At 45.8% G+C, this 71039-nt stretch overlaps 6 protein-coding genes and 1 long non-coding RNA gene across 7 annotated transcripts; 5 read left to right on the top strand and 2 right to left on the bottom strand.

Moving 5' to 3' along the window:
• Window positions 1-3581: 3581 nt before the first annotated feature.
• On the top strand, window positions 3582-11956 carry LOC138929654 (AF4/FMR2 family member 1-like). The gene is made up of 2 exons (XM_070289082.1): window positions 3582-3621; window positions 9447-11956. Exon 2 carries the CDS (start codon window positions 9451-9453, stop codon window positions 11215-11217), a length of 1767 nt encoding a protein of 588 aa, XP_070145183.1. The 5' UTR covers window positions 3582-3621; window positions 9447-9450; the 3' UTR covers window positions 11218-11956.
• Window positions 11957-22018: 10062 nt separating this feature from the next.
• Window positions 22019-25552, bottom strand: LOC108076464 (presequence protease, mitochondrial). The gene is made up of 3 exons (XM_017169353.3): window positions 25442-25552; window positions 24642-25197; window positions 22019-24586 (listed from the first exon to the last, which is right to left on the bottom strand). Exons 2-3 carry the CDS (start codon window positions 25187-25189, stop codon window positions 22066-22068), a joined length of 3069 nt encoding a protein of 1022 aa, XP_017024842.2. The 5' UTR covers window positions 25190-25197; window positions 25442-25552; the 3' UTR covers window positions 22019-22065.
• An 11504-nt stretch (window positions 25553-37056) lies between these two features.
• LOC138929669 (uncharacterized) lies at window positions 37057-38601 on the top strand. The gene is made up of 3 exons (XR_011445902.1): window positions 37057-37701; window positions 37753-38136; window positions 38225-38601. It is a non-coding gene; the product is annotated as an uncharacterized lncRNA (long non-coding RNA).
• Window positions 38602-44326: 5725 nt separating this feature from the next.
• LOC121502413 (uncharacterized) lies at window positions 44327-45935 on the bottom strand. Its single transcript, XM_041775895.2, has 2 exons — window positions 44456-45935; window positions 44327-44400 (listed from the first exon to the last, which is right to left on the bottom strand). Exons 1-2 carry the CDS (start codon window positions 45752-45754, stop codon window positions 44392-44394), a joined length of 1308 nt encoding a protein of 435 aa, XP_041631829.1. The 5' UTR covers window positions 45755-45935; the 3' UTR covers window positions 44327-44391.
• A 6306-nt stretch (window positions 45936-52241) lies between these two features.
• LOC121502340 (CCHC-type zinc finger nucleic acid binding protein-like) lies at window positions 52242-52730 on the top strand. Its single transcript, XM_041775568.1, has one exon. It carries the CDS (start codon window positions 52242-52244, stop codon window positions 52728-52730), a length of 489 nt encoding a protein of 162 aa, XP_041631502.1.
• A 3658-nt stretch (window positions 52731-56388) lies between these two features.
• LOC121502341 (uncharacterized) lies at window positions 56389-61429 on the top strand. Its single transcript, XM_041775569.2, has 2 exons — window positions 56389-58683; window positions 58751-61429. The coding sequence occupies exons 1-2, from the start codon at window positions 56389-56391 to the stop codon at window positions 61427-61429; spliced, it is 4974 nt and encodes a 1657-aa protein (XP_041631503.2).
• A 708-nt stretch (window positions 61430-62137) lies between these two features.
• On the top strand, window positions 62138-67832 carry LOC121502342 (uncharacterized). The gene is made up of 2 exons (XM_041775570.1): window positions 62138-65086; window positions 65154-67832. Exons 1-2 carry the CDS (start codon window positions 62138-62140, stop codon window positions 67830-67832), a joined length of 5628 nt encoding a protein of 1875 aa, XP_041631504.1.
• The last annotated feature ends 3207 nt before the right edge of the window (window positions 67833-71039 follow it).

Below are 71039 nucleotides of genomic sequence, written 5' to 3'. Positions count from 1 at the left end.
CTGTCTTCCTTAGACAACAAGAACTCCAAGCCCTTAAAGCAACACATAAATGTGACAACAAAACGGCCAATACAATTCTCAATGTAAGCTTCTTCAACAACTCCACATATGCCGGAAAAAAAGTTGCAGGGCAAACATCATCACTGGTTCCATCAACATCCCAACCACTGATCATACAAAAATCCTAGGACTGACTATAAACAAACGATACAGCTGGAATCATTACCATACCAACCTGATAACTTCCCTTTCCTGTCCCCTTAAAATCATAAAATACCTGTCCTCAAGAAAATACAACTGCAACACAACCAACCTCATCCAAATTGTAAACTCCATTCTCATCTCAAAAATTGACTACTGCCTACCTATATACGGGAAAGCTCCCACCTCCATTTTAAACTACCTTAAATCGTACCAAAACCCCGCTATAAGAGTAGCCCTCGGGGCATTTAGAACAACTCCTATAAGTAACCGGCTAATTGAAGCTAAAATTAGTACACTAAAAAACAGCTGAAAGCTTTTCACCACCAAGCTCGGAACAAATCTTATTCTCTCTCATGACTCCCCAATAGGCAAACTATCCAAATCCATAGCCAAAACAACAAGAAATTACAGATACCCCAGCACATTAGACAGAATCATCGACTCCTGCAAATCCTTTTCACTTCCATTCTCTCCCGTCAAAAGCTACACGTCAAAAAAATACAATCGGGAAATAATTCTTAGAGCCACTAACACGTCCCTTTCCCTATACAACAAAAACACTACTCTGCCTATAATTTACCACCAGCTGTTCCACTCTATTAAAAACTCCCTACACGACCACAAATTCTTTTACACAGACGGCTCAAAAGCCAATGACACTGTGGGCTACAGTGTAACCAATAATACTGACATAATCAAAGCTGGACTCTTTCCCAGTACTTCTCCATCCTCTCTAGTGAATTGATTGCAATCCATGAAGCAGTAAAAATTTGCTCAGGATCACCTGGCAAATGTGCTAAATGCTCGGACTCCCTATCCTCCATTAAATCCATATCAAACGTAAACAATTACTTTTACTACCCCAATACAATAAGATCCCTTATTACAAAACTCTTTCCCAAAATCAGACTAATTTGGATCCCGAGCCATATAGGTATTGTGAAGACCCACTCTTATGGCCTTCACATGTTGTTCCTTACATATATGTATATAGTTAGGATTAAGTAGGTTAAGTTCATAATCAATAGTTTTAAGCATATATATACGGCAGTAGGTTAAGAGACAAAACTTGAAGTCAATAATTATAATTTTTAAGTTAGCCCTAAGTGGCAACCCAAAACTATCGAATAAGTCAGGAGAATAGTTGAACTTCCCGCCGAAGCCAGGACACCAACCACGATCACGTCATGGAAAATACTAAGAAGAAATCCCCGATAAAATCCCACAGGGGAGATTTCTTGGAAACGAGACCGACAGCCACACTAACTTCCGGGACTTGAAATTTTGTGCGCGGCGAGAAAAGTTGGAAGTTTTGGAAGCCAGCGGAGAAAAACGACAAAGACAACACCAAGTCCGAGATTTAACCGACGCGTGGCCGGCAAGTGGAAGCAAGCGATCGACAAGAGAGAAACACTGGCTTCGGCAAGCAGGGTGAGCATAAAGAGTGCGACAGGGACAGATAGGGATTAGAAAGGAAAAATCCAGACAAATAAAAGTAAAGTAACTCGAAATCAAAGTGTTAGAATTATTGGTACAAGTGTCAAGCCCCGATCGTGCCGTCTGCGAGTATTCCGGGCATGTGCGCAGTAGTTTTCTCGACAGGATTAGTCGCGCCGGTGCCGTCTGCGAGTATTCCGGGCATCTGCGCAGTAGTTAGGGCTGGCCGTAATTCCTCCGATTTTGCTGTCTGCGAGTATTCCGGGCATTTTCGTAGTAGGAATCGCGCAGTAGTTAGGGCTGATCGTAATTCCTCCGATATTGCCGTCTGCGAGTATTCCGGGCATTTTCGTAGTAGGAATTGCGCGCCAGAAATAGCCGCGACAGTGCCGTCTGCGAGTATTCCGGGCATTTGCGCAGTAGTTAGGGTTAGTCGTAATTCCTCCGATATTGCCGTCTGCGAGTATTCCGGGCATTTTCGTAGTAGGAATTGCGCGCCAGAAATAGCCGCGACAGTGCCGTCTGCGAGTATTCCGGGCATTTTCGTAGTAGGCATTTGCGCAGTAGTTAGGGCTAGCCGTAATTCCTCCGATATTGCCGTCTGCGAGTATTCCGGGCATTTTCGTAGTAGGAATTACGTACCAGAAATAGCCGCGACAGTGCCGTCTGCGAGTATTCCGGGCATTTGCGCAGTAGTCAGGGCTGGTCGTAATACCTCCGATTCTGCCGTCTGCGAGTATTCCGGGCATTTTCGTAGTAGGATTTACGCGCCAGAAGTAGTCGCGACAGTGCCGTCTGCGAGTATTCCGGGCATTTGCGCAGTAGTTAGGGCTGGTCGTAATACCTCCGATTTTGCTGTCTGTGAGTATTACGGGCATTTTCGTAGTAGGATTTGCGCGCCAGAAGTAGTCGCGACAGTGCCGTCTGCGAGTATTCCGGGCATTTGCGCAGTAGTTAGGGCTGGTCGTGATACCTCCGATTTTGCTGCCTGTGAGTATTCCGAGCATTTTCGTAGTAGGATTTGCGCGCCAGAAATAGCCGCGACAGTGCCGTCTGCGAGTATTCCGGGCATTTGCGTAGTAGTTAGGACTGCCAGTGTTACCTCCGATTTTGCTGTCTGTGAGTACTCCGGGCATTTTCGTAGTAGGTTTCGCTGGCCAGAATTAACTGCGACAGTGCCGTCGGCGAGTATTTCAAGCCTGTGACAATATTTAGGGCCACCAGTGTTACCTCAGTTTATGCCGACCGTGAGTACTCTGGGCGTTTTCGTAGAAAGATTTCTGGGCAGGATTGGCCACGACAGCGCCGGCCGTGAGTATTTCGGGCACCCGCATAAAGTTTGTACCACCAGGGCTGGCTACGATGGTGCCAGAGCGTAGTCATACATAGGCATTATAGATACTCATATTCGTATATATCTTCCCCATAAGCGTCCGTCGTGGCATAGCCAACGGTACGCGACTCGGTGACCCGAGTACGAGTTTTCCCCAAATAGAATATTATGAAACCCCTCCTCAACTGTCTCAAAGATAAATAAATTTATCTGATGAGGACTCTGGGCGGACTGAGACGCCGACCCCAGCAAAACGCATCCTTACAGATTGGCGCCCGAAGCAGGGACTAGTTGAGGAAACTTAAGGGGAAAATTCCAACCATCGTGGCCTAAAGAACCACTAGATCATTTTATTCTCCACCACTGGGAAAATTTCTGTCAAGGGGAAAATACACAGAGAAAATTCTGGGAGAAATTTTGTTACATTTTGTTGTTGAGCAGAAATTTCGAATGCATTGAGAGAAAAGTTAAATTGGAAAATTCGGAATCAGCAAAATAAATAAAATATATCCGAAAACACGAAAAAGAATTTTAATGGGGAGATACTAACAAAAGAAGTAGTAATAGTAGTAACAGCAGTACAAAAAGGGCTCTACCTAACCTCTGAGATCGCACGCTCATAATACCCATAGTAAGCAGAGAACCACGTGCGTGAGTTCGAACGAAAACCGACGAGAAGCAACGTGATCGCGCCGCCATCGGGTATATAACAACGAGAACTCATCGCAATCGGGACAGTCGTTCGTGAGAGCTCAAGCAGTCAACATCGGTCAAGACCAGCAAACAACAAGAACATTTTTTTTATTTATCGTGAGCATCGTGCAAAACAAGTACAGTCGTTCGTCGCCGAAGAATAAAACCGCGTGCATTGTGCAATTAAAAATCGTGAACCACGTGCATCATACGGATAAAAAAATTAATTAATTAAACATTCGCGGCTGGCATTTCAAACGAAAAACAACACAGTAGTCCGTGGTCATCGAAACAATATTTGAATTTTTTTTGGTGCCATCGTCGAGAATCCAAACGTCACGCGTATATACCCTCACGTAATGGGTGTCAAGTGGATCTCGTATCGTCGGAAACAGGAACTCGAGACCCTGACCGCCGCGTTCGGGCTAAGTAGCGTTGGAACCGTCGAGGAATTACGCCAACGACTCAGCGAATTTTCGAAGCGGGAGGATCTGTCGCCAGAAACGCAAGGACAATTGGCGAAAATGGAAGCGGCATACGGGAATGCCGTTACTCCCGACCAAAAATCGCTGCTTACCGTCATGGTTGAACCTACGGGCGAAAAGGTATCGGGCGACTGCAGGAGTCACACCCTTCAGCTGCCACGGACCAATTCGGCTCCTAATTTGGTGTCGCTGCTACAAGTGGACGAACGTCGTAGCGCGCGACCTGAAGGCACCTCTTGCGCCACATTGGTGGACAAGATGGCCCGATGGGGGCTTACTTTTGATGGATCTGGCGACCCACTCCGATTTATGGAACACATGGAAGAAAGAGCAGCCACGTAACAGGTCGATCTAAGGGCCCTACCACAGGCAATGCCAGTGCTCCTAACCGGAAGGGCAGAGAGCTGGTTCCGAACGAGCAGACTGCAGGGCACGACATGGAAAACTTTTAAGAAGGAGTTTCTGGAATTTTTCTTACCGCCACGGTACTTCCAAAGGCTGGAAGACCAGATCCGGACGCATACACAGAGACCAGGTGAGCTGTTCAAATTCTACTTGATCGATCTCCGCATACTCATGCAACGAGCGGGATACACCATGGCGCAAGAACTGGAGCGCGTGTACGAAAATATGTTGCCGGAGTACCAACTGTACACACGGCGTCAGGATTTTCACACGCTAGCCGAGCTGACACAACTAGTGGTAAACTTCGAGATCGTAAGAAGTCGAGGACAAGGAAACCAAATGGGTAATCAGGAACGCGAAGGATTCAGGGCACCCCACCGAGGATCTACAGGTGGTCCGATAGGAGTACACACACCCCCAAACCCGGAGGGGCCGAACGGACCAGGAGCCGAGATACAGCATGGGACCATAATGCCGGAATCAGAAGCCCCGATCAACGCACTCAACGCCTGCAGGAATTGTGGGGAAAGTGGCCATTTCCAAAGGGAATGCCGACAGCCGCAAGTTCTATTCTGCTGGGACTGTGGCAGACGTGGCCTTCGCACCGTGGAATGCTGCCGCAGATCGGGAAACGGCTACGGGCCTCGAGCAGGCGGGGATCGCCCGAGGAACCCGGGAGTTTCCCCAAGCCAATAAGCCAAGTACTAATACTAAAGCAGGGCCGGATCCAGGCGCAGGTCCGCATCAAAGGAAACACGTTTAAGGCCACCCTGGATACGGGAGCCACCCGAAGTTTCATTAGCGAACAACGGGCGGCGCAGATCGGACGAGGAAGAGACTGGCGAGAGATTCGCACCCGGATCCGATTGGCGGATGGATCCCACCGAGACCTCACTAGGGGCCTTGTAGTGACCATTCACCTGGGCCAACAGCAGGTAAAACTGTTCTTGCTAGTGATGCCCACGGTGCTAGATGACATACTACTGGGAATCGACTTCCTTTGTGGCATCAAGGCCATCATTAGCTGCGGAGGAGAACACTTACAATTGGATTCGAGGGCAGAATTGACCAGCGAGGAACAAAACCCGGAAAATTCAGCGAGGAACGACGCACCGAACGAGGAGTGCGTGGCTGCTCCTTCTGGAATCCTGCGAAGCAACGAGGAAAATCTAGAAATTTCAGCAAGGAACGACGCACCGAACGAGGAGTGCGTGGCTGCTCCTTCTGGAAGCCTGCGAAGCAACGAGGAAAATCTAGAAATTTCAGCAAGGAACGACGCACCGAACGAGGAGTGCGTGGCTGCTCCTTCTGGAAGCCTGCGAAGCAACGAGGAAAAGCTAGAAATTTCAGCAAGGAACGACGCACCGAACGAGGAGTGCGTGGCTGCTCCTTCTGGAATCCTGCGAAGCAACGAGGAAAAGCTAGAAATTTCAGCAAGGAACGACGCACCGAACGAGGAGTGCGTGGCTGCTCCTTCTGGAATCCTGCGAAGCAACGAGGAAAACCCGGAAAATTCAGCAAGGAACGACGCACCGAACGAGGAGTGCGTGGCTGCTCCTTCTGGAATCCTGCGAACCAACGAGGAAAACCCGGAGATGTCGGCGAGGAACGACGCACCGAGCGAGGAGTGCGTGGCTGATCCTCCCGGAATACCCAGGAGCAACGAGGACACTAAGGAGACCCCCACAGTCAAACACAGACGACCGAATCGTGCCAGACGGAATCGGAACCGACACGGAGACCCGATGGTAAGGGAGACCCAACCTAGCTGGACTTCGGCCTTGCCTACCAGCAGCCAGACCGCTCGACAACACAATCCTTTCCGACAAGGACCAGAGACACCTCTACCAACTAGGAAAGTCCGGTTCCGAGAACCAATTGTGGAAGGCGAAGACGGCGTTAGGCCTGACGGATCAACATCAACGGACATCCGAAGAGAGGAAAGCCTAGCCAGCATCGACACCAACACGAGCTTAACAGCGGCACCGGACACCATGGATCCGAGGGTGAGTGCTTTTCTGCAGACCGAATTAGATAAATTTGACCATCTGGCGGGCACTTCTAATATCGCGGAACATCACATTGTTATGAGGGATGACAAGCCCATTAAGCAGCGATATTACCCTAAAAATCCAGCAATGCAAGCGGTTATAAACAAACAAGTAGATGAACTCTTGCGGGATGGACGGATCGAGCCATCAAAAAGCCCTCATAGTGCACCAATAGTACTAGTCGGGAAAAAGACAGGCGATATCCGAATGTGCGTGGATTATCGACAACTGAACGCGCGATCAGTCCCCGACGCGTACCCCCTACCCAGAATTCATCACATACTGGAACGTTTACGGAACGCGCGATTCATTTCCACTCTCGACCTTAAGAGTGGATACTGGCAAATTCCGGTCGCGCCTGCCAGTCGGGAATACACCGCTTTTACCGTCCCGGGACGAGGCCTCTTCCACTGGAAGGTGATGCCATTCGGGTTACATTCAGCTCCCGCGACATTTCAAAGAGCTCTCGATAGCGTCATAGGCCCGGAGTTAGAACCCTCAGCCTTCGCGTACTTAGATGACATCATTGTTATCGGCACGACTCTCGACGAACACATCGAAAACCTGCGCGAAGTATTTAGGCGACTCCGACAAGCTAACCTGAAACTCAACCGAGACAAATGTAGTTTCTTTCAGCGGAGTCTAAAATACCTGGGTCACGTGATAAGCGAGTCAGGGATCCACACTGATCCTGATAAGATCGCAGCGATTCGCGAGCTACAACCGCCTACGAATGTCCGTGAATTGCGACGCTGCCTCGGTGTCGCGTCGTGGTACCGCCGTTTCGTCCCGAACTTTGCAGCCATCGTAGAACCGATATCCACGCTCCTCCGGAAAGGCAGGAAATGGAGTTGGGACACGGAACAGGAGCAAGCTTTCGAGACTCTAAAAACCCGACTCACCGAAGCCCCAGTACTTGCGTGTCCCGATTTTACGCAGAAGTTTTCCCTGCAAACCGACGCTAGCGATCACGGGTTAGGAGCAGTCCTACTGCAAAGCATCGACGGTGTCGAACGAGTCATAGCTTATGCCAGTCGACGATTAACCCGAGCCGAGGAAAATTACTCAGTAACAGAAAAGGAGTGCCTCGCGATCGTATGGGCCATTCGCAAAATGCGTTGCTACCTGGAAGGATATCGGTTCGAAGTCGTGACGGATCATCTGGCGCTTAAATGGTTAAACTCAATCGACAACCCAACCGGACGAATCGCCAGATGGGCCCTCGAACTACAACAATATCAGTTCGACGTTCAGTATCGACGAGGGAAATTCAACATAGTAGCCGACGCTCTTTCCCGTCAGCCCTTGGACACAGTACAACAAGCCAACGTAGAGCCATCGCAATGCAAATGGGTGCGCAAGATGATACTTCAAGTAACTCAGGAACCGGGAAAATTTCCAGACTACCGGATCGAAGAAGGCCAGCTGTACCGAATGACGGGGAATACACCCCAGGAGGAAGACCAGGTTCCGTGGAAGCTATGCGTTGGCCAGGAGTACCGACAACGAGTCCTACAGGAGTGCCACGATCATCCGACAGCTGGACATCTCGGGACACGGAAAACCAGCAAACGCGTAGCGCAAAAGTATTACTGGCCAGGACTCTTCAGGGAAGTCACCAAGTATGTACGACGGTGCCCCACCTGCCAAAAATACAAGGTAAGCCAACTTAAACCCGCCGGCCAGATGTCAACACGCCAAGTCAAAGAACCATTCAGCGTAGTATGTGCGGACTTCATGGGTCCGTTTCCACGTTCTCGTCATGGAAATACCATGTTACTGGTATTTCTGGACGCATTCACCAAATGGGTAGAATTAGTCCCACTCCGGAAAGCGACGACACCCCATCTCGAACGATCGTTCCGGAATCGGATTCTGAGTCGCTTTGGCGTTCCACATACATTCGTATGTGACAACGGGACCCAGTTCACCAGCCGGTCGTTTAAAACATTCTGCAAAAATCTTGGGATGGAACTTCAGCACACAGCCCCCTACACGCCACAACAGAACCCAACGGAAAGGGCAAACAGGACCATAAAGACAATGCTGGCCCTGTACTTGGATGGAGCTGAGCAAAACACCTGGGACGAGCTACTTCCCGAACTCTCGCTGGCCATAAACTCAAGCGTTTCAGACACCACCGGATTCAGCCCTGCCTTCATCATGCAAGGGAGGGAACCGAGACTACCCAATACATTGTTCGATCAAGCCACGCCGAGTCACACGTCGAATCAGCCACCACCAGGAAAGAAGGCGGAACAGATGCAGGAATTGTTCCGGATCGTCAAAGACAACAGCGAGCGAGCATCCAACGAACAAAGACGACACTACAATCTCCGACGCCGGGAATGGCGACCGGCCGTGGGATCACTGGTACTCCTCCGCCGCCACGTACTATCCAAGGCTTCAGAGGGATTCACTGCAAAGCTGGCGGCCAAATACGATGGACCATACAAGGTTCACAAGTTCCTGTCTCCTAATCTCTTACAATTACAGGTGCCTGGGAGTCGACGACGACGCACAGCCAGACTAGGGGACGTAAAGGAATACCATTACGAGGATACCGACGACGACGAGCCACCCACTGCCGCCGAGGGGACCCAGTCTTGAGAAAAGGGGCCACTTGCTGGTAGTCGCGACTACCCAACGTCCCTCCCCATCGAGGGGAATTCAATGACTGGCCACTCAAAACTTTTTTTTGTTTGTTATTTACTATCACTAAAACCTTGTTAGACTAAGAAAACACGAGTTACATAGGAAGGAGCTAGGCTTAGTTTAGTCATTCGCACTCATAGGGATATCCAATATTTAAGATATACTAAGTTTCTTTACCCGCAGTGCCATGAGTTCAAGAGACCCGAGACGCCCAGTGACGGGCACCGTGGATACGGACAGCGATGCGGAGATGCAGGAGACGCTGGATACTTCGATACGCGACCTCCTGAGCGATCCACTCTGGGAACCGGATCAGCTGATCCTGGAGGCTGAGGCCACCGGCCTCTCCCTGGACGATGTCCTCGATCTCTGCATCGCACCAGGGGACCCACTGGGAGAAGTAGAACCAGACGGAAGATTTGGGGGCTATCGTAACCCGAGCCCGCCACGGCAGCGACCCCGTGCTGACACCGCAGCACCAACTACTACCGGCGATGCAAGCAGCGAGACATCAAGCGGCACCACCGCAGGTAGTTCGGGCGGATCCTCACGCGACGCTTTACTGCCCGGATCCAGCGGATCCTCTGGCGACGCACTATTACCCAGCTCGGGTAATTCCTCCGCCGAGGTCACACTGCCCCGCAGGTCCGACCGGGACACCATGTTGCCTTCCATCAGGGAAGTGGCCAGGACGACCGCGGAGATGCCCAACCCACCGCCACGGTACGAGGACATCTCCAGTGCCGACGAAATGGAAACCACGGCCCGGTCGTTCGCCACAGCGCGAACCCGACTGTCCAGCGCCACCACGGAGGAGATCATTGAGGTCTCTGACTCCGACGACAGAAGCACGCCCCTGTGGAGGGAGGTACCACCACGTCCAGAGACGCCACCGCCGTCGTACCAAGAGCTGTTCGGGCCAGGCCCCTACGACAGCCCCCGCACCATGGCCAGGAAGAGTATGCCAACAGCAACTGCACCACCGCCGAACCATGACACCCGACGGCTCAGCGGCGAGGCGCTACTAGACGGCCCCAGCACATCGGGCCAAGCAGCAAGGGCGCGGGCGGCTGCACCATCGCCGAACCACGACACCCGACGGCTCAGCGGCGAGACGCTACTAGACGGCCCCAGCACATCGGACCAAGCAGCAAGGGCGCGGGCGGCTGCACCATCGCCAAACCACGACACCCGACGGCTCAGCGGCGAGGCGCTACTAGACGGCCCCAGCACATCGGGCCAAGCAGCGAGGGCGCGGGCGGCTGCACCACCGCCGAACCACGACACCCGACGGCTCAGCGGCGAGGCGCTACTAGACGGCCCCAGCACATCGGGCCAAGCAGCGAGGGCGCGGGCGGCTGCACCGCCGCCGAACCACGACACCCGACGACTCAGCGGCGAGGTACGCCTAGACGGCCCCAGCACATCGGGCCAAGCAGCGAGGGCACGGGCAGTCATGCATCAGGAGAACCGCGACCGGGCACACGGCAGCAACACGGACTTCGCGCAACCGCAGCCAGCAACAAAAAGAAGACGCCGCCCCAATGGGAACGGGACCAGAATCAACCGGCAGCGAGTGGAGGCAGGCCCTCGAACCAGGGAGGAGATCCCGTGCGGAGCTGTACGGGAGATCGCATACACTGGACGCCCTAACCAGCGACGTCGAACCGCGCGGTCAAGAGGAAGTTCCTCGACGGACAGCTCCCCTGAACCGACACCGCGATCCGGACCCGTGGAGCGGCTAGGACCCTCCATGGTAGTGGCCCCGGCCCAGTGGCGAGTGGAGACGGCCGGAAGAGAAATCCCAGTCACCCTACGCACTTGGATAGAGGGAGAGCTGGGATTGCAAAGAACTAAGGATATAAGACGCCAGGAGAAGATCGACGGCAGGTCGTATAGGGTCCATATCTCCCGAAGTGGGCGCGTCACCATCTTCTCACCCACCCCAAAGTAAAGGGGGGGTGTGAAGACCCACTCTTATGGCCTTCACATGTTGTTCCTTACATATATGTATATAGTTAGGATTAAGTAGGTTAAGTTCATAATCAATAGTTTTAAGCATATATATACGGCAGTAGGTTAAGAGACAAAACTTGAAGTCAATAATTATAATTTTTAAGTTAGCCCTAAGTGGCAACCCAAAACTATCGAATAAGTCAGGAGAATAGTTGAACTTCCCGCCGAAGCCAGGACACCAACCACGATCACGTCATGGAAAATACTAAGAAGAAATCCCCGATAAAATCCCACAGGGGAGATTTCTTGGAAACGAGACCGACAGCCACACTAACTTCCGGGACTTGAAATTTTGTGCGCGGCGAGAAAAGTTGGAAGTTTTGGAAGCCAGCGGAGAAAAACGACGAAGACAACACCAAGTCCGAGATTTAACCGACGCGTGGCCGGCAAGTGGAAGCAAGCGATCGACAAGAGAGAAACACTGGCTTCGGCAAGCAGGGTGAGCATAAAGAGTGCGACAGGGACAGATAGGGATTAGAAAGGAAAAATCCAGACAAATAAAAGTAAAGTAACTCGAAATCAAAGTGTTAGAATTATTGGTACAAGTGTCAAGCCCCGATCGTGCCGTCTGCGAGTATTCCGGGCATGTGCGCAGTAGTTTTCTCGACAGGATTAGTCGCGCCGGTGCCGTCTGCGAGTATTCCGGGCATCTGCGCAGTAGTTAGGGCTGGCTGTAATTCCTCCGATTTTGCTGTCTGCGAGTATTCCGGGCATTTTCGTAGTAGGAATCGCGCAGTAGTTAGGGCTGATCGTAATTCCTCCGATATTGCCGTCTGCGAGTATTCCGGGCATTTTCGTAGTAGGAATTGCGCGCCAGAAATAGCCGCGACAGTGCCGTCTGCGAGTATTCCGGGCATTTGCGCAGTAGTTAGGGTTAGTCGTAATTCCTCCGATATTGCCGTCTGCGAGTATTCCGGGCATTTTCGTAGTAGGAATTGCGCGCCAGAAATAGCCGCGACAGTGCCGTCTGCGAGTATTCCGGGCATTTTCGTAGTAGGCATTTGCGCAGTAGTTAGGGCTAGCCGTAATTCCTCCGATATTGCCGTCTGCGAGTATTCCGGGCATTTTCGTAGTAGGAATTACGTACCAGAAATAGCCGCGACAGTGCCGTCTGCGAGTATTCCGGGCATTTGCGCAGTAGTCAGGGCTGGTCGTAATACCTCCGATTCTGCCGTCTGCGAGTATTCCGGGCATTTTCGTAGTAGGATTTACGCGCCAGAAGTAGTCGCGACAGTGCCGTCTGCGAGTATTCCGGGCATTTGCGCAGTAGTTAGGGCTGGTCGTAATACCTCCGATTTTGCTGTCTGTGAGTATTCCGGGCATTTTCGTAGTAGGATTTGCGCGCCAGAAGTAGTCGCGACAGTGCCGTCTGCGAGTATTCCGGGCATTTGCGCAGTAGTTAGGGCTGGTCGTGATACCTCCGATTTTGCTGCCTGTGAGTATTCCGAGCATTTTCGTAGTAGGATTTGCGCGCCAGAAATAGCCGCGACAGTGCCGTCTGCGAGTATTCCGGGCATTTGCGTAGTAGTTAGGACTGCCAGTGTTACCTCCGATTTTGCTGTCTGTGAGTACTCCGGGCATTTTCGTAGTAGGTTTCGCTGGCCAGAATTAACTGCGACAGTGCCGTCGGCGAGTATTTCAAGCCTGTGACAATATTTAGGGCCACCAGTGTTACCTCAGTTTATGCCGACCGTGAGTACTCTGGGCGTTTTCGTAGAAAGATTTCTGGGCAGGATTGGCCACGACAGCGCCGGCCGTGAGTATTTCGGGCACCCGCATAAAGTTTGTACCACCAGGGCTGGCTACGATGGTGCCAGAGCGTAGTCATACATAGGCATTATAGATACTCATATTCGTATATATCTTCCCCATAAGCGTCCGTCGTGGCATAGCCAACGGTACGCGACTCGGTGACCCGAGTACGAGTTTTCCCCAAATAGAATATTATGAAACCCCTCCTCAACTGTCTCAAAGATAAATAAATTTATCTGATGAGGACTCTGGGCGGACTGAGACGCCGACCCCAGCAAAACGCATCCTTACAGTATAAAAGGCAATGCGAGAGCGGACAAAGCAGCAAACGAAACACACAAATACCCTCTAATATTCACAGACGACTTCAACAGCAAAGACATTACACAACTCCTTAACAAACACTATACTGACAAACTGAATAGTCTTCAAAGACAAACTAGCCACTGGTACAAACAGATATTACTAAACACTCCAACAAACTTCTCTTTCAAAACCACAAACCTCAACAGACAACAACAAATTATAATATAATATAACTAGGACACACACAAGTCACAAACGCCCATTATATGAATAGTTCCCTAACAAGTATCTGCTCCTTTTGCAGATACAGTATCTGATGGATATCCTTGCCATTTATTTCCTGCGAGGCGGAAAAAATGTTTTAAACTTAGATATGACCAGTTGTTTTTATCAGGTACCTATTCATGCGGATTCGATAGAAAGAACTGCATTTGTACCAACGGATGGTCAATATGCATTTTTAGGAATGCCTTTTGATCTGATCATCTTCTATATTCATCATGCATATGTTAAGGGGTATTGAATCTTCATAAAATTCATTTTTTCAGACTTTTTTAAATAATAGTACATTGTCAGGAATGTTGTCCGAAAATTTCAAGTCGAGGGAGGCGGCTTTAAGCTGAAATGCACTCGAAATAAGAACACGGAGACTTGACGGGGTTTTACGCGACGTGCGTCGATGTTTATTAGTAGAAGGAGTAATTGGTACTAAACTATACAAAAGAAACTAAAGCTAGGGAGAGCGGATTGGAAGCTCTAGGACTGGAAGTCCGGAGGAAGAGGGAGAGAAAAGGAGAGCGTTCGGGATCACACTGCCTCCCGAAATTGAGCGCCTTTCTGGCGTGAACATTCTCCCCCCCCCCCCCCCCCCCCCCCCCCCCCTTGCGAGGATACGCAGCAAAAGTACCAGGAAGTATTAGCTCTGGAAAGCGTAGGATAACGCTGAGCGTTCGTCGGCATGTAGAAGGGTGTGGTGATCCTGTCCACACGACTGGCATCGGTCGCTACTTCGACAGGATCCTCCGGAATGGTGGTGGGCCAGGCAGTTGACGCAGTACTTCCTGTCGATGACTGTCTGGAGCCGTTTCTTCGCATCAAGCCGGAGAAAACGGTGGCACTTCCGAAGAGGATGGTTCCCTTGGCAGACTCGGCATTGGTAGGATAAAATACCTCGGGAACGTCTGCTCTTGCTGTCGTCGTACGGAACCCAGTAATTGGAATCGGCAGAAGTGGTCACTCGTGTGGAGAACGAGGAAATCTTTTGGATGGGTGCAGGAATTTGTGGTGCGTCATCACGAGGATTCGGAACACTGGATGAAGTGTTGCTTGGATGCAACAATGTGTGATGCCGACCGTGACAAGTAAGACAGCTGTGGGCGCTTGTGCAATCACGGAGTGGATGACCGCTTGCAAAGCAATTTAAGCACAACTGCTTTTTCTCAATGTATGAAGTACGATCTTCTATCGTCATTTGGAGGAAGCGTGGACATTTACGCACTGGATATGGTTCTCTGCAGAACACAAATCGCATCTTTTGGATAAGTGAACAATCCGCGTACTAAAGGATTGTAGTACTCGTGGCGACTGGTTGGAGATTGTCGGTTTCGACGAACGGAGGCATATCGTAGGAGGCTGGAGAGAATCGATGGTTTCCAGAGTTCTATGGCGCTCAGTAAGGAAAGAATCGAGTTCTAGCCACGACGGAATATCGGTTTTATTTGTTAAGGATTGCTCCCATAAGAAAAGCGTCAGCTTTGGAAGCTTCGTGGAGCACAAATAAACCAGGAGGCAGTCCCAATTATCCGTAGGAAGGCGGGACAGAGCTAGGGATGTGAGGCAATTTTGAATTGTATTCTGCAGCTCCTTCAAGGCTGCCGAGGACTCACGTTCAATGGACTGAATGTTGAACAATTTCTTCAGTTGGCTGTTTACCAACGCGCGTTTATTTTCGAAGCGCTCAGATAGGTTTTTCCATGCTGAGCGGAAACCGTCGTTGGTGAGTGGCGAATTGGAAACTATGGAATGAGCTTCACCACTAGTCTTGGCATTTAAATAGAACAACTTTTCTACAGGGGTCAGCGTAGGATTGTCGATATAGACCGCTGTGAAAAGGTCTCGGAAAGTCGGCCAGCGAAGATAATCGCCTGAGAAAACTTCCGTTTCGCACGGAGGAAGCCGACAGCCAGACGGAAAGGAATTTTGGGGCGCAGGGGGTTGGACTGGAGCTGCTTTAGCAGAGATCGTATCGATCTGTTCCATGAACTTGGCGGCACACCGTTCATAAATGGAATAGGTGTCGTCGTATTTTGCCTTAAGAGTAGGCAAGGTGTCTGCAGCGCCCTCTAAACCAACTGAAATTAGCTCTGAACAAGCTTCGTACTCTGTCTCGACCTTGTCCCATAGCGCTCGGACTTGGTCGAGATGGATTTGGCAAGTGTACTTGGATGGAGTGGGTGCTGCTGGATTGCAGACTCTGGAGTCGAAGTGCCTCAGACGGTCACAAACCAAAGTAAAATTGTTCAAAATAGTAGAAGTCATTTTATATATTTTTTTTTACAAAAATTTAATGTAAATATATTATAAAATGTATGGGTCGAAGTTTGATTGGGAATTTAGGAACCAATCGGACTCGGAATAAATATTTTTGCTATAATAATTATATTTGTGGAAAATTGTATTTTCTCCCTTGGAATTTAAAAGGGAAATATGCAATTTAATTTAATAATTCCGGTCAGCAGCGAATAATATACGGTCACACTAGTGCGGATACGGAAGCGCACTTGGATTTCTAGCTTAATTCGTTAGTTGGAATTTTAATATAAAATAATTTACAAATTTACAAATCACATAAGTCCCGATCAATAAAATAATTTGTAAATTATTTTATTGATCGGGACTTATGTGATTGACCGGTGCTGTATTTTAGAACCAATACGTGTGTATGTCTATTTGTGCACTTGTCGTATGCAAGTGCAAAATAGCGGAGATAAGGAGAGGCGGAAAAAATTGCCAAATATTGGAGCGTCGACTTGCAGACGATTATATATGTATGTACATATGTAACTGCAGCTCAGGATAGAGCAAGGGAGTAAATAAACAAATATATGTACGAATTAAATCAATTTATAATTTTAGTACCTGCGGACAGTTATTGTTGTATGTATGTAGTTATATTGTTGTAAATTTGTAAATATAAGTTTCGGAGTAAAGTGGACTGTATTTGTAGTATGTATGAAATGTAAATAAATGCTAGCGGGAACACAGTAAACGAGAAGGAATTAAGAATAATTCGTAATTGGAAAGTTTTACTGTGGCTTAGGCATTTATTTAAACAAATACTTTATGAATTTTGGAACCCGTAGATCTTGTATAGAAATTATTTGGATATAATTTCTCGATTTGGGGAAATGTCAATGTTGACAGCGATTGTAGTTTTGTGGAGTGGACTGTATTGAATATGTATGTAAATGTAAATAAATGCTAGCGGGAACACAGTTAACGAAGAGGAATCGAGAACTATTGGAATTAAATTCTCACTGTGGCTATTGCATTTATTTATTTATTTAAACACACACTTTTGGATTTCGGCACAGAAACACAAATGTAGAAAATTTGGAAACCGAATTATTTTGAATTTGGAATTGGAAATTATGCTGCCGTGTGTCGGATCAATCGGACTTGGATTTAGACAATAATCATACAGAGAAGTTAAGACGAATTGAGTTTCGCAAAACCTAACTGTATGACCGGCAGCAATAATGTAATGGGCTTATCTGGTGCGGTGTTAAAGCCACCGGAGCTGCTGGTGGATGAAATCCGGCTCGAAGGACCAAATGTTGGAGGGGGGCGGCTTTAAGCTGAAATGCACTCGAAATAAGAACACGGAGACTTGACGGGGTTTTACGCGACGTGCGTCGATGTTTATAAGTAGAAGGAGTAATTGGTACTAAACTATACAAAAGAAACTAAAGCTAGGGAGAGCGGATTGGAAGCTCTAGGACTGGAAGTCCGGAGGAAGAGGGAGAGAAAGGAGAGCGTTCGGGATCACACTGCCTCCCGAAATTGAGCGCCTTTCTGGCGTGAACAGTAGGAATGGGAGAACTTTGAAGCCCAACGCATCGTATAAGTCACAACTGTCCATTCGAACTTTTGCGTCGTTTTTCTCGAAACCACTTTTTTTAAGTCGGAAGTCACGATTTCTCGAAAACTATTGCGCCGATCGACTTCTGCGCTTGCACACTTCTTCTAGACATGGTTTTGTTGTCGTTGAACAAAGGATTTTTTTATCTTCATTTACAACTCATTTTATAAGCCAAAATATGGGCAAAAATGACGTTAAATATGACACTTTTTATAAAAAGCGCAACCAAAAATTCAACTCTTAATTTAAAAAAAAATCCTTCGTTCAAAGATAAGCCAGATACATACACTAACAGGAAAACATTGTTTTTTTTTATTTCCTATAAACATTGCCTACCGCAAGGACATAATTTCTTGTGGGGTTGAGTTCAAGCCTTTATATTCACTTCCGTTGCACCAATTTCAAGTGCTCGATTGACCATCGCAGGAATGTCAAAAATTTGAATTGGTCGGCCTGGATGCATTTGAATAAAATTTAATGATGGTTTGTTCTTTGCAGTTTTGAATGGGCCGAATACTGAGACATCGAGCGGTTGTAAGCGATGTGAGCAATGAGGTGGAAATGAGACGGCGTGAATGTCATTTGCTCAACAGAATTCCAAAGCAGCCAAAGATCGATGGCTTTCGTGATTATCCATTAACAAAAATACTGGCTGATCAGGCGAAGAACGCGTAAAAGCTTGAAAATGCTTAAAAAAAATCCAAAAATAAATCGGCTGTGATCCATCCTAATGGATTTGCACCACCAACACTACCGGCTGGCCCGCCATTCAAAATATGTTCTTGAAATCGTGCTCTGGGGAAAACGAAATACGGTGGCAAACGCATCCCTTTAGCTGACACAGGCAAAAGAACTGTAACTAATTTTCTGTTAAAAAAAATAACGCAAATTTATTTAAAAACAAACAAACAACAACAAACAAACAAACAAAATTAAAAAAAAAAATAAATTAATGAAGTAGGCGGTCGGATTTACCCCACTATTTAGAGGTCGGATTTGCCCCACCATGTAATTTTTCATAAAATCGCAATTAAAAAAGAAATTATGAAAAAAAATGAACCAAACTTATATGCACTTTATAGGACTTTATTCAAAGAATCTAAATCCACTTACCTTTTCATGCGATAACTCTGACAAAAAGAAATATCCTGCAGTTAATTATGCACAAAAATGAAAGTCAAAATTGGGAAAACAAACTTGTTGTCGTTTGACCATCTCAATGTTGACTAATAAAATGCTGTCATACCACCATTTTCCTTGTTTTCGATGCTCTACACGACAACACTAATATTAGTCTGCGTAGTGCTTCCGATTTTCGAAAACAGAGGGGGGTCGGGTTTACCCTAAATAAATAAATATTAAGAAATAAGAATAAGAGACAACACGTGAAGACACAAAATATACATATTAAGACATAGGAATAATAGACAAAACCTGAAGACTCAAAATATACATAGTAAATAAGAGACAACACCTGAAGTCAATAAAAACAAAGAACAAACAAACCAAAATAAAATGAAGTCCAACGAGCGCCAGTTTAATTTAAATGCGCGCGCGCGCCATGAGCAGAGACAAAGGGTCACACTGGCCCGCTAAGGGTCTGGCCACACTATTATGGCAAATTTCTTCGGGTGCGACAGCCACACTCGATCGCTCCAGAGCGCTATATAAGGCGAGCTCCAGCCCTTGGGATGGCATTCAGTTTTTGGCCAGCGATATTGGAAGACCTAAGAGCGTCCCCATCAGTCTATATCAGTGCTCGGCACCATCACAATCAACCAAAAAGCGCATTTGTGTGAGTGAGGTACGGAGCAAAAATGACGTGAGTGTGTTCCGTGTGTGTGAAGTTTACGCTATCCGTGTGCTGACAGCGCAGCCGGCAGAGCCTTTGCCTATCCCATGGGCTTGGGACGTGCCGACTACTGGTCTATATCTATATCGGTAGACCTAAGGGCCTCCGTGCACGTTTCAATCTTAGAAGACCTAAGGGCCTCTAACAACTTCTCAATCTTAGAAGACCTAAGGGCCTCTAACAACTTCTCAATCTTAGAAGACCTTAGGGCCTCTACAAACTTCTCATCTTAGAAGACCTTAGGGCCTCTACAAACTTCTCATCTTAGAAGACCTTAGGGCCTCTACAAACTTCGCATCTTAGAAGACCTTAGGGCCTCTACAAACTTCTCATCTTAGAAGACCTTAGGGCCTCTACAAACTTCTCATCTTAGAAGACCTTAGGGCCTCTACAAACTTCTCATCTTAGAAGACCTTAGGGCCTCTACAAACTTCGCATCTTAGAAGACCTTAGGGCCTCTACAAACTTCTCATCTTAGAAGACCTTAGGGCCTCTACAAACTTCTCATCTTAGAAGACCTTAGGGCCTCTACAAACTTCTCATCTTAGAAGACCTTAGGGCCTCTACAAACTTCGCATCTTAGTGACCTTAGGGCCTCTAAAAACTTCTCATCTTAGAAGACCTTAGGGCCTCTACAAACTTCGCATCTTAGTGACCTTAGGGCCTCTACAAACTTCTCATCTTAGAAGACCTTAGAGCCTCTACAAACTTCTCATCTTAGAAGACCTTAGGGCCTCTACAAACTTCTCATCTTAGAAGACCTTAGGGCCTCTAACTAACTGCCCATCTTAGAAGACCTTAGGGCCTCTACCCACTGATCTCTTGGTGGAAGACCTCAGGGCCTCCGCATATTGCACTAACCGGAAAGACCTTAGGGCCTTCGCCGATTACTCTCGCTCATCTAGGAAGCTAGGCCACTCGAAACCCCAGCACGGGAACGGGCCACGGACCCCAGGGCGACGGAACGCATCTCGAAAAGGACGAGCGGACGGCGGACCACTGGGCGACAAAACGCATCCGAGGAAGGACGACCCGAGCCGGCGTACGGCGAACTGGAGCAGATAGTCGCAATTGCCAACACCAAAACCCCGTTTTACCTCTTTGTATCCTTATCTACAATAAATTGTTTGTCCAAGTATAACCTAACTACGGCCTTCTCCTCTGGAACCCGGATCGAGAACTTCCTTGCAGCAACCACCTCAGACAACAAATAAATATCTGAGACGAACCCTGGCCATCCTTGAGCCCCGAGGTATGACTAACCGTCACAAAATCTACGAAAATAGGAATTTTTTAAAGCTTAAAAACCCGGGTAACCCCTTAAAGCGTTTGGGGTTTAGCATAATTGTTTGCGATAGTTTACATAGCTGACGTATTAGTCATGGCAAACTAGGTTTTCCGAAGACTGAAAATTGTATTACATGTGTAGACTGTACCAGGGTTATCATTTAACGTTGCCAAATGTGGGTTTCTCGAATCTACTACACAGTATCTGAGCTATGAGCTTACGAGAGGTGGAGAAATCAGACCCAATTCCTCGAAAATCCTTACGTTAAAAATCCGTTCTTTCAATCGGAGTAAGTAGTGACCGTTGTAAGACCATTTATTGAATTGGCGTCTTATTTTCATAAATTTGTGCCTCGATTCTCTCAGATCATAACACAGATTCTTCAACTTCAAGTATCTTTAAATGGAATCACGATTTTCCGAAATTAGAACGAACGTTTTTAATATAGTTGCAAGTAAGCCTGTGTTCGTCGTTTGTTGATTCGCAACATGCCATAGAATTATATACAGATTTAGGGTCTTGTGGATATGATGCAATCTTGGGACACTTGATCAATGGCGATCCCCTATATAAAATGAAATGTAACCATCCAAAGAACAGTCCAATTAGATATACATATATATTATGGCTGGCAACTTCAATAATAATATTCTTCGTGAAGGTCGTCTTTTGGACAGTTAGGAAGCAATTGGATTCTTTGTTATTTAAATATTTTTATTTTTTATTCTAAATGCCCAAAATACATATTGTCAAAGTTTTAAATCGATCATAGAAAAATTTACGAAGTTATGAATAGTTAAACGGCGATCGTTTAGTGTTCAATATATGAGCATCAACAAGTTTAAAGAGTCTGAAATCTGAAGTCTTCTTTTGAATAATGGTGTACACGATCATGACACAATTATAATTACATCATGTACACGATAACTCCAGATATACTGGAAGTTCAAAAATTTGGCATATCTTGTTCAATTAATTCCACAGGTACTGACGTCGGCCTTTTTTAACTTTTAATCTTATCTTTCAACTAATGAATTAATTTTTTTGATACGGTTTATTCTGGATGCACACTGCTGCATGCTGCTGCGAATCTCCCGAGCGTTCTCAAATTAAAAATTAGGTTAGCGGTGTACACACTGTCCTCAGATTAAGTGTCCTTACTTTTTATCAAAATCGGAAGTCGAATTCTCGATTGTTGACTAAAATATAGTGCCAAAATTTCAAAACGATGCGTTCAGTATAGTAGTAAATTTACAGCGGTTACATATACGGTCATCTTTGCAATAAAACTGTAATTGATAAATAATTTGTAATATTCATCGGCTGTTCACAAAACAAAACATCCTTATACTTTAGCAAAACAAAAAATAAATAATAATAATTACTAAAAACATAAAATGTCAATGAAAGGCATATTATTTTAATAAACTTGAAAATGTTATTACATCTATTTTATTATTTTCCACCCATGACTAGATTCCAACTCTTTAATTTCCGGTCCTATAATACACTTTCCATAATTTGTTGGCGGCTTCTTTAAATATTTGTCAACAGTGGCATGTAGCTCATCGACTGTCACAGAGAGCATTCGTGATCGATAGTTTTGAAACATATCTTGCGATACCGCATACAATAAGTAATCAATGCCAATATTTCCAGGTGCTATTGGAGAGTCCAACTGCTGCAGAACGCCCAGTTTGGCTTCAAACAATGCTTGTTGATCAATCACATTTTTTTCCAAGCATGTCCACTCATAAGTTTTGTCGAAAGTATCTAGTGTTTTCGTTGAATGTGGGTCCCGGTAACTATAAAAGCTAAAAATGCCGTCTGAACTAATCTTTGCTCCCGCTCCATAAGCCCCATTTTTTTCACGAACAACAGGCAGCAGATACTTAGCCGAAAGGAGCTTCGCTAAAACGCGCAATTTGGGATGGTCCGGATGCAAATATGAAACTGCAAAAAAGGCTTTAGCGCAGTAATTAACCGGTATATCCATGATGTAGTGCTGACAGCTTGGATCTAATAAGTTAATTTCAGTGCTTTCCTTAGTCTTATCCAGACTTGGTAATGTTTGCAAGAAATTTCTGTAGTGTTGTAATGCAGTTGCCAGGTAAGATTCCGTAGTGTTAATAGCCACTTTCATATTGTTCTTCAAAAATATTTTTTTTCCTATCGATTTTAACGTTTTACAGATGTCAATAGTATTATTGTCTTGTACTAGAGTTTTCATAAACTCTATATGATCTATTCCAAATAAAAGGGACTTAAGATTACCGGCATCGGTGACCAATGCATTTGCTCCCAACATGGCATACAAATGACCAGAACTTGCAACTCCCACTGATATATTCGATATATAATTTTCAATAAGCATTTTAAGACGTTCCGTATCCGTAAAGTCAAAGTTTAGCAATAACTCTTGACAGAAGTAAAAAAGTTCTTGAACATTTTTATCAAGGGCATAAGTGTCCATCATAACGCCGATTTTATAGCTCTTTGCATCTCTTACATTCTCGACAAAATTCAACTTAAAATCGAGCCCAGAGGTTTTTGAAAGAACCTGCTTATCAAATTCACGAAAATCATACTTACAAGTGCCCATGTTGTTAATAACATTACAAAACAGAGGTAACAACAGGGTCTCTTCTTGACTTAAACTCGATGCATTAAACAAGCATTTCAAATACGTAATCTCGTTTGTCGAAACTTTGCAGATCTGAGTCTGTACATTTTGAATAGTTTCCACAATCAATTTTGGCCATTTTGGTGGCTCGCTTACATCGTTTACGGTCAGACATGGTAAAATGTCCGTATTCGGTTTAAGCTTTTGAAAAGCATCCAGCTCCAACCCAGACTGAAAAATTTGTTTAAATTTTTCTTTGTCGAGAGCATCAGTTATTTGCCTTAGCATCTCTGACTCAGCCTGTTTAAAGTTTTCTTGATATAACGCATCAGGGGACATAGTTAGTGTAAGTCTATGTGTATTGTTGGCGAAATATTTCTGAATTTTCTCTTGGAAGTATGTCTTGTTTCGGCTTAAGCTGGTTCGCAAGCTTGATATCATTTCAGATACTCGAAGATTACTCACTATATCTCCATTATTGTTCCACAGGGCAGTAGAATTAAATAGCAAAGCATTTCCGAAATGGGGGCTCTGGTGTTTTAGTGACAACTCGAGACTATGCAAAATGCTTTCTACATGCTGGGATTCAAACCCATTTTCTATGGAATGAGCTATAGTTTGATCGAAGAGCTCGTTGAATTTTGTGAAATCTTCCACTCGTAAGTCTTGTAATCCAACGACAAAAGCTGTGTCCTTGGTATCTGATGAGTATCCCGTACTTCTATTGTAACCCCCGGAGAAATTTGGTTCTATAAGGCTCTTATAAAACGCAGAGTTAGGTCCACGGATTAATACCTCCGACAGAACGTTTAACTCAAAACTCTCTTGCAAGTTGGTCACATCGCACATTAGCATCGCAATGGCTATTTGGTTCTGTCGGTCAAAGGCTGCGCCCATATTGTCCAATCTACTGGAAATATGTACGTTGCGTGGTTGTTGCCATCGCTGTTGCCGTGGTATCTCACTATATGAGTTGTCAATCCCAGTTCTCTCTGATAAATACTCCTCATCGAGAAGTTTGAGTGTTTTAGTTAAATCAAAAGATCCATAAGAGTAAATTCGCGAGTTACTTGGATGATAATACTTTTGGTGAAATTCAATTAAATCTTTGTGCGATAATTTGGGTATCTCTAATGGATTTCCTCCAGACACGTTTCCATACGTGTGGTCAGGAAGCATGTTGTTTAACAGATTCTGACTAAAAATCTGCGAGTTTTCAGAAAATGCACCTTTCATTTCATTATAAACTACTCCTTTTATAATGAGCTTCGAATTGCAATCTTGTATGTCTTCATTTTCAAGTCTCCAGCCTTCTTGAAGAAAATCCAAATACAATAGATTTGGTCTGTAAAAATAAAAACAATTAAGCGTTGGACAATTTCAGTACTTTCAGTACTTACCTGAATACAGCATCTAAGTAAATTCGCTGCAAGTTTCTAAAATCAGTTTCATTCATGGTGGAAAATGGATATATGGTATAATCAGGACCGGTCATTGCATTCATAAATGTCGCTACGGAGCGGTTAAGCATTTTAAAAAATGGATCCCGAACCGGATAGTTTTTGGAACCGCATAACACCAAATGCTCAAGTATATGGGGCAACCCAGTAGAATCAAAGGGAGTTGTTCGAAAATTTATTGAAAATACGTTGTTTGCATCGTTTCTATCGATGTGCCATAGTTCTGTTCCTGTTTTTTGGTGCCGCAAGGTATAAGACGTAAGTTCGAAATCAGAAATGTACTCCACATGTTCGCATAGGAAACCATTATATACTTTTCCTTCTGCATACTTATGTTCACGTTGATGAATTAATTGTGGAACTTCACCATGTGTTTGGGAAGCTCCGTACCTCTCATATGTTGACACTGACTTGCAATTATGTTTTGCAATTTGAGCCCGCCAGATATTGGGTCGTGCCTTTCCCAGCAATTTGAATCGCGATAACATAGTCGTGTCTATAAATGACAAACACACAAGAAGGATGATTCGTATATGTCAGCAGGCTGTTTGTAGTTTTCTTTATTTGAATCGGTAAAATAAACACGATTCAATAGAAGTTACATCAGCCGGGGAGGACTAATCAAATGTTTGTTAGCTTGAATGCAGTTATCATATTTTGACAAGATTTTGGAGTCAAAACACAATTATGTACCATAAAAATGGTTACCTAAATTGTAACATAAAATTACGAAAACTTACCTATAAGTTCTAAAATTTAATTTTTTTCCATAATAAATGCAACATGCAAAATTAAATATGACCGAACTCCTATCCAAAAAAATATACCAACGGTGTGATCTCAAAAAAATTTATCGACTAACAAAAAATATTCCGTTCACACTTTGTCCTTATTTTGAAAACGACTGAATTAATGAAAATAACAGCGATATATTCAGCCGTATAAGATACGACCCAAACTCGAGTCTATTGTATTCTTCTATATTCAGGATATTTCGTAATACTGTCTTCCCACACAGCGCATTTGTGAGGAACGTTTGGGATTTTAAAAAAAATGAAACTCGTGTTCCCACACACCGTCAAAGCGCATTCACCATCCGAACAGCTTATTGATCAGCTGTGGCTCATGAAAACGTAAACAAAGGCTGTCGAATTGGCAGTTGCAAATTTGAAATGGAGCATTTACCAACTATTTTGGCTGTTGTACAACAGCAAAATGCACAGATTGCGTCAGAATTTATCCGCACTAAATTTAAATGAATGACAAGGAATTTTAGTTTTTCTTATGATTTTTCTCTAACAAACAGCAAATTCCCCGAAGAGTGTCTATAGGTGGTATAGGCATCCAAAATCTTTAAAATAAGGTAGAGGCAGGCGGTTTATATTAAATAGAAACAATTGGGGACATATCGGGGCAAGAATATACAGAAAAAACGCCAACAACGATTTTGGGCATGCTTGTAGCTTTGGCGCCACATTTTAAATTCCATATCTCATTTGTTTCTCGCCAAGTGTGTATACACTTTCGTCGTGATGGTAAAATTTTCAGAGTTTCACCGAAAAACTATCGCCTAATTATCGCCATACAAACCATGTTTAAAATTTAATATGTTCTAACGGCGGTCCATTTGGGAAAATTCGGAACGACAAAACCTTATGGACCGTTTGTTCAACGGACGGTGAATGTGCTTTGACGGTGTGTGGGAAGACCCTATTAGGGCTTGGAATCCTCTGATGTTGTCGAGGTCCATTGTCAGCCCTCCCTGCCTTGGCCATCTAATCCGATATTAAATATATATATTTTTTTTGATGACCCCTATAAACCATCGCTGGCTCTACTGGGGCGGCATGCTGGTGTAGGCGAATAAATTAAGTTTTCTTAAAACATAAAACAAGATATTTATTTCCTAAGTAAAAAAATGAACATATAATTGAGACATTAAACATAAATTAAACAACTGCATAATAATAAATAAATAATGATAAAGACTTCAAAAACTTCTCCTTACAATCAAATGAGTTCTACGAAATAATTATTCTTAATAACTTTGTTTTTTTTAGTGTGGCGAAGAAAGGAATAAAAGTGAAAAAATATTTTAGCGCACAAATAAAACAAATAAAAATTTGGCAGATTGCCTTGGTTCAATAATTTATTAGTTGTGCAATTTTCTCTTTATTTATTTTTTTCAAGCGTTTGGCGACATGCAGAATAAGGCTTTCTTAACTTGGAGAATTACTCCACTTTCACTCACTCACCCTTGGTACAGATCCATCGGCGAAAGCGCTTCCGACGAGCTAGCTAAAACTGAGGGGGGGGGGGGGGGGGAAACAGGAAGAAATAAGGTCCCCAGTCGGACTTTTCGGGAGGACGCGATAAAATTATTGTGGAAATGGGAGGGCTTTTTTCGAACGAAAATTCCCTTTGGGGATTTTTATTTTTAATGCGAGAGAGAGAGAGAGAGAGAGAGAGAGAGATAAAGGGATACATATATTTTTGCTCTTTCCTTGAAAATGTATGTATTCGCGTTCCCGACATTAGCTTTTGATTTGACTCAGTGGCCCAGTTGGTAAGCGGACGGTCTGTGATTTCTGAGACATGGGTTCAAATCCCGACCGGGAACTAAGAAAAGTAAGTTTAAGTGGCTTTTAATAAGATTTATACATTAATATAAGTAATTTAATAACCATTGGAATAAATTATAATTAAAAATTAACAAATAAAAAAATAAAAAAGTTTTAATGATTTATTTTATAAATTTTTATACTCTCTGGGGAGGAAGAATTTCTTCCAAAATCAAATTTTTTATACTCTCTGGGGAGGAAGAATTTCTCCAAAAAGCCAGAATTTCTTCCTCACCCGAGCAGCGACGGATTCTTCGTACATCCAATTTTTTATACTCTCTTGGGAGGGGAAATTCCGTAAATGAGCTGATTTTTATACGCTCTGGGGAGGAAGAAATTCTTCAAAAGGCCAGAATTTCTTCCTCACCCGAGCAGCGACGGCGGATGCCAAAATACACGAATTACCCCGGCCACCCATGTATAAAAGCGAATTAGACTTTTACAGAAACGGGTAGTGAATCCCTCCGCCCGTTTCTATAAGAAAATAGTACTCCTTTCTTAGGGAAAAGTCCGACTGGGCAGCGCTGAGCTCGCTGGAGTTTGAGATCTTAAAATCTGGGACTCCCTTTTCCTTCTTAATGCCTTCTTAAAGCCTTCTTAATGTCTTGGCAGCGGCAACGCGTAGGATAAAAAAATCGGATTCCACTTGCGTGTACTTTGGCGAATTTTACTTGTACTTATTTGCTCTGCTGCCAAGAACCAAAAGAAAGCGGACTCAGCCTCGCATCCCACGGGATCCCTCTCCCTAGCTCTCACCCTCCTTCGGGTCGCAGCCGATCGCTGACATATGCCCCCGATAGAGGTGAGTTTCGCCCCTTAGCTCTGCTCTGCACCAAGATTGGAGCTGCGCTGATACTCCCTAGATGGCGCCAGGGAAGTATCTTTATATTGCCCATGCATCAGGCGTTACAAATGCACCCCGCTAAATATCAAACTTGGGGGTCAGACTCCCAAGATTGATACACCAAAGCCTGAGGCAGCTACTCATTGCCTCCGAGTATGACACGGGCCTGCTCCGCAAATTATATAGCCGCTCATTATTCTCGTTTTGCTTCTGCAAAACCTCCCGGGCCTTGGTACGCGCTATATCCATGAAGTCTTCCTTGTTCAAAGTCATAGTTTTATCCTCCAGCAATCCCAGAGCGCTCAACAACTTGTAGGTAGCTCCAGAGCCTATAAACTGCTAACCAAACACCATGTAGTACGGCGACGCTCCTATGGCAGAATGGACATTAGTTCTTAGAGCGCAACAAATACTGCTAAGTTTTTCATCCCAGTCTTTCTGATCCGGCCTTACATACGACCTGATGGCCGCGATCACAGATCGGTTGACCCTTTCTGAAGCATTTGCTTGCGGCGAATACACAGCTGTGAGAGTGTGGCCTATTTTGTGCTTCCTAAGAAAATCTTTAAAGATATCCGATTTAAACTGCGAACCATTATCCGAGACGACCGTTTCCGGGAATCCAAACGTAGAAACAATTCCTGCTCCATATATTTGGTAATTGCCTCTGCAGTTTGCTTCTTCATTGCCTTCAGGAATAAAAATTTTGAATAATGATCTAAGACTAAAAAAAAGGCGACATGGTCCTAAAAAGTCCACGTATAATTTTTGAAAGAATCTACTGGATTCCGGAGCCTTCCCCATCGGGGGTCTCTGAACCATATTCGGAGCCTTGGTAGCCTTACAGGTCTCACACCCTAAGACATGTGCCTTCACATCTTTTGCAAGTCCTGGCCAATAGTAATAACGCCTTATACCCTCCCGCGTCTTGTGGATTCCACCATGAGATGCTAAAGGATGGTCATGAGCGTTTTTTAACACCTCATTTATCAGGCTTTGCGGGATCCACAGCTTCCAACCCAATCTGGAGTGCAGATCGGTCTGCGACATTAGCCACTTTAAGGAAGCATGATCGGTGATCATGGTAAATTGGTGTCCTTCTATGTATGCCCTAAATCTTTTTATGCACATTAACACTGCTAAAAGTTCTTGTTCCGTTACTGAGTAATTCTTTTGTGCATTGTTTAATTTTTTTTACGCAAACGCAATAGGATATTCGTCCCCCTCAGAAGTTTTCTGAACCAGAACTCCTCCCACACCGGTATGGCTGGCATCGCAATGTACAAAAAATTGCTTCGTAAAATCAGGACTCAGAAGTACCGGAGCTGAGCATAATTTTTGCTTCAATTCCTCGAAAGCTTTCTCTGCTTGAGGTGTCATAGCAATTTTTTGCCTTGGTTTTAATAAATCTGTTAGCGGCGCTGCCACTGATGCAAAATTTTCTACAAATTTCCGGTACCAACCGACCATCTCCAGAAATCTTCTTAGGCTTTTCAGCGACTTTGGCAACGGGAACTCCTTCAATGCGGAAATCTTTTCCGTATCTGTCCGAATAACTCCCTCGCCAACAATATGTTCCAAGTATTTGACTGATTTTCTGCCAAACTTACTCTTTTCAACATTTAGAGTTAAGTCTGCTGCCTTAATATGGCCAGCAATCATAACTAATACCTTTATATGCGATTCAATCGTCGAGATACACGAATACCTCGTTTCTCAACTCGGCAGGGACGACTTTGTCCATAAGACGGGTCATTGTTTGGGACGCATTTGTAAGGCCAAAAGGATTTACTCGGTACTGGTATAGAGGCCTCCCAGGTATCGTAAATGCAGTTTTGTCTCGGGATGCCGGCTCGAGCGGGATTTGCCAGTAGGCATCCTTAAGGTCTAAGCTCGATATGTACATTGCCTTAGGGAGGCGGCCTAAAATTCCATCTATTTGTGGGAGTGGATACGCGTCCTTGCGGGTAACAGCGTTAAGATTGCGGCTTTATAGACAAAGCCGAACTTTTCCCGGTTTCTGGACCAATACTACTGGAGACGACCAGGCGCTCTCGGATTCCTCAATTACTCCCAATTTTAGCATCCGATCCACTTCATCATATAGATGAAAATGCCTCTGCTTCACCGGTATGGCATCTCCTATATCTATCGAGTGCGATAATTCCAATCCAATTCCAAAAACAAACTTGAACTTTCATAGCGAACGGTCGTGTTTTTGTTTTGCGCTCCGAACTTTTGTGTTGTTTTGCATTTAAAACCACCGGGGTCCAGATTTTAACTTGTTAAAATACAATATATAACTTTGCCGTTTTGCTACGCGAGTGCATGTGCATGTGTCTTTAAGTGTTTATTTAATATATATATATATATCTAATTTAATCACTTTTAGTTTTTGCGTTTTCCTGTCTCCTGTGTGTGTTTTCCCGTTTATTTGCCTTTAGCTGCACTTAGGCGGTTCCAAGCTTTCGTTGTGTCTCTGCTCACCCACGCTTACGCTCCCGCTCTCTTGCTTTTTTTTTCGTTTCGGCTCTGCTTATCGGTGCACCGTGGTTGTAGGTTGTGTAAAATGGTGTCGAATACTGTTTGCGCTATTAAAGGCTGCCAAAAAGAAGTTTTGGCAGAACAGCCCAGCCTTTATTGCTGGCTTTGCGATGCGGTCGTACACGCTAAGTGTCTCGACTTACCGGGCCGTATCGCTGACGTAATTTCTGCCAATAAAGGCATACGTTACTGCTGCCATGCCTGCCGGGAGGTTGAGAAGGAAATGTTATCCTTCATGCGGCAGACCAGAGGCGGATTTAATGAACTTAGGGTCAATTTTCGCAAAGCGAATGACCTGTTCACAGCGCTGGACGCTCAATTTAACGGGATGAAGCTGTTAAGTGAGTCGCCAAAGCGCAAAAAATCAACTTCTGGTCGGCAGCAATTGGGCGAGCCCCAGCAACCTACGATCTGGCATACCCCCTCGGCCCAGCCCCCGGCACCGACACCAACTCCAATGGTGTTGAGATCGGGAACGGCGAAAGATTCGGCAATCGAACGTGCCGGGAATGAAATGGCAGCAGCACCGCCCGTTTTATTAGTTGAGTCCGCTGCGGAGTCTCAATCTCTGACACCGCAGACTTAAAAAAAAATCTCAGCTATCCCACAGGGCAAAAAAGGGCCGTTCCAATGGCTGAAGTCGGTAATGTTGCTTTACCAAAAACCCTCACCGCTATTCCACCATTAAAAACAATATTTGTTTCTCGGCTTGCCCCTGACCTCGCATCTGAAGATGTACAAGCTCATATACAGAGCAAAATACAAGCCAATAATGTGAAAATAGAAAAATTCAACTTTTCATACCCCAGAGACATCTCATCTTTCAAGATAAGTGTCTCCCTCGATCTTTTTGACACAATTTGTTCTGGTGACTTCTGGCCTGAGCACGCTGTAGTCAAGGAGTACGAGGTAAAAATAAAGAAAAAACGGCCTTCACGGCCAGCACAAACCACAGCGACCGCGGGCATCACGGCAGTGCCAAAAAACTAAATACCTCCCTCCTACTTTCCTATCAGAATACTAGAGGCTTACGCAGCAAGCTCTCTAAATTGTATTCTGATAGTTTTTCGTTTGCATCCCAGGTGATTGTGTTTAAAGCCGGAGATTTTCAGCTCGGAAATTTTCCCAGGTAAGTACACAACTTATAGATTAGACCGTCTTTCCCAGCGAGGAGGTGGAGTTTTGATCGCCGTTGACTCCACCCTTAGTTCCGAACTGGTTCAAATTGACGATCTCACAGGTATTGAATTTATCTGTGTAAAACTATCATTTCCAGGTAGTTTTATCTATATAACCTGTTCATACGTTCCTCCATCTGCTGAAGAGCCCATTTATTGGAAACACCTTTCGGCAATTCAGGCTGTTTCCAACAGGCTTTCGTTGGTCATCAGATGGTACGTCTAATGTCCTCCAAACTGCGGCACAGCATGACCTCATAGATGGTTTGCTTGACATTTCGTTGTCCCAAGTTAACCATGTCGTAAATTCTTTAAATCGCCTACTAGATCTGTGTTTCGTCTCTGATCCTGTAGGTGTAAACTTAACAAGAGTCGATCCATTGACGCTTCCCGAAGACCCTTACCATCCTACTTTCGAAGTGACCATCGATTTGGGGACTGTCGTAAAGACCAAACCTGATTTGAGTTGCTCAGCAACTAAAGTTCGCTGCTTCCGTAAAGCAAATTTTCAAAGGCTAGATATCTTGATTTCCCAATTTAATTGGTCTGAACTTTACAGATGTACTGACATGGCGTCCGCCGTGGATATTTTTTACAGTGCCATGAATTCGTTCTTTGCATTGTGTGTTCCTTTAGCCTATCCGTCGGTTTCTAGTAAACCACCTTGGTTCACCAAAGAGCTGACACGCCTAAAAAACGTTAAGTCTAGGCTTTATAATCGCTATAAACGCACCGGATCTCCTACTGTTCATTCAAGGTATCTTAGTGCTCGCTGTAGGGTTCACTTCACGCAGGACCCGAAACAGTTTTATAACTTTGTTAACACTAAGCGAAAACCCAATTTACATCCTTCATCGCTTTCATTCAAGAACGCTACAGCAAACTCTGATCAGGCCATCGCCGATCTCTTTGCCGAGTTTTTCAAAACTACGTATTGTTCCTCAAATAGCTCAGATCAGACTTATTCTTTTGATTTGCCCAAGTCGAACCTAATTTTCAGTCCTATTTTAACCGAAAGCTCTCTTAGTTCGGATCTTCATCGTGTAAAACCAGTTTACTCACCGGGTCCCGATGGAATACCAGGCTGTGTGCTCAGGTATTGTGCCGGAGCTCTGTGCAATCCCCTTCTGAAATTGTTTACCTTATCTTTAGAAACCTCAGAATTTCCCCTTATTTGGAAGGAATCATTTATCATTCCTCTCCACAAAAAAGGTAGCAAATCGGATGCCAGCAACTATAGAGGAATCTCTAAGTTGTCGGCAATTCCAAAACTTTTCGAGAATGTAATTACTCCCCACTTGCAGCATTTATGCAGATCCGTAATTTCACCATGTCAGCATGGTTTTATGAGGCGAAGATCGACCACTACAAATCTCCTGGAACTCACCTCCTTCGTTATTAGAGGTTTCCAACGTAACTTTCAAACCGACGTGATTTACACAGACTTCAGTAAAGCTTTTGACTCGGTTAATCACTCTCTTCTTGTAAGGAAGCTTGACTTAATCGGGTTTCCTGTCGATCTTCTTAAATGGATTTTGAGCTATTTGAGTAACAGAACTCAAAAGGTTCTGTTTCAAAATGCTCTATCCAAATTCCTCAGAGTCACTTCTGGCGTCCCACAGGGTAGCCACATCGGCCCGCTGCTATTTACATTGTTTATCAATGACCTCCCGCTGGTTCTAACGAATTCTAGAGTACATATGTACGCTGATGACTTTTCAGGAGAATCTAGAGGGGCGGTGGATACTACTCCGGATGGGCTCGGAGGCTACAGGAGCTAGTTCTAGGGTAGGGCATGCAGAGGGGAAGGGGGGGAGTCTTGGTCAAAAGATGCGTCGCGTGAATGTGAAAGCCAAACACGACCGCAAGTTTCGGTCAAGGCGAAGTAGGGGGGAAATGAGGAATGCAAGAACTACGAGAAATAATAACCACTACGTTTCACTTTTATATTCAATCTTTATTCAATATTTTGTGAGGCCCTGCTGCTGCCCTCACAACTGTATAGAAATAGGCTTACGTGTGTCTTCCTCGTCGGCGCGGTTGCCGGTATGGCGCAAGGGGAAGGGGGAACGCGCGTGGTAAAACTGTCGCAGCAAGCGAGCGGGCGTTGCAAGCGTGGGGTGTCTCCCATTTTTTTTCGATCTGAGCACGTCTATCCTCGGCGAGTTCTCGAAAAGAAATAGGAAGTGTGAAAAAACTAGTGGTCGCACTTAAGCGACGCGTCGCGTTTATCGATCTGCTTAGCCGCTGTGGATTGTTCTATCGATTGTCCTATCGGTCGCGGCGAGTTGCCACCTTCCCGGAAAGATGGAAGAGGCAGAAGCTACTGCTACTCGCCAAGCCGGGCAAGCCCCCGGGGGAACCATCCTCCTATAGGCCCATTTTCCTCACGGACACCACCGGTAAGGTCTTCGAGCGGATCATATCCGCCAGACTGACTGAGGCCGGAGGTCTCTCTCCAAACCAGTTTGGGTTCAGGAAAGGGAGGTCAACGCTGAACGCCATCGAGACGGTGACGGGAATAGCCGAATCGGCCATCGCCGGTAAGAGGTAGAAAGGCGGTTCCAAATGCTATTGCCTAGTGGTAACGCTAGACATACGAACTGCCTTCAACACTGCAAACTGGAACCGAACGCTGGAGTCCCTCGCTGCCTTGAATATCCCAGGGTACCTCATGAGAATAGCAAGGAGCTACTTCAGTGAGAGAGTGCTCACTGTGGCAACGGACTTGGGCTCCGTGCTGGGACCCCTGCTCTGGAACACCATGTACGACGGTGTTCTGCGGCTCTCAAAGCCGCGGATACTCCTTAACACCAGAGGACCCAAGCAGACCACCAGGAAGCTGCTGACTAGACCAAATCCTACATGCGGGGTGCGGAGTCTACATGCAGACTATGCGCGTCTCGGACGACGCCGCGCTTGTGATAGCAGGAATGGTCCCTCTGAGAGAGTTGGTCCGCGAGAAGGTCGAGCTGCGCGTGCTGGAGGCGGCAGCAAGAGCGGAGATCGGGGCACGCTGGTTTCGCTAATGTTGGAAAGCCCAAGGACGTGGGAAGCGACGGTGGAATTCGCGGCGAAAGTGATGAAATCACTTAGGCTGATAGAGAGGGGCAGGAACGAGCGGATGAGCTAAGCGGCCTGCCACTGTACGAAGCAATGCTTTGCGGCCGTACCGCACAGTGAGGGCCAAGGTTTTCGTCCGCGAGAGAGGAGGAGATAACATCTATTGTTACTATACCATAGTATATTTGTTACTTTTAGTTCTACATAATAAATTGAATACAAAAAAAGAACACCCGGCACGAAGCCAACTCCCCATACACGGCTCTCTCGCGAAAGCTGCAAGCGAGCTGCATTTGTCTTTGCCGAAGATGGCTCAGCGCCGCGTCACAGGCAAGAGCGGGGAACATTCCGGAAGAGGAACGGCAAGCCAAGCGGTCGCGGTAGCGCTGCCGCCGAGAGCTTGGGCGGAATTAGGCCACGGCCACGCTGCCCCGACGATGAAAAATTAATTCTCGGGAAACTTCTTAAATCGGCAGATGCGTCGCTCAGCGAAAAGTAAAAGCAAAAGAGTCGAAGAATTCCACAGGGCCGCCGCGCACAGTTCCGGGGATCACCTGCTAGGACACGGGCTACGAGGCCCAGGTGAGCATCGCCGCCGGCCAGTAAATAAGTCGGGATGAATCCTGCATCCCCCGCCACCGCTACTTTTGTTTTTTTTTTTTTTTAGGCTTTGCTTTTATTTATTGGATCTTCTCATTTATGAGACTAACAATAAGTGTATATAATATACCATGGTGCCCCAGTGATAGTTCTCAGGATTTTGGATTGGGCGCGCTGTATGATGTCTAGATTGGTGCTGCACGCGTTCCCCAAAGCTGGGAGCCATACGTCCATATTGGCTTAAGTGTGGAGTTGTAGAGCAGGACCTTGTAGTCCAGACACAAGTGGGTCAAGTGCCTCTGCTAGCCGAACTTTATTAATAACTCGGGTAAATTAATTAATATTTTAATAAAATTTGTAAGATAATTTTCTTAATGTATTCTTGACATATTCTGAATATATTATTATCTTACCTCAAGTAAATCTCATACTTGTCATATGAAAAAACAAGAAAGGAAGCTAACTTCGGCACGCCGAAGTCCGTATACCCTTGCAGAATACACTCTCAAAACAGAGTTTCATTACAGTTTACCTATACTTATTATGTTTACAGTTTGACAGCTTCCCAGCTTTACATATTTGATACAATTACCGATCGCTTCTATGGCAGCTATATGATATATTTGTCCGATTTTTATGAAATTTATACCAAAATTCAAGAACAATAAAAAAAGCCTATATCTCAGAGTAGATAAACATACGTTGAAAAACAACGAAGCTATAATTTTTTCCCTATTAATTTCCCGATCGTTCCTATGGCAGCTATATCATATAGTCGTCCGATTTTCATAAAATTTTTATCAAAATTCAAAAATAATATAGAATGGCCATATCTAAAAAATGGTGCAAAAATATTGAAAAACAGCAAAGTTATATTTTTTTTTCTAAAAATTTATCGAACATTTGTATGGCAGCTATATGATATAGTCGTCCGATCCGGCCCGTTCCGACATATATAGCACTGAGAGTATATAGAAGACTATATGCAAAGTTTCATTCAGATAGCTTTAAAACTGAGGGACTAGTTTGCGTAGAAACGGACAGGTGGACAGACGGACAGACGGACATGGCTAGATCGACTCGGCTGTTGATGCTGATCAAGAAAATATATACCTTATAGGGTCGGAAACGTCTCCTTCACTGCGTTGCAAACTTCTGACTGAAATTATAATACCCTGCAAGGGTATAAAAAAATAGTGAATATTGTAACTTTATAGTCTTTTAAAAAATATATTTTCAAACATTTTAAATTCAATTAACAATTAATTTTAAAAAATAATAATAAAAACAAATTAAATAAATATATATGTAGAGTTTGTATTATATAGTTTATTTAGATATATTAAGTAAGGCTGAGATGTATTACAAAAGGGTGGGAATAACATAAACTTTTAGCAACTTTCTTTGATTTGACAACTGTAGGCGACTTTAGCAACTTTGACAACTGATATTTAACTTCATACGACTTTAGTAGCTTTCTTAACAATTTAATGAAATAACTCCGGAAAACACGACTGCTCCTTCCGACTTCTCTCAGCGACTGCCTCTCTTCTCGTCGCGTCACTCTGCAACTCTCCCTCTTGGACTCGCTGCTCTCATGATCGGCTGATTGCCATTCGCAACGACGCAAAATGTGTACTCGCTGCCAGACTGTACCTCAATACCTTACACTCGGCCCTCCTGCTCATCTTCATCTGACCCAGATGAAGCCAACTCGTCGTCGTTATCGGCTATGTACCTCCATAGCTTCTTGTTATCGCAGCTGGTACTTGTTAAGTTTGGCCCTTCGACTTGGGCTGCTTTTCGAACGTCGTACCGGCCATTTCGCTTTATTTGGACGACTTCGTACGGTCCTAAATACGGACTAGCCAGCTTTCTTCCTGCGACAAATTGAGTCCTCTTGATTGCGACGAGATCACCCAACCTGTAGATATGAGCACGCTTGCGCTTTTTGTCGTAGTTTCGCTTATATACCTGCTGGGCCTCTTCGATGTTCTTTTTGGCTTCGTCTCGCATTTGTTGTCGCTCAAGATTAAACTGAGAAACAAACTCTTCATTGAGAATCTCTTGTAGACGTTCTTCTGCTTGGCTGTACATTTTTGTGCCAAACAATAGCTCAAACGGCGACAGCTTTGTTGAGGAGTTAACATGTGAGTTAATTGCCTTTTGCACCTGAGGCACATATTTGAACCACTTGCTAGGTTCTTCTGCGGATATTTTGGCGATGACAGCAAGAATCGATCTGTTAATACGCTCGACTTGGCCGTTTCCACGAGCTACTCCTGTAGTAGAGCAAATGTGTTCCACTTTGTTGGTATTCAGCCACTCATCAAACGCTTCCGATGTAAAAGCCGAACCACGATCGCTGACAACTCGCTTTGGAAATCCAAATACGTTCGACCATTCATTGAACCTCCTGATGACCTCTTCCTGCCCTGTTGTTTTCGTCGGGTAGAGCCACACAAACTTGGCGAAGCCATCTACAATTGCCAGTATATATTTGTACTGCTTCGATGTGGCATCCATTGGTCCCAAGTGGTCGATGTGTACTGTGTGCAACGGCATATCTCCTTTGGCAATGCAGTGTAAGAGCCCTTCTTGCTTTCCCAGCTTCTTACTGTAAATAATACATTTAATACAGTTGGCTATAAACTCTGTTACCTTCCCCTCCAGGTGGGGGATCCAAAACTGCTGCTTTACGGAATGAACCGTTTTTTGAACTGCAAAGTGGCCGGCCTCGTGTGATTCTCGAATGACATCTCTTTCCATTGATTTCGGCACAACTATAAGATCGTTGCCTTCAACTGTTCGGTATAGAATATCGCCTTTCATCTTAAAGTTTTGGTATGGACGATCCTGGAGAATGACCAGAATTGCTTTGATGAAGTCATCGTTCTGCTGTGCGTTCTTGATGCGTGCTGCAACTTCGGATGCTACGATCCAAACCGACTCAGGATGGCGGCTCAAGTGATCCACGTGCTTCATCTTGTCTCCTGGCTTGTGGACAACATCGCAGCTGAAATCCTGTAGATACATAACGTATGCTGCAACTTCCCTCGGAATATCGTCTTTTCTGGTCGTGTCCTTAAACGCTGAGCAATCCGTGACAAGCTTGAAGTGAATGCCCATGAGGTAATGCCGAAATTTTTTGAGTGCCAAATAAATTGCCTTTGCCTCTAAAATGTAGCTATGTCTTTCGGCTTCTGAAGGTGACGTCTTCTTACTCCAGAAGTAGACTGGGTGCAGTTGACCATCAAATATCTGCAGAAGAACGGCCCCAAATCCGTCCTTACATGCATCAGTGTGCAGCTCAGTGTACGCTGTTCTCGAGTATATGTGTAGGACCGGTTCGCTGGTCAAAATTCTCTTAAGCTCCTGAAGTGATTGTAGTTCTGCATTTGCGATTTGGAATTCGAATTCCTTCCTGAGGAGATTAGTTAACGGTCGGGCAATATTTGCGTAACCTGGAATAAATTTTCTAAAGAAACCAGTTAGACCGAGAAATGACTGCACCGCTCGTATATTTTTCGGCGTTTTAAATCTATTTACTGCTGATGTTTTTTCTTCGCCTGGCCATATCCTTCCCTTTTCCACAGTATGTCCCAAAAAATGTATACGGGATTGCATAAAGCTACATTTCTTCCATTTGATCTTCAGCCCAAACTGCATGGCTGTCTCTAGTACGCGTCTGGTTTTCCCCATGCATTCGTCGGCTGTGGATGCATATACAATAATATCATCCATGTACAACTGCATAACATCGTCGTTGATCAGGTCTCGAAATATGTGGTTGACAAATCTGATAAATGCAGCCGGCGAATTCTTAAAACCGAATGGAGTTCTGTTAAATTCATAGAGTCCTTCTTTTGTTACAAACGCAGTTAGCGGCTTGCTAGCCTCTTCCACAGCCACGTGGAAAAACCCATTCTCCAGATCGAGCGTTGAAAAAAATGCGGCCTCTTGTAGCTTTTCCAATACCTCCTCCATAAGAGGTACAGGAAAACGATCAGCCAATACCATGCTGTTAAGTTTCCTGTAGTCAATGCAGACTCGAAGGGTACCGTCTTTCTTCTTGACTACCACCACTCTGCTGGCTACGTTTGATGCTGACTTTCATATTATTCCTTGGGCCAACCATTCTTCGACCTGTTTCTTAACTGCCTCTGCTTCGTTCGCACCCAGACGAGATGGTGACTGGTGAAATGGTTTTATTACGCCATCCGGGGTTATCTTCAGTTCGATTGGACACTGCTTTGAAGGTTTTGATGGCATCCGTTGGACTTCTTCGATGAGTGTTGTCACAGCTTCTTCATGCTGGCTGGAAACAGTAAACAAATTAGATGCTTCTACAATATTGTAAACCTCGGAGCCAAACCCATCTGCTTCTTTTTGTTCAGCTCTCAAACCTGTCAACTTAAAGCCATTGTCGTCGCAGCAAAATGTAAACTTTTTAGTAAAGTCATAGCCTAGCAAAGCTCCACAATCCATCACGTCATCGGGCACAACCAAAAATTTTTGTTGTGTGAGTAACTGATCTGCAACAACATCAGCGGTAAAAAACCCAATCGGCTTTGTTTTCTTCTGGCCCAGACCACTTAGCAAAGACGCAGTTTTATAAATCTCAATGTTTTCAATTTTTTCAGCAAGATTCTTGGTGACAAGCGATACGTCCGATCCTGTATCGATCAAGCAATCAATTTCGACTCCATTTACAGAGATCTGTTTAAAACGACTTTGGTCGACCACCTTGCGAACACTTGGCTCTACAATCGGACAATTTTTGGCAATATGACCATTTTCATTGCATTTAAAGCACTTCGTTGGAGACGGGCAATCTTTGATTTTATGCTCTGCTGAACCACACTTGAAACAAAATTCCTTTCTCTTCTGTTGTTCAAAAGGTGATGCACTCCGCTTGCTCCATGAATTTCGTGGCTTATCGTCCAGCTGCATTATAATATGTGGCCGTATGTTATTTTAATTAATCTCTTTTATTTATTCTTATATTATAGTATTATATGTTGCTTATATTATTTTACACGTTTCTTTCTTGTCTTTTTGTTCACCAACTACGTCTTCTCTTTTTAACTTCTCCAAAAACAGTGATCTCTCACTCTCAGGCCGCGTGCCTTTCAACCCCCGAAATTCATAAGCAGCGCTCTCTGAGAGAGAGAGTAACCTGCTCTCTCAGAGAGCGTAGCCCAACAATCGTGTGACCAGATCATAATAACATCAACTGGCCTGCTACAACTCGGCCGTCCTGACTTTGAGATAGCCCTCTATCTCTGACTTAATGCTATAACTTAATTACAATTTTAACATATTTACAATTACAATATTACAATTTGTTTTTCTTTACTTTACAATATTACAATTACATATTTTATCATTATATTATGATTTTATCCAATGTCTAATGTTATTTGCACTCCACACGCCTTGGTATGGATTGCGAGACAACTGAAACCCATCTATATCTTTAAGAACATATCTATCATTTTTTAAAACTTTTACAATGACATAAGGACCCTTAGTCTTCGGAATGAGCTTTCTTGCAGCACCCACAGTACTGTCGAAATTCTTAACCATAACGTAATCTCCTTCTTTATATTCTGTTGCCTTCTTCTTTCTCGCATTGTAGTATTCTTCATTTTTCATTTGAGCCTGTCTTTGTGTTACTTCAGCTTTCTGTCTAATTTGTTCTAAATTTATTCTATTTTCCTCAATACTTTTTTCTTCTAATTCTAACTCATTTCTAATCTCTTCTTTCCCTTCTAATTTTCTTCTAAGTTTTTCTAAATTTCTCCTGTTTTCCTCAATAATCTCATCTTCATCTTCTAAGTTTTTCCTAATCTTTCCTTTCTTTTCTTCATCTTCCAATCTTTCCTTTAGCTCGTCACATGTTTCTCCTCTCTGTGTTATCCCAAATAATGTTTCACTAGGACATAGCTTAATGCTATTATGCATCGTATTATTCATCGAATACTCAACCTTTTCCATAACTCTATCCCAATGTAAACCCTTTTCCGGTTCTATCAGTTTTGCTATCATGGGTCCTAAACTCCTATTTATTCGTTCAACTTGACCATTTGCCTGAGGCGAGCCCGTCGCAATTTTTATGTGCTTAACGTTACTATCTTCCATAAACTCTGTAAACTCAGACGATGTAAAACAACTGCCTCGATCCGATATTATACATTTCGGTCTACTGTACGCTCGAAAATAGTCTTTTAATGAATTTATCACCTCTTTTGTATTCGTCGTTTTTGTTGTGTACAATCTAACGAACTTTGTGAAAGCATCTACCACTACAAATATATGTTTTTTCAATCTGCTGCTATCTACCGGTCCATAATGGTCTATATGAATGATCTCAAAAGGCTTATTGCCTTTGGGTATGCTATGTAAGTGTCCGTCTCCTTTACCCACTCTCGGAGAATAAGCTATGCACTTTAAACAATTCTGAATATGCTCTACTACTTTGTCCTTCATGTTTGGAAACCAGTAGCTTTTCCCAATAGCATCTAACATTTTATCCCTCCCAATATGACCCATTTCGTCATGGTATTTGTATAGCACGTGTTCCTCCATTCGATTCGGTACATAAAATAATAATCGCTTGTCATTACTTTTTCTATAAATTACACCATTTCTCATTTCGTATATCTTATGCTCGCTGCTTTCTAACATTTTCCTAATTTCTTGAACCTTTGCATCTTTTGATTGACAAATTACTAAATTTGTTTCGAATGTATTTGTCTCCACTATCATTATGTTGTTGCATCTGCTTAATGCATCTACATGCTGCATTTGTTTGCCTGATCTATGCTTTAATTCATAGTCAAATTCTTGCAATTCTAGAGCCCACCTTGCTATTCTTGGGTTCAAATCAATCTTATTGAGCGTTAACGTTAGAGAGTTGCAGTCTGTTACAATTTTAAAACGTTTGCCTAGTAAATATATTCTAAACCTTCTTAACGCGTAAATTATGGCTAAAGTCTCTAACTCGAAACTGTGATACTTTGCTTCTGTTGCAGTCGATCTTTTTGAAAAATAGAAAATAGGATGCAATTTGTTGTCCTCTTTTTTCTGAAGAAGCACAGCTCCAAATCCTAAAGCGCTTGCATCACAGTGAAGCTCAACATCATCTCTGTAGTCGTATATCGCTAAAACTGGCGCTTCCATTAATTTCGCCTTTAACAACGAAAAACAATCCAATTCTTCTGCTTCGAACTTAAAAACTCTATCTTTTCTCAACAAATCATACAATGGCTTCGCTAATATCGAAAAATCCTTAATAAATCGCCGAAAATACGAGCAAAGACCTAAAAAACTTTGAACTGCTTGCACCTTGCCTGGAACCGGAAAATTTTGTATCGCTTCTAACCCTTTACTGTCAGCCTTAATCCCATCATTCGAAATCAGAAAACCTAAATATTTAACCTTGTCTTGTAAAAATTTGCATTTGTCCATTCTCAACTCTAATTTATTTTCTACTAGCCTTCTAAATACTTCTACTAAAACTTCTAAATGTTCTTCTAAACTTTTGCTTGCCACTAAAATATCGTCCATATATATGATCACCTTCTTTTGCCTTATCATGTCCGAAAATATGTCGTTAACGAATCTCTGAAATACCTGCGGAGCTGTTTTTAAGCCCATCGGCATCCGCAAAAACTCAAATTGCCCCAATGGGGTGGTAAAAGACGTAAATTTTACTGACTCTTTGTTAACAAATACATGAAAATAGCCATTCTTAAGGTCTAATTTCGTAAACACCGATTTTCCTTCTAAATTATCCAAAAGGTCATCAATCAATGGTATCGGATAATTATCCTTTGACATTATCTTGTTCAATCTTCTAAAATCGATACAAAGTCTCAGTTCCCCCGACTTCTTTTTCACTAATACAATAGGAGAAGCATACTCCGATTTACTAGGTTGAATAATTCCATCTCTAATGTATTCTAACATTTTTAACAGTGCTTCTTTTTCACTATATGACAGTCTCCTCGGTGCGCAACTAAATGGTTTCGAGTTTTCTAACACTATATTCATTTCACATTTTATTTTCGGATTCTCAGGTCGCTTGACTTGAACATAATGTGTCTCTAACAACTTAATAAACTTCTCTCGATCCTTGTAGCTAATTTTTTCACCAATAATAAAGCACTTTTCCTTTTCATCATCCTCTAAAATATTAATATTCATCATTTCTCTTGTGAAATCGTCCCTATTATTTCCTAAAGTCTCTTCTAAAATTTTGCTTTCGAACCTTTCTTCTTCTAAAATCTCATTTCCTAAACCTTTTCCCAAAATTTCACTTTCTAAACTTTCTCCTAACATTTCATTTTCTAAACTTTCTTCTAACATTTCATTTTCTAAACTTTCTTCTAAGATTTCATTTTCTAAACTTTCTTCTAACATTTCATTTTCTAAACTTTCCTCTAACATTTCATTTTCTAAACTTTCTTCTAAGATTTCATCCGCTTCCTTCGGTTCCTTAGTGTCATTCAATAAACTAATATTTGTCTTATTCTCAATTTGGGTTTCAATTCCCTCGACGGTGATCATTTTTAAGGTTTCTAAATTAATTTTCAGATTACAAGCCTCCATAAAGTCCCTACCCAGCACAATATTACAGCTCATTGAATCGTTAGCCACAGCAATTAAATTAAAATAAACCTTTATTTCTTCTTTCATTACATAACATAACATTTTTCCATAACTTCTTAGTATGCTTTTATTTAATCCATAATATAGCTCTTCATTAGGCTCTAATCTAATATTTTTGGGTACATAAGAAAATTTTATCAAAGATACTGGGCTTCCTGAATCGATCAAGCATTCTGTAATAATTGGCTGGTTAGAGTTTTCATAAACAAAAATTTTAAACAATCTTACGTAATTATTTGCCGCATCCTTCTTGTTTTGGGGGCACTTGCTGATCATGTGATCCATCGCCCCACATCCATAGCAGGACCCAGGAGTCCTCTTCGATTTGATGCAGTCTCGTGCCCAGTGCCCTTTACCGTTGCAGTTATAGCAACGCGTCTCCTTGCTCGCCAGCTCATCCTTCGCGTTGTGCATCTTCTTCTCTCCAGCAGCCCTTACCGGCAACATTATGTTGGCAAATGCTTTAAGCATCCTTCCTGGGTTCTCGAAGCACTGAAGCTTGGCCTGATTGCGTAGATTTATCGCCGGAATGCCAACAATAAGTCCGTCCAACAGCTCGTCATCTTCCATGTTGACTTCTCGTGCCAGCCTGCGTTTTTCTTCGAAATAGACTGCAAACTTCTCAGTTGGCTTCCATAGCCGCGCCTCGAATTTGCGTCTCAACTCTGCTTTCGATTCGTTGCCACCAAACGCAAGAAGTAACTGGTCTACCAGCTCACTCGTCGATTCTCCGAACCGGGTTGCATCTGCGTGTAGCCACTGCAACGCGCTGCCTTTCAGTTTTCCAATCAGCAAAACTCTACTCTGGGTGTCCGTTAGCTTATACAATCTGGCAACATTCTCCCATTGGGAGACCCAGGCACGAACAGACATGTTTTCCGAAAAATCCAATAAGATTTCCTTTGCCAAGCCAAATCCGGCTGACGAAAAATCATCTCGAACGCCTCTTCCACTGTTAGCGTCGCTGCTGCCGTTTTGCCCGTTGTCGTTTCGTCCGAAATTTCCAGAATTCTCGCTGGCGTCTCTTTCATTCCTCTCTGCCTCATTCGCTTCGCTTCGCTCGCCATCTCTTTCGCTCCTACGGACATCATCGGCCGCACCGTTGCTACGCTCGCCATCTCTTTCGCACACGTCGCCGTTATGTTCAGACATGTCGTTTCTGGCGCCGTTTGGTCGCGCGTCGCTTGTTCTCGAACTGACGCTGTCGATCTGCTGCTGAAGATTCTCGAGAACCTTCCTTGCCTTCTCGATTTCACGATGCAGCTCCTCCATGGTTGCCATGCCACGAGCCAGTTCCGTCCGATTCTGCTTCACTCGCTTCTCCACCGCTGCCCCTTCCGCCTCTTCGTCAAGAATTTCTTGCTCCTCCTCCACCTGGTTTATCATTGGAGCACTGCCTCGGCTTTCGGGTGGAATCGCACATATCCGGGAGTACAGATCAGCTTTTGATCCCTTCGTCGACAAGTTTAAACATTCTAGCCATTTTTTCAGCTGAGCCACCGTCACTTTATTAATGTCCAAATCCATTTCGGTTTTTTAGTTGACGTGCACAAAAAATTTTCTCGATCCCACTTCTGAGATTGTGGCCGTATGTTATTTTAATTAATCTCTTTTATTTATTCTTATATTATAGTATTATATGTTGCTTATATTATTTTACACGTTTCTTTCTTGTCTTTTTGTTCACCAACTACGTCTTCTCTTTTTAACTTCTCCAAAAACAGTGATCTCTCACTCTCAGGCCGCGTGCCTTTCAACCCCCGAAATTCATAAGCAGCGCTCTCTGAGAGAGAGAGTAACCTGCTCTCTCAGAGAGCGTAGCCCAACAATCGTGTGACCAGATCATAATAACATCAACTGGCCTGCTACAAATATCATACTGCTCTCTGACAGATTTGTACGTCTTGCATGAATAAAGTATAGCCTTATACTCGTTCTTTACATCAACAAGACCGTTAACAATGTACTGTAGCACCGCTGCTTCCTCCACATTTCCTGCCACTGCCATCTGTCGTAAGTCCAATATGTACTCATGGAATGTCTCGCTCTTCCTTTTCTTCCTGCTTTGCAACTGGCGATGCACGTCGGCACTGTTGGTGCTGCAAGCGAACTCGTCAATCAGTACTCTCTTTAGCTCTTGATAATCGCTCACACACACAGACTGCAAAAACAATTTGGCCGCGCCCGTCATCTTGCCTCTGGCTTGTACATACATTTGTTTCAGGGTGAGATCGTATGCATCTGCATTTTTTTGTATCAAACCACGGCTGCACTAATTGGCCGTCGAAATCATTGACCACTTTTTCAAAATTATCAATTTGAGGCTTAGCGCGGTTATTTTGTTGTTCGTCAACTTGAATTTTTAATGACAGCAACTGCAATATGTTGTCGATTTTATTCTGCATGTCTGAAACTTCCAATTCGTTCTTTTCTTCTTTCTCTACCACTGTATTGTTCTGTTCATCTTCGACGTCTTCCAATTCCTGTACTCCTTTTCTATTTCTTGCCGGGGTTCGACGCGTCATTTTGGGACAGTTCTGTGTCTATATCCGCGTCCAAATACCGAATACCGAATTTAACTGCGCAGTTTCTTTGTTTTTGTTCGATCGTGTCTCTTCTCCAATTTCTTAATGCGCAGTTTCTTTATTCTTGTTCAATCTTGTCTGTTCACTTATAACTTTAATGCGCAGTTTCTTTCTGTTAAATGAATTTCACAACTTCTGTTTCTCTTTATTTAAGATATTCACTCAATTATTTTAACTCTGTTCATTACGTTTTCCTTAATTGGTTATCTCAGACCCGGCACGAGCCCCCAAATATAGAGTTTGTATTATATAGTTTATTTAGATATATTAAGTAAGGCTGAGATGGATTACAAAAGGGTGGGAATAACATAAATTTTTAGCAACTTTCTTTGATTTGACAACTGTAGGCGACTTTAGCAACTTTGACAACTGATATTTAACTTCATACGACTTTAGTAGCTTTCTTAACAATTTAATGAAATAACTCCGGAAAACACGCCTGCTCCTTCCGACTTCTCTCAGCGACTGCCTCTCTTCTCTTCGCGTCACTCTGCAACTCTCCCTCTTGGACTCGCTGCTCTCATGATCGGCTGATTGCCATTCGCAACGACGCAAAATGTGTACTCGCTGCCAGACTGTACCTTAATACCTTACATATATATAACATTTATAAACTTTAAACCACCAGTTAAGGCTATTCAGAATGTGTCGATGTCGACCTATGACTACTGCACCATGAATTAATATTTGTGAATGAAATTACATTGAACTTATATATGTATAAGCTCTTCTCTGACTCTTGCTACTAATTTTGGTTTTTTGAAAACCCGTCTCGCAGTATTTCCATTGTTTGTATTTCTAGTGCTAGCAGTAGGTATATCTACCAATAAGCCGATTTCCTCTCCTCAAATGTCGACTTATACTAAGTTGGCTACTTTTTTGACTTGGGCTTTCGGGCACAGATCACCAAGAATTCTTCCTTCGTCTCCCATTATCGACCAACTTTATTTTTCTGCTACACTTAATAGAATTAAGAATTGGACTTAGTTGACTCCCATTTTGGACATTTTGACACCACAGGGACTTACACTTATAAAAAATACTAACATTAGCTTGAATACGATTGAATCACATTAGTTACAGTCCAAAGAAGACAGAAAAACGTTTAAAAATCATGAATTCTAAAGCATATGGAATGACACTGAGGGGTTGACTCTTAAGGTGTCTAAATTAAAAACTCTAATAACTCATGACTTCAATTTCGTTATAATTTCATAAAGTTTATCTTCAAAATATAATGTGGAATTAATCCTAAAAATGTATACAAAAATGTAAATACAGTCGATATCATCCTTGTATCCTAATAATTAACAAAGAAAAAAGAAAAATCGCTATTTAGCGCGATCTGAAGAACCTGTGTACTGACCTTGGCTTCTCATAAATTTTTATATCGGCTATGCCGTACTTACGACCCAGTCCCTCGATGTTGACGGGCCCGTTGACCTCACAGCGACCTTGGCTGATAAAGGTGGAAATTAAAGTCATAAATGAAAAACCAAACTCGTCAGCAGCACATGAAAACTAATTCAGATATAAGTACAAACTCTCTTTAAAAATATGTAAACTAAGATTAACAAAATAATGTAACGCAGGCGATACAAATGGTCCTGCACAAGAATAAATGGCGCAGCGTCCTTTTTCGGGCCCGTAGATCCCATAAAGAAACGACCTCCAAATCAATATGTAAATGGGCGTAAGGTAGGCCAGCGGCCGTGGCCGGCCAGAAGGCGGAACGGGGCGGGAAACGTTGATCGTCGCCGCCGCCACTTAATTGGGGTTTTACTGGCTCTCAATAAAAGGGTTCGCTGCGCTATCGGGAGCGGGATGGCTCGGATGATCCGGCTAGAAACCTAAAGTTTAGTTTCGATTCGAACCTAACATTTTCCCAAAATGCTTACCCGGAGTATTTGGGAACAAAAACACAGAAATATTTGTTTTCAAGAGTTCTCCTCTGTTTTAAATTCCACAGCCATTGTGTGGCAACGCACAATTAATAGTTCGGCGAGGTTGGAATGAATTTTCCTGCACGTTACTATATATATTTTTATATTTTTATGTGATATAGGAATCACGATGTTTCACTGGGCACCGATCTCAGGGGTAAAAATTAAGCTCGATTAGAGAGGTGCATGACAGCTAATCAGAGTTGTCAGCAAAATGCATCGATCAAGTGCTATCTATTGACATCGATATATATTGCATAGATAAGCTTTATCTAAGCTAAGCTCTTAATTTAAGCTCTTACTTGTATTTTACAGTCGCGTCCGATTTTGCAGCTCAGTGTACGCTGTTCTCGAGTATATGTGTAGGACCGGTTCGCTGGTCAAAATTCTCTTAAGCTCCTGAAGTGATTGTAGTTCTGCATTTCCGATTTGGAATTCGAATTCCTTCCTGAGGAGATTAGTTAACGGTCGGGCAATATTTGCGTAACCTGGAATAAATTTTCTAAAGAAACCAGTTAGACCGAGAAATGACTGCACCGCTCGTATATTTTTCGGCGTTTTAAATCTATTTACTGCTGATGTTTTTGGTAATTGGGGTTTTACTGGCTCTCAATAAAAGGGTTCGCTGCGCTATCGGGAGCGGGATGGCTCGGATGATCCGGCTAGAAACCTAAAGTTTAGTTTCGATTCGAACCTAACATTTTCCCAAAATGCTTACCCGGAGTATTTGGGAACAAAAACACAGAAATATTTGTTTTCAAGAGTTCTCCTCTGTTTTAAATTCCACAGCCATTGTGTGGCAACGCACAATTAATAGTTCGGCGAGGTTGGAATGAATTTTCCTGCACGTTACTATATATATTTTTATATTTTTATGTGATATAGGAATCACGATGTTTCACTGGGCACCGATCTCAGGGGTAAAAATTAAGCTCGATTAGAGAGGTGCATGACAGCTAATCAGAGTTGTCAGCAAAATGCATCGATCAAGTGCTATCTATTGACATCGATATATATTGCATAGATAAGCTTTATCTAAGCTAAGCTCTTAATTTAAGCTCTTACTTGTATTTTACAGTCGCGTCCGATTTTGTTGATATGGCCCGTGTATGAATGATATGGAACTATTAAATATGCTAACATAAACTGCCTTTGACCCCCACAAAGTGAATCACAGATTCAAATGTACGCAAATAATAAATGGAGCAAATTATATCAGTAGCATTAGTATAAAATCAACATTTGCGTGTACCAGAGACCGGCACCGGAGCCTGAGCACTACAAGTATACAAGATTAAAATGCGGTGGCGCACAGAGAACTGCAGCAAGCCACCGGAACTACAAGTGCACCGGCCAAACACCGGGTGTCTCAGACACCCGGGTGTTTAAAGCACCCTATTTGCTGCAATAAGAAACACTCGGGTGTATTTGGCACCCGGTGGTTTTTTGTTACTGCCGAAAGGGTGCGAGTGAGTGATGCAAAAAAATGCTTCGGGTGATCCCACACACAAGCATGGATCGGGCGCAGGTAATTTTTTATATCCTACATTTGTTATGGGTGTCTGAAAAGGCAAGCTAAAAAAGGAAGGGTGAAAATGGGTGATCAGTTTCACTCTTCTTTTTTTAGGTTGTCTTTTCGGACACCCATAAAAAATGTATACATACAAAAAATTACCTGCGCCCGCCCGATTTCGTGAGCGTGTATTTTTTTTACAATTTCGTTTTTTTTTTTATTTTTAATGGCCTTACTGATGTAAGGAAGTTCGACGGCTGGGGTAGGTCTCAGTCACGTCCAAGGTCCTCTTTATCAGAAAAATTTATAAAGATATGGGACAAAGCGTTTTGACGCGCGGTAACTGACGTGAGATGGTAGTTGCCAGTTACCGAGATATGAAGCCAGAGAAATGGCTTGTCCGGTCTTTGCAGTAGAGCGAAATAATCGGCGGAAACGCGTTTTGGGTCGGGCCCATAGCAGACGCTATGGGGAGACCGAGAGAGGGGTCGATTATGGGGAGCACCGCTTCCTAGGGCAGAGTTTTATGGCCTAAAATCTAGGCATTTTTGGGAAAATATTCTACGTGAGTCATGGCCAATGTGATCTTGGGTCGTTCCCTCGCGAGCTGGACTCGATTTGAGCCGAAATTATACTTAAGAGAGCTTTTCTTGAAGTTATTTAATTTTTCCTCATTTTAAATTTCTCTGCATTTATTTTTCCAGTGTGGGCGGTGTACGGGCTCCCAGAAGTGGCAGTCAGGAGTTAGGCTCTCCGCAAGAAAGCAAAATATATTTAAATAAAATTTACTTTAATTTTTATAATTAAAGTTTGGAGTTTCATTTCTCCCAGTGTAGGCGAAAACTCAGCCGTTCCCCGCAAGAACTATGTATGTCTGAAAAATCTCTCATGACAAACGCATGGCCGTAGCTCTGCGTTAAATAACCGGAGGAATATTTAATTTAATTCGCGGTAATATATTGGCCCCGAAGATAAGGTCCACCCATTTCGCCGGACTTCGACTTTGTAATAAAATATTTCCTTATTAATTTCCAACTGATTTTTACCACGAGGAGAAACGACGCGGAGCGAAATATTTTAATTTATAAATTTTCAATGAAGTTGTAGCGAAAGTTTGGTCCACCCCTTTTTTCTCAGCATGTCTCGTTTGACAACAGTTGGCGTAGGTCAGGGCAAATGACAAGACGACAGCGAGGGGAGTTTTATTTTATATATGTCGCAGATTATTTTGTTAATTCAAATTATAACGATTTTTGTGGGTACACACTTGTTTAATTTATTATTGCTTCTCTGTTCTTTCGTGCGAGGCATACACTGTTTTGCCAACGTAGCCTGGGCGTGGGTATAAAAGAGACGGATATTGTTTTCTGAGAACTCACCACACCTGCGTGTGTGTTGCAAGGTAAAAAGGAGTTGAAAATGAATGACACAGCGTTTTTGAGTGGCAAGCAGATTGGTTGAAGATTTGAGGAATCATGCCACGCGCCAGGAAACGTTTCGCAGAAAGTCCAGTTGAGGACTCCGATGCTGGATCGTCGTCATCAGAAGTGGGATTACCTCCGCGTCCAGCCAATGATGCAAATCTTCTAACAATTCTGGAGCTGCAAAACCGTAATTTCGCCGAGTTGATAAAACAAGTACAGTGTTCTCAAAATGAACCAAAAGAGGCAAAAACCATTGTGCTGCCAAAGTTCAACCCTGATTGTGCAGGATCAGACGCGCTGTCCTGGTGTTCTACAGTCGACTACATATTGTCTGAAAACCAGCTCGTGGGGAGCGCTCTTGTAATGGCCCTCAGCAAATCATTGGAGGGCACCGCATCTCACTGGCTCTCGCAGACATGTTTTCCCGGCATTACATGGACGCAGTTTCGAGAATTATTTTTGCAATATTTTTCCGGAACTGCGACTGTTATGAATTCGCTAAACGCACGCCCAAATGAAGGAGAGTGCTTGTCGTTATACGGGAGCAGAATGGTCACCTCACTAATGGCCCGCTGGAAGTCGCTCAGCGTTGAGCAGATTGCAGTATCCGTCACGTTGGCACATGCAGCTGGCATAGATACACGGTTGCGCCGTTTGGTTTTTACGACGGACATCAAAAGCCGAAATGAGCTGCATCAGGAACTCAAAGCCTTTTCGTTTGACGCCGGACAGAGACAGCATTCGAGTGACAACGTATCGGCACCAGAAGGAAAAAGAGACAGAGCTATGCCTCACATCACGTGTTACAACTGTGGCAAACCCGGCCACAAGAAGGCGGAATGTCGCTTTAACAAAGAGACAACTCATTTGGAGCAGCCCCGTAATCAACAATCTGGATATAGAGGAGCATCCGTGATCTGTTATAAATGTGGAAAATCTGGACATGTTTCTGCGTTATGCCCGGATCGTCAGGAGCGTCCACCGGTCACGACCAATACAATCAAAGATGTGAACATATGCACCGTACTTGACCCATAGGAACGTTGCTGCAGTTTGGTGAGTCGTTCCAATTTTACTTCGACTCCGTGTGTCCGCTCATCGAAGAGACTGTATCCACGAGATTATTAAAGAATAAACAACTGTTAAATGTTTTGATTTTTGAGCGTTCTTTTAAAGTCTTATTTTACGTAGTTCTACGTAGTTCATATCAAATACGACGCTCCGATTAGTTGAGAAATTTTGAGTAGGGGCATCGGCGTAACAATTACATCAAGCGCACTTATGTTTAATGAAATATAAGAAGAGGACCTTTTTAAGTGACCGTAATATTAGGAGATTGGTATAGACTTGAGGAATTAAATAATAATTATTGAGACGTATGCCTGAGAAGGGGATTACCACGGAATTTGGATGATGATGTGGTGATGAAGAGATCACGGAATTGGATGATGAAGGTGGTGATGAAGAGACCACGGAATTTGGATAATGATGTGGTGATGAAGAGATCACGGAATTGGATGATGAAGGTGGTGATGGAGAGACCACGGAATTGAATGATGAAGGTGGTGATAAAGGTGCCACAGATCAAGCCGGTGAGGGCTGTGATTTTGAAGTAGAATGAAGACGTGTCATGACACGCCCGAATAAGTTCCAGGTTTCAGAACTTTCTGTGCAGGTGGGTGCCCGAGTTATGTGGTTCGCCATTTGTTGCAGGAAGGCTGAAATTTTGTTAACGTTCGATGAATTGTTATTTGGCCGGCCTGTGGACTAAATTGCGAGCTATTTCAGATGGCCGGTTTGTCAGGATATAAGCTGTGGGCTAAACTAACTCAATAATTGACTGGCCAGTTTATCTTGTGGATGACTGTGTGCTAGTGGTTGGCATGATGTTTGAAAACGAATGAATTGTTTGGACTTAAGTTGGTGGTAATCCGGATCTCATGGCATAAGTTGTTTAAAAGTAAGAAATAAGAAGTCTAAGAGAAAACTTTAAAATAGTTTGTTTGATTTTGATTCTGAAATGATCTAAGAAAATGTAATGAAGAAAGAAGAAGAAATGTAATGAAGAAAGAAACTTGAATGAAGATAAGAGAATGAATTTGTAAAACCGTTATGTTATAGACTCACGAGGACGTGAGATATGTCAGGAAGGCCGTGTCGCAGATTATTTTGTTAATTCAAATTATAACGATTTTTGTGGGTACACAAATTATTGCTTCTCTGTTCTTTCGTGCGAGGCATACACTGTTTTGCCAACGTAGCCTGGGCGTGGGTATGAAAGAGACGGATATTGTTTTCTGAGAACTCACCACACCTGCGTGTGTGTTGCAAGGTAAAAAGGAGTTGAAAATGAATGACACAGCGTTTTTGAGTGGCAAGCAGATTGGTTGAAGATTTGAGGAATCATGCCACGCGTCAGGAAACGTTTCGCAGAAAGTCCAGTTGAGGACTCCGATGCTGGATCGTCGTCATATATATATGTTCAAGTTTTATTTAATTAATTTCAGTTTTCATTGTTATTCTCAGATTTCTTTAGTTTTCATTTCTCTTTGCAGGGGTTTGAGGTTAAGTTTTTCTAGCCTACTCTAAGTGCAACCGTATCTTGGCCGTCGAGAAATTTCTAAATGCACGTTATACTCGCTGGCCAGAATGCGGTTCACCCTAATCACTCACCCGTCTCAGTTGTCCGCACACACACACTCGCGATGTCTCCAAGTGCTCCGCCGCTGGTCCTGGGCCGGGCACACTCGCTCCGAGATCGCCTGGTTGATCTCCTCCTAGATTGTCGTCAGCCGGTGGCTGGAATCGGGCACTCCTGATCGCCGTCGCTGGTTGGCCTCGCGCGTCGAAGCTGGCCACTGGTTGCCGCGCATCCCTCCTGGTGGTCTCCTTGGTCACTTGGGCTCCCTCGTCGTCCCTCGATGCTCGCTGCCAACCGCACAGAAAAATCTCGCTCCAAGTTTTACATATTATTTCCCGCACGCACTTCTGATTTAGTTCGCCGCCTCCGCAAGAGTGAAAAAATATGCCATGCGTTTTTGCAAATTTCGGCAGCTCCGGTAATTTTCCACTTCTCGAAGTTTCGGTGCATTCCTTCGCTCTCGCTCTTTCTTTGGCGCGTGCCAATTTTCGGGGGTTCTTTTGTGCTTGATCGTATGTCCTCTCTCTCTTGCTCCTGCACGGCGCTGGCTCCGTGGCCACTTGTTCGTGGTGAATAACTCTCTGCTCTCCGGGTGTGTGTGTGCGCTAGTGGTGTGAGAACGGGGGGAAAGATAACTACGGATTATCGATTAAGCTTAAATCTATACAAGGTGTCGACGGCCAAACATTGTAATCGATAGGTAGAATAAGTGTTGGAAGGAAATTCTAGTATTTTGTAAGTTATCCGATGTTGTATGGATTTCTTGGCCCATGAAGTAGGGGCCTACTAATATCGGCACTGTGAATGCCGCCTAAATTGTGCTTTTCATTGTCTTGTGAATTGTAGGAGGGCACACTGCGGTAAGCTTAAGTTAGTTTAAAAATGTATTAGGCTAATTTAATGTATTCACAGAATAAAACCGCACCCTTGAAGTTATCCCTCTCTTCGGACCTACTTGTGTGGGGGGCCGTTTAAGGCAACTCCGCATGAAGCAAGACAACTCCTTTTATTCGCAGTCCTAGGGAGACTGCAAGGGCAACTTGCGCTGGATGGTCTGATGCCCAGCTAGAGAGTTGCCAGGAGCGCATTCCCGTCCCAGTAGCAGAGTCGCAGTCAGCGATATAGTGGAGCGCAGCCAGCGCCGAACACTGGGTACGGACGGTGGCGCAGGAGCGCCAGGCGCACATTCCCGTACCAGTAGAGGAGTCGCAGTCAGCGACATTGAGGAGCGCAGCCAGCGCCGAACACTGGGTACGGACGGAGACGCAGTCAGCGTCAATTGAGGTATCCGCAGCAAGCGGACAGAAGGCGCAAGGAGCGTCAAGCGTCGGTGTGACGCAGGCAGCGGCACAAGGGTCGCCATTTTGAAGCGCGCTGAGGCAGCGCCATATTGAACCTGGGATGCAGCATTCCCCCAGGAGGAGTTCCCGGCTGAACGGAGGGGAAGCCACCCCTACAACAACGCGAGCGGATCAGCAGCCAGCGAGTAGTGGAGCGGGAAACCGGCCGCAAGTGAACATAACCACGGCGGCGGCCATTTCTCGCCCAGCCACTACGGTGACTACAGTAGCGTCCCAACCGAGGAGTACTGCTGTCACAGCTGCGAGTTCAGTGCCGGAGGAAGGCCAGCCACTCACGTCGTACCTTATGGAGAGGATTACGGCGTTGGAGAATGAGCTGAGGCAGGTTAAAGTCCTGAACAGTGAGAGCACCGCCAAACGCGCGCCAATCGCAGGTGGCCCAAGCGCAAATGGCGCCAACAGTGAAGCGTCGGGGCGGCCGCCATCTTGGGGCGGGCCGCCAGTAGCCACATCTAACGGTGAGGCCCCAACTAACGGGGTCGGGCCTGTCCCACATAGCTGTGTCGGTGCGAGCAGTACGGCCTGCACGCAGCCGCCATATTGAAGTGGACCGCCATTGCTAACGACTAGCAATCATCTAGTGGAGCCACTGTGTGCTACGAGTGTTGCGCAGACGGCGCATGGATTCGTGCTACCGGGCGGGAGCATCCACAACGTGGCAACAGCATCGCCATTTGTTGGATCCTACGCCTCGATGACGCCGAATGGAGCCCAAGGAGCGAATGGGCCAAGAAGGCTTCCGGACCTGCCTGTATTTGGAGGGCAGCCCGAGGAGTGGCCTATATTTAACTGTGCAATTGTGGAGACGACCCAAGCATACAACTGCACAGACCTGGAGAACAACCAGAGGCTGTTGAAGGCGCTGAAGGATGAAGCACGCGAGACAGTGAAGTCGCTACTGATTCACCCTGGGAACGTCAGCGCCGTGATGGAGCAGCTGCGCTTTAGGTTTGGCCGACCGGAGCAGCTTATACGCAGCCAGCTGAACAGCGTGCGAGAGGTGCCGCCGATTTCGGAGCAGCACCTGGCGAGGATCGTCCCCTTCGCAACCCGAGTGAGTAACCTCACGGCCTTCTTGCAGTCAGCGAAGGCGGAGCAGCACCTGGGGAACCCCACCCTCATGGAGGAGCTAGTGGCAAAGCTTCCTACGAGCAAGCGAGTGGATTGGGCCAGGCACGCTGCATCGATCGAGCCCTTTCCCACTGTAGCGCACTTCAGCACGTGGCTACAGGAGTACGCAAACATCGTGTGTACGATTTTGGACGTCGAGGGAAAGGAGCCGAGGCGTCGAGTCCTGCATGCGAGCGTCGACCAGAACGGATGCGAGCAGCGGGATGATCGGCATGGAGGTTGTCCCATTTGTGGAGGGCAACACGCTACGACGAGCTGTAGAGAGTTCATCGGAGCTTCGCCATCGAGAAGGTGGAGCATGGTGAAGAGGCATCGGCTCTGCTTCACATGCTTACGGATTGGTCATACAGCTAGAACCTGCAATGGGCACGGCGAGTGCCGAATCAACGGATGCCGCCAGATGCATCACCGTCTGCTACATGGAGCGGACGAGGGGCGAAGATGGCCGGAGCAGCAAAGTGGCTTCAGGCGCCACGACGGTGGGAACCAGCAGTCAGCAGTTTCCAGACGCAGCCCGGAAAGAAGGTCTTCGCCACGAGGTGGTTACAGGGACCACGAGAGGAGCCAGCAGCCGGCGGTTCTCAGAAATAGCCTGGAGAGAAGAGCCCCGCAGCCAGCGGAGGCACCTGTGCAAAGGAACTTAAGCTGCATTGACGCCGAGGGAGGCCGACTATTGTTCCGTATACTGCCAGTAACGCTGTACGGAGCTGGTCGCCAGGTAGATACCTACGCGCTTCTGGATGAAGGATCCTCCGTCACGATGATCGATGACGAGTTGCGGAGGGATCTGGGAGTGCGAGGCGAACATCGACAGCTTAACATTCAATGGTTTGGAGGAAAGGCCAGTAGAGAGCCCACCAACGTGGTGAGTCTAGAGATAAGTGGAGCTGGGAAGCCCACTCGCCACGCGTTGAGGAACGTGTACGCCGTTTCGAGTTTGAGTCTGCCGATGCAGACGTTATGTCGGCGAGATGTCCAGGGCGTGCATAAGGATGCGCGTCTGCCGATGAAGCCCTACAGCAACGCGGTGCCGAAGTTGCTCATCGGACTGGACCATGGACATTTGGGATTGCCACTTAGGACGAGGCGGTTTGCCAGAGAGGGACCGTATGCGGCCGCAACCGAGCTTGGATGGGTTGTGTATGGGCCGGTAAGTGGACAATCGACTACGCCGTCACCGAGGTCCTGCCTTCTAGCCGTGTCAATGGAAGATGCGATGGAAAAGATGGTAGAGGACTACTTCGAGATGGAAAGCTTTGGTGTGAAGCTCGCGCCACAGGTCGCAGCAAGCGATGACGCGCGGGCACAAAGGATCCTCGAAGACACCACGGTGAAAGTGGGGCGTCGCTACCAGACGGGACTACTCTGGAAGGACGACCACGCTGTGCTGCCACGGAGCTACGAGATGGCGCACAGACGGCTGATCAACGTAGAGAAGAAGTTGAGGCGCAACGGGCAGTTGGCGCTGGAATACGATCGTATTATCAAGGATTACGTGTCCAAAGGGTATGCGAGGAAGCTGCAGCCGGATGAGGTCGCCGTGAAGAGCGACAAGCTATGGTATTTGCCACATTTTGGTGTCGAAAACCCGAACAAGCCCGGTAAGGTCCGGCTTGTGTTTGATGCTGCAGCCAAGGTTGGAGGAACCTCTCTAAATTCGGCGCTGGACAAGGGGCCTCAGCACTATAAGCCCTTGCCAGCCGTGCTCTTCCATTTCAGGGAAGGAGCAGTCGGAGTCTGCGGTGACATCAAGGAGATGTTCCACCAAGTGCTGATCCGACCCGAGGATCGATGTTCCCAACGGTTCCTTTGGAGAGATGGCAACGACGATCGAGACCCGGATGTGTACGAGATGAACGTAATGACGTTTGGAGCAGCCTGCTCGCCGAACTGCGCATTACGTGAAGACGCTGAATGCCCTGAAGTTTCGGGATTCAGATCCGAGGGCAGTCAAGGCCATCATCGACCACCATTATGTTGATGACTATGTGGACAGTTTCGCTACAGAGAGCGAGGCTATTGCGGTATCTACCCGAGTGAAGGAGATACATGCGGAGGCTGGCTTCGAACTATGCCAGTTTTCATCCGGCTCACCCATCGTGGAAGCGGCGTTGGGACCACCTGGACGAGTCAAGAGCGTCGGATGGGGTGAGGCTGAGCAGAAGATCCTTGGAATGCGCTGGCAGGTAGCAACGGATGACTTCAGATTCAACGTGGAGTATCATCGAGTGTCAGAAAGCGTTCTAAGTGGAGATCGAGTCCCTACAAAGAGGGAGTATTTGAGCCTGCTGATGTCAACATTCGACCCATTGGGATTCCTGTGCTGCCTGATGATTACAGCGAAGCTGTTGCTGCGAGAGATATGGAGGCAGAAAATCCAGTGGGACGAACCACTACCGGAGGAGATAGGCAGAGCCTTTGCTGCCTGGCGCAGGCAGATGGACGCCGTGGGACAGTTCCGATGTCCTCGGCACTATTTTGGGCATGGAGCAGTTCGGACCATCGAGTTGCACGTGTTCGTGGATGCGAGTCAATCTGCATTCGCGGCGGTGGCCTATTGGAGGGTCATGTACGAGGATGGCAAAGTGCTGGCTAGTTTCGTGTGCGCAAAGACGAAGTGCGCGCCGATGAGAACGATGTCAATCCCACGGCTGGAGCTGCAGGCAGCGGTTCTTGGAACCAGATTGATAAACACTATCAAGGAGGAGCACAGTGTGGACATCAGCGAAACGGTATTATGGACGGACTCAAAAACGGTGCTGAGATGGATCGGCAGCACCCACCGCCGGTATAAGCAGTTTGTTGGCAACCGAGTGGCGGAGATTTTGGAGTCGTCGGAGGTTTCCCAGTGGAGATGGGTACCTACAGCTGACAACGCAGCGGATGATGCGACGCGGTCGCAGAACAAGGCGGACCTTAGCCCGGAATCCCGGTGGCTAAGCGGTCCCGCATTTTTGAGGCAGCCAGCGAGCGGCTGGCCAGTGCCTGAGGAGGGAACTGAGCGTGTTCCGGATGCATCTGATGACGAGGAGATGCCGAGTGAGTTTGCATTGGTGGCCACAAATGAATTTGTCATTCCGTTCCAGAGATTCTCGAGCTTCAGCCGCCTGGTGAGGACCACAGCCTGGGTCTTGAGGTTTGCGCGTTGGTGCCGCAGACAGAGAAGCGAGCTCGAGGAATACGGACTCACTGCAAAGGAGTGTGAGGCCGCGGAGAACCTGCTGGTCAGGCAGGCCCAATTGGAATCGTTTCCCGATGAAATGAGGTCGGCGAAACACGGAAAGGAAGTCGCCAGCTCGAGCGAGATTCGAGGTCTGGCGCCGTACATGGATGAACATGGAGTTCTGCGAGTTCATGGCAGAGTTGATGCTGCGCTGTGCATGCCGTACAGTGCGAGGAGGCCTGTGATACTGTCACACAGGCACAGTCTTACTGAGATGATTGTGAGACACTTCCACGCCCAGATGAAGCATCAAAACGTGGATGCGACGATTGCTCAGATCCGGACGAGATTCTGGGTCACGAAGATGAGGCGCATGCTGAAGGAGGTGATCTCGTCGTGCTACGAGTGCAAGTTGCAGCGAACGCGGCCGATGCCGCCGATAATGGCACCCCTTCCAGAGGATCGATTGGAAGCGGGTGGATGGCCATTCAAATATACTGGATTGGACTACTTTGGACCACTGCTGGTGACTGTTGCCCGTCACCGAGAGAAGCGTTGGGTCGCCTTGTTCACGTGTTTGACGACAAGGGCGATTCATCTGGAGCTGGCGCATGACCTGTCGACGGATTCCTGCATAATTGCGATCAGGAACTTCGTCTGCCGTAGAGGACCGGTACATAGACTGCGGAGTGACAACGGCAAGAACTTCGTGGGAGCTGACAGGGAGGCCAGACGATTCGGAGACGTGTTCGAGACGGAGAGAATACAGAGTGAGTTATCCAGCAGGAGCATTGAATGGGTCTTTAATTGCCCATCGAACCCGTCCGAGGGTGGAGTATGGGAGCGGATGGTGCAGTGCGTCAAGCGAGTGCTGCGCCATACATTGAAGGAAGTCGCGCCGAGGGATCACGTATTGGAAAGTCCACTGATCGAGGCGGAGAATGTGGTCAATTCGCGTCCGCTCACCCACTTGCCGGTGGATGCGGACCAGGAGGCGCCGTTGACGCCAAACGACCTGCTCAAGGGAGCAGCTAACCTGCCGAATACGCCTGGTTTGGAGGCGGAGCTGCCCAAGGAGGGTTCTACGCGAAAGCAGTGGAGGATTGCTCGCATGCTGCGAGACCGTTTCTGGAGGAGGTGGGTCCTGGAGTACCTGCCTACGCTGGTGCGCCGCGAGAAGTGGTGCCGGAGAACGGAGCCCATCCGCCAGGGCGATATGGTCTTCGTCTGCGATCCTGCCTTGCCCAGACGAGAGTGGCGCAAGGGCATCGTGGAGGAGGTCTACAGCGGAGCTGATGGAGTCGTCAGACGCGCCAGTGTGCGCGTGAGCGACAACGGACTATCTCGGACAATGTTGCGGCCTGTCTCGAAACTTGCAGTTTTGGATTTGAGTGAAGCGGTTCTTCACGGGGTCGGGGATGTCGACGGCCAAACATTGTAATCGATAGGTAGAATAAGTGTTGGAAGGAAATTCTAGTATTTTGTAAGTTATCCGATGTTGTATGGATTTCTTGGCCCATGAAGTAGGGGCCTACTAATATCGGCACTGTGAATGCCGCCTAAATTGTGCTTTTCATTGTCTTGTGAATTGTAGGAGGGCACACTGCGGTAAGCTTAAGTTAGTTTAAAAATGTATTAGGCTAATTTAATGTATTCACAGAATAAAACCGCACCCTTGAAGTTATCCCTCTCTTCGGACCTACTTGTGTTGGGGGCCGTTTAAGGCAACTCCGCATGAAGCAAGACAACTCCTTTTATTCGCAGTCCTAGGGAGACTGCAAGGGCAACTTGCGCTGGATGGTCTGATGCCCAGCTAGAGAGTTGCCAGGAGCGCATTCCCGTCCCAGTAGCAGAGTCGCAGTCAGTGATATAGTGGAGCGCAGCCAGCGCCGAACACTGGGTACGGACGGTGGCGCAGGAGCGCCAGGCGCACATTCCCGTACCAGTAGAGGAGTCGCAGTCAGCGACATTGAGGAGCGCAGCCAGCGCCGAACACTGGGTACGGACGGAGACGCAGTCAGCGTCAATTGAGGTATCCGCAGCAAGCGGACAGAAGGCGCAAGGAGCGTCAAGCGTCGGTGTGACGCAGGCAGCGGCACAAGGGTCGCCATTTTGAAGCGCGCTGAGGCAGCGCCATATTGAACCTGGGATGCAGCATTCCCCCAGGAGGAGTTCCCGGCTGAACGGAGGGGAAGCCACCCCTACAACAACGCGAGCGGATCAGCAGCCAGCGAGTAGTGGAGCGGGAAACCGGCCGCAAGTGAACATAACCACGGCGGCGGCCATTTCTCGCCCAGCCACTACGGTGACTACAGTAGCGTCCCAACCGAGGAGTACTGCTGTCACAGCTGCGAGTTCAGTGCCGGAGGAAGGCCAGCCACTCACGTCGTACCTTATGGAGAGGATTACGGCGTTGGAGAATGAGCTGAGGCAGGTTAAAGTCCTGAACAGTGAGAGCACCGCCAAACGCGCGCCAATCGCAGGTGGCCCAAGCGCAAATGGCGCCAACAGTGAAGCGTCGGGGCGGCCGCCATCTTGGGGCGGGCCGCCAGTAGCCACATCTAACGGTGAGGCCCCAACTAACGGGGTCGGGCCTGTCCCACATAGCTGTGTCGGTGCGAGCAGTACGGCCTGCACGCAGCCGCCATATTGGAGTGGACCGCCATTGCTAACGACTAGCAATCATCTAGTGGAGCCACTGTGTGCTACGAGTGTTGCGCAGACGGCGCATGGATTCGTGCTACCGGGCGGGAGCATCCACAACGTGGCAACAGCATCGCCATTTGTTGGATCCTACGCCTCGATGACGCCGAATGGAGCCCAAGGAGCGAATGGGCCAAGAAGGCTTCCGGACCTGCCTGTATTTGGAGGGCAGCCCGAGGAGTGGCCTATATTTAACTGTGCATTTGTGGAGACGACCCAAGCATACAACTGCACAGACCTGGAGAACAACCAGAGGCTGTTGAAGGCGCTGAAGGATGAAGCACGCGAGACAGTGAAGTCGCTACTGATTCACCCTGGGAACGTCAGCGCCGTGATGGAGCAGCTGCGCTTTAGGTTTGGCCGACCGGAGCAGCTTATACGCAGCCAGCTGAACAGCGTGCGAGAGGTGCCGCCGATTTCGGAGCAGCACCTGGCGAGGATCGTCCCCTTCGCAACCCGAGTGAGTAACCTCACGGCCTTCTTGCAGTCAGCGAAGGCGGAGCAGCACCTGGGGAACCCCACCCTCATGGAGGAGCTAGTGGCAAAGCTTCCTACGAGCAAGCGAGTGGATTGGGCCAGGCACGCTGCATCGATCGAGCCCTTTCCCACTGTAGCGCACTTCAGCACGTGGCTACAGGAGTACGCAAACATCGTGTGTACGATTTTGGACGTCGAGGGAAAGGAGCCGAGGCGTCGAGTCCTGCATGCGAGCGTCGACCAGAACGGATGCGAGCAGCGGGATGATCGGCATGGAGGTTGTCCCATTTGTGGAGGGCAACACGCTACGACGAGCTGTAGAGAGTTCATCGGAGCTTCGCCATCGAGAAGGTGGAGCATGGTGAAGAGGCATCGGCTCTGCTTCACATGCTTACGGATTGGTCATACAGCTAGAACCTGCAATGGGCACGGCGAGTGCCGAATCAACGGATGCCGCCAGATGCATCACCGTCTGCTACATGGAGCGGACGAGGGGCGAAGATGGCCGGAGCAGCAAAGTGGCTTCAGGCGCCACGACGGTGGGAACCAGCAGTCAGCAGTTTCCAGACGCAGCCCGGAAAGAAGGTCTTCGCCACGAGGTGGTTACAGGGACCACGAGAGGAGCCAGCAGCCGGCGGTTCTCAGAAATAGCCTGGAGAGAAGAGCCCCGCAGCCAGCGGAGGCACCTGTGCAAAGGAACTTAAGCTGCATTGACGCCGAGGGAGGCCGACTATTGTTCCGTATACTGCCAGTAACGCTGTACGGAGCTGGTCGCCAGGTAGATACCTACGCGCTTCTGGATGAAGGATCCTCCGTCACGATGATCGATGACGAGTTGCGGAGGGATCTGGGAGTGCGAGGCGAACATCGACAGCTTAACATTCAATGGTTTGGAGGAAAGGCCAGTAGAGAGCCCACCAACGTGGTGAGTCTAGAGATAAGTGGAGCTGGGAAGCCCACTCGCCACGCGTTGAGGAACGTGTACGCCGTTTCGAGTTTGAGTCTGCCGATGCAGACGTTATGTCGGCGAGATGTCCAGGGCGTGCATAAGGATGCGCGTCTGCCGATGAAGCCCTACAGCAACGCGGTGCCGAAGTTGCTCATCGGACTGGACCATGGACATTTGGGATTGCCACTTAGGACGAGGCGGTTTGCCAGAGAGGGACCGTATGCGGCCGCAACCGAGCTTGGATGGGTTGTGTATGGGCCGGTAAGTGGACAATCGACTACGCCGTCACCGAGGTCCTGCCTTCTAGCCGTGTCAATGGAAGATGCGATGGAAAAGATGGTAGAGGACTACTTCGAGATGGAAAGCTTTGGTGTGAAGCTCGCGCCACAGGTCGCAGCAAGCGATGACGCGCGGGCACAAAGGATCCTCGAAGACACCACGGTGAAAGTGGGGCGTCGCTACCAGACGGGACTACTCTGGAAGGACGACCACGCTGTGCTGCCACGGAGCTACGAGATGGCGCACAGACGGCTGATCAACGTAGAGAAGAAGTTGAGGCGCAACGGGCAGTTGGCGCTGGAATACGATCGTATTATCAAGGATTACGTGTCCAAAGGGTATGCGAGGAAGCTGCAGCCGGATGAGGTCGCCGTGAAGAGCGACAAGCTATGGTATTTGCCACATTTTGGTGTCGAAAACCCGAACAAGCCCGGTAAGGTCCGGCTTGTGTTTGATGCTGCAGCCAAGGTTGGAGGAACCTCTCTAAATTCGGCGCTGGACAAGGGGCCTCAGCACTATAAGCCCTTGCCAGCCGTGCTCTTCCATTTCAGGGAAGGAGCAGTCGGAGTCTGCGGTGACATCAAGGAGATGTTCCACCAAGTGCTGATCCGACCCGAGGATCGATGTTCCCAACGGTTCCTTTGGAGAGATGGCAACGACGATCGAGACCCGGATGTGTACGAGATGAACGTAATGACGTTTGGAGCAGCCTGCTCGCCGAACTGCGCATTACGTGAAGACGCTGAATGCCCTGAAGTTTCGGGATTCAGATCCGAGGGCAGTCAAGGCCATCATCGACCACCATTATGTTGATGACTATGTGGACAGTTTCGCTACAGAGAGCGAGGCTATTGCGGTATCTACCCGAGTGAAGGAGATACATGCGGAGGCTGGCTTCGAACTATGCCAGTTTTCATCCAGCTCACCCATCGTGGAAGCGGCGTTGGGACCACCTGGACGAGTCAAGAGCGTCGGATGGGGTGAGGCTGAGCAGAAGATCCTTGGAATGCGCTGGCAGGTAGCAACGGATGACTTCAGATTCAACGTGGAGTATCATCGAGTGCCAGAAAGCGTTCTAAGTGGAGATCGAGTCCCTACAAAGAGGGAGTATTTGAGCCTGCTGATGTCAACATTCGACCCATTGGGATTCCTGTGCTGCCTGATGATTACAGCGAAGCTGTTGCTGCGAGAGATATGGAGGCAGAATATCCAGTGGGACGAACCACTACCGGAGGAGATAGGCAGAGCCTTTGCTGCCTGGCGCAGGCAGATGGACGCCGTGGGACAGTTCCGATGTCCTCGGCACTATTTTGGGCATGGAGCAGTTCGGACCATCGAGTTGCACGTGTTCGTGGATGCGAGTCAATCTGCATTCGCGGCGGTGGCCTATTGGAGGGTCATGTACGAGGATGGCAAAGTGCTGGCTAGTTTCGTGTGCGCAAAGACGAAGTGCGCGCCGATGAGAACGATGTCAATCCCACGGCTGGAGCTGCAGGCAGCGGTTCTTGGAACCAGATTGATAAACACTATCAAGGAGGAGCACAGTGTGGACATCAGCGAAACGGTATTATGGACGGACTCAAAAACGGTGCTGAGATGGATCGGCAGCACCCACCGCCGGTATAAGCAGTTTGTTGGCAACCGAGTGGCGGAGATTTTGGAGTCGTCGGAGGTTTCCCAGTGGAGATGGGTACCTACAGCTGACAACGCAGCGGATGATGCGACGCGGTCGCAGAACAAGGCGGACCTTAGCCCGGAATCCCGGTGGCTAAGCGGTCCCGCATTTTTGAGGCAGCCAGCGAGCGGCTGGCCAGTGCCTGAGGAGGGAACTGAGCGTGTTCCGGATGCATCTGATGACGAGGAGATGCCGAGTGAGTTTGCATTGGTGGCCACAAATGAATTTGTCATTCCGTTCCAGAGATTCTCGAGCTTCAGCCGCCTGGTGAGGACCACAGCCTGGGTCTTGAGGTTTGCGCGTTGGTGCCGCAGACAGAGAAGCGAGCTCGAGGAATACGGACTCACTGCAAAGGAGTGTGAGGCCGCGGAGAACCTGCTGGTCAGGCAGGCCCAATTGGAATCGTTTCCCGATGAAATGAGGTCGGCGAAACACGGAAAGGAAGTCGCCAGCTCGAGCGAGATTCGAGGTCTGGCGCCGTACATGGATGAACATGGAGTTCTGCGAGTTCATGGCAGAGTTGATGCTGCGCTGTGCATGCCGTACAGTGCGAGGAGGCCTGTGATACTGTCACACAGGCACAGTCTTACTGAGATGATTGTGAGACACTTCCACGCCCAGATGAAGCATCAAAACGTGGATGCGACGATTGCTCAGATCCGGACGAGATTCTGGGTCACGAAGATGAGGCGCATGCTGAAGGAGGTGATCTCGTCGTGCTACGAGTGCAAGTTGCAGCGAACGCGGCCGATGCCGCCGATAATGGCACCCCTTCCAGAGGATCGATTGGAAGCGGGTGGATGGCCATTCAAATATACTGGATTGGACTACTTTGGACCACTGCTGGTGACTGTTGCCCGTCACCGAGAGAAGCGTTGGGTCGCCTTGTTCACGTGTTTGACGACAAGGGCGATTCATCTGGAGCTGGCGCATGACCTGTCGACGGATTCCTGCATAATTGCGATCAGGAACTTCGTCTGCCGTAGAGGACCGGTACAAAGACTGCGGAGTGACAACGGCAAGAACTTCGTGGGAGCTGACAGGGAGGCCAGACGATTCGGAGACGTGTTCGAGACGGAGAGAATACAGAGTGAGTTATGCAGCAGGAGCATTGAATGGGTCTTTAATTGCCCATCGAACCCGTCCGAGGGTGGAGTATGGGAGCGGATGGTGCAGTGCGTCAAGCGAGTGCTGCGCCATACATTGAAGGAAGTCGCGCCGAGGGATCACGTATTGGAAAGTCTACTGATCGAGGCGGAGAATGTGGTCAATTCGCGTCCGCTCACCCACTTGCCGGTGGATGCGGACCAGGAGGCGCCGTTGACGCCAAACGACCTGCTCAAGGGAGCAGCTAACCTGCCGAATACGCCTGGTTTGGAGGCGGAGCTGCCCAAGGAGGGTTCTACGCGAAAGCAGTGGAGGATTGCTCGCATGCTGCGAGACCGTTTCTGGAGGAGGTGGGTCCTGGAGTACCTGCCTACGCTGGTGCGCCGCGAGAAGTGGTGCCGGAGAACGGAGCCCATCCGCCAGGGCGATATGGTCTTCGTCTGCGATCCTGCCTTGCCCAGACGAGAGTGGCGCAAGGGCATCGTGGAGGAGGTCTACAGCGGAGCTGATGGAGTCGTCAGACGCGCCAGTGTGCGCGTGAGCGACAACGGACTATCTCGGACAATGTTGCGGCCTGTCTCGAAACTTGCAGTTTTGGATTTGAGTGAAGCGGTTCTTCACGGGGTCGGGGATGTCGACGGCCAAACATTGTAATCGATAGGTAGAATAAGTGTTGGAAGGAAATTCTAGTATTTTGTAAGTTATCCGATGTTGTATGGATTTCTTGGCCCATGAAGTAGGGGCCTACTAATATCGGCACTGTGAATGCCGCCTAAATTGTGCTTTTCATTGTCTTGTGAATTGTAGGAGGGCACACTGCGGTAAGCTTAAGTTAGTTTAAAAATGTATTAGGCTAATTTAATGTATTCACAGAATAAAACCGCACCCTTGAAGTTATCCCTCTCTTCGGACCTACTTGTGTGGGGGGCCGTTTAAGGCAACTCCGCATGAAGCAAGACACAAGGTATTAATAATACAAATCGTAAACTAGAAATATACAAAGGTTTTATTCTACAAATTCAGAACTGATTCGTGAGCGTTTTGTTTGAAGCCGGGTCTTGGCCGACGCCGGTTTGTTTTGGGTTTTCTACTGCTGTTGTTGTTGCTGCTGACGCTATTGTTGTTCGCTGCTGACGCTGTTGTTGTTCGCTGCTGACGCTGTTGTTGTCGCTGGCTGCTGGCGCTGTTGTTGTCGCTGGCTGCTGGCGCGGTTGCCGTTGTTGTTGGCCGCCAGTATTTGTGGGGAGTCGAACGACTCCTCACACTGATATAATAATAACAAAGTATATATAAAACGTACATTAAATATTTTAGAATATAATTTAGAATATAAAAGAATTTCATTTTTGCTTGGCAAATTTTTAAGTTTCTGCAACCTTTTTTCAAGTCTGTTTTTAAAGTGTAAATTTTTTTTATATATTAAATTTTGTTGCCTTTTTGGGTTGTGGTTTTTTATTTTTTATTAAAAGTTATAAATTAAAAAAGTTATAAAAAGATAAATAAAAATTTAAAAATAAAATAATAAAAATAAAAATTACATAAAAAAGGATAATTAATTCGTTCTTTTACAATTTTTATAAAAATAATGCAGAAAAGAAGTCTGTCTACAGACATCCAAACTAGAATGAATCCGAATGCTAACAAATGTTCAAAACAAAGAAGGCGATGCGATCATGTCACAAATACCCGGGTGTCGTACCAAACACCCGGGTGTTTTCAAGACACCCAAGACATAAATGCGTTTCTTTCTTGCAACTCTTTTTGCATAGTTGTTTTCTTCATGTGTGTCGTCCCGACACCCAGGTCATAAATGTGTTTTTTTCTTGCCACTCTTTTTGCATAGTTGTTTTTCTGATGCCCTTTTTGAGTGCGAGTGTGATCGGCACCCGCTGACGAAAAGTACCGCAATGATCGGGTGCTCAGCTCACAGAGTACTTGCAACACCCGGATGTTTTTTTGTGGGTGTTTTTTAAGCTTCTATGATGACCTACCAAGTTTCAAATGATTTGGGGCACTATATCATATAGCTGCCATATAACCGATCTGGCCGATTTGCACCAACTTTTTTGTTTTTCAAGCTATTGCTTTGAAATTTGGTTTGTTTACATTTTTTAAGCTCCGAAGATGACCTACCAAGTTTCAAATGATTTGGTTATATTTTAACAAAAAAAACTTTTTTGGGCGAATCGGCCAGATCTGTTATATGGCAGCTATATGAAATGGTGCCCCAAATCATTTGAAACTAGGTATGTCTTCTTAAAAGCTTTAAAAAGGTTTTCAAACGAAATTTCAATACAATAGGCCTAAAATTGGAGTTTATAGCAAAAAAAACAAGAAAGGAAGCTAACTTCGGCACGCCGAATTTTTATACCCTTGCAGATATTATTTCATTAAATTTTACCTATACTTATTGTTTAGAGTTTGACAGTTACAGTTTTACATTCCCAGTTTTACATTTTCTCTACATCTACCGATCGGTTTATTTGGCAGCTATATGATATAGCTGTCCGATTTTCATAAAATTTATACCAAAATTTTAAACTAATAAAATACGCTTATATCTCAGAGTAGATAAAAATAGGTTGAAAAACAACGCAGTTATGTTTTTTCTATTAATTTAACGATCGTTCCTATAGCAGCTATAAGATATAGTCGTTCGATTTTCATGAAATTTTTACCGAAATTCTGAAATAATATAAATAGGCCACACCTAAAAAAATGGTGCCAAAATGTTGATAAACAGCCAACTTATAATTTTTTTTCTAAAAATTTATCGAACATTTGTATGGCAGCTATATGATATAGTCGTCCGATCCGGCCCGTTCCGACATATATAGCAGTGAGAGTATATAGAAGACTATATGCAAAGTTTCATTCAGATAGCTTTAAAACTGAGGGACTAGTTTGCGTAGAAACGGACAGACGGACGGACAGACTGACATGGCTAGATCGACTCGGCTGTTGATGCTGATCAAGAATATATATACTTTATAAGGTCGGAAAGGTCTCCTTCACTGCGTTGCAAACTTCTGACTGAAATTATAATACCCTGCAAGGGTATACAAAAAAGGAAAAAACCATACTGATATGGTACTAAAAAATTTTGATTTTTTCGAAAACGTGTGGATTCGGACAAAAACGGTTAGTTTCTCATTAATCTGCACTTTTTGGTTAATAGTTTCTCATTTACAACTTTTTGCAACTCTTTGCCATGCAAAAGTACTGATCCACGAAGCACAGCTACACTTGTTAAGCTCGTTCTAAAAATACACGTAAACAAAAGACGGTACAATTGGACAAAAACACATAACAACAACAGAAACATTGGTAAACTTTAGTTTTATATACCTGGACAATCGTTTTCCGTATTTATTCATTTAACTTCTTCGTAAACTTTTGCCACAACAAACTATCAAAGTCGCACAATTTTTCGCGCCAATTTCATACAAAACAGCTGCTACATAATCGCTGACTTTAACAGCTGGCCAGCAGAACAGTGTTGCTCCATATGTTAAAGTTACATATTTTTTTATCTGTCTAGGGTGTTTAAAAATTAAAAATAAAAAAAATTTTAAGAAGTAAAAATAAAAAAATTGACTTTTTGCCAAAAAAAAAACGCGAAAAAAAACATAGTGTGGCGGTACTACTAATACTGTCTTCCGACTCAGCGCATTTGTGTGAAAAGGTTGGAATCTTGAAAAAAGTGAAACTCGTGTTCCCACAGATCTGCGTTAAAGTGCATCCGCATCTAATAACAGGTGATCGATCAGCTGGGGCTCATGTAAACGTAAACAATGATGGCTGAAGCGGCCGATGTGGGAGTAAAATGAATAGTTTATCAACTATTTCGGCTGTTTAACA

This window comes from Drosophila kikkawai, chromosome 2L (genome assembly GCF_030179895.1).
Source record: "Drosophila kikkawai strain 14028-0561.14 chromosome 2L, DkikHiC1v2, whole genome shotgun sequence".
Classification (NCBI taxonomy): Eukaryota; Metazoa; Arthropoda; class Insecta; order Diptera; family Drosophilidae; genus Drosophila; species Drosophila kikkawai.
This window is presented reverse-complemented; position numbering and strand designations above follow the sequence as displayed.

Bases quoted from the DNA above. Each gene is read 5' to 3' on its own strand.
- LOC121502340 (XM_041775568.1), top strand. From the start codon at position 52,242: ATGGTCACCTCACTAATGGCCCGCTGGAAGTCGCTCAGCGTTGAGCAG.
- LOC121502413 (XM_041775895.2), bottom strand. From the start codon at position 45,754: ATGGATTTGGACATTAATAAAGTGACGGTGGCTCAGCTGAAAAAATGG.
- LOC121502341 (XM_041775569.2), top strand. From the start codon at position 56,389: ATGACGCCGAATGGAGCCCAAGGAGCGAATGGGCCAAGAAGGCTTCCG. The intron at 58,684-58,750 runs GTAATGACGTTT...AATGCCCTGAAG, and splicing joins CGGATGTGTACGAGATGAAC to TTTCGGGATTCAGATCCGAG.
- LOC108076464 (XM_017169353.3), bottom strand. From the start codon at position 25,189: ATGTTATCGCGATTCAAATTGCTGGGAAAGGCACGACCCAATATCTGG. The intron at 24,587-24,641 runs GTAAGTACTGAA...TTATTTTTACAG, and splicing joins TACTTAGATGCTGTATTCAG to ACCAAATCTATTGTATTTGG.
- LOC121502342 (XM_041775570.1), top strand. From the start codon at position 62,138: ATGCAGCATTCCCCCAGGAGGAGTTCCCGGCTGAACGGAGGGGAAGCC. The intron at 65,087-65,153 runs GTAATGACGTTT...AATGCCCTGAAG, and splicing joins CGGATGTGTACGAGATGAAC to TTTCGGGATTCAGATCCGAG.
- LOC138929654 (XM_070289082.1), top strand. From the start codon at position 9,451: ATGAGTTCAAGAGACCCGAGACGCCCAGTGACGGGCACCGTGGATACG.